At 37.5% G+C, this 71,415-nt stretch overlaps 7 protein-coding genes across 9 annotated transcripts in view; 5 read left to right on the top strand and 2 right to left on the bottom strand.

The window, feature by feature from the left end:
- The window catches only part of LOC121755856 (ATP-citrate synthase alpha chain protein 2-like), a 4,109-nt gene extending 3,581 nt beyond the window's left edge, over nt 1-528 (bottom strand). Inside the window, exon 1 of the mRNA XM_042151272.1 lies at nt 245-528. Within this exon, the coding sequence (XP_042007206.1) occupies nt 245-343 (99 nt within the window). The 5' untranslated portion in view covers nt 344-528. The remainder of the gene's footprint in view (nt 1-244) is intronic.
- Nucleotides 529-19,984: 19,456 nt separating this feature from the next.
- Nucleotides 19,985-24,741, top strand: LOC121756149 (FACT complex subunit SPT16-like). Its single transcript, XM_042151613.1, has 3 exons — nt 19,985-20,235; nt 20,889-20,972; nt 21,351-24,741. The coding sequence occupies exon 3, from the start codon at nt 21,370-21,372 to the stop codon at nt 24,547-24,549; it is 3,180 nt and encodes a 1,059-aa protein (XP_042007547.1). The 5' UTR covers nt 19,985-20,235; nt 20,889-20,972; nt 21,351-21,369; the 3' UTR covers nt 24,550-24,741.
- A 2,954-nt stretch (nt 24,742-27,695) lies between these two features.
- LOC121756150 (putative RNA polymerase II subunit B1 CTD phosphatase RPAP2 homolog) lies at nt 27,696-32,203 on the top strand. The gene is made up of 6 exons (XM_042151615.1): nt 27,696-28,497; nt 28,584-29,177; nt 29,276-29,469; nt 29,569-29,832; nt 30,327-30,485; nt 31,755-32,203. Exons 1-6 carry the CDS (start codon nt 27,891-27,893, stop codon nt 31,857-31,859), a joined length of 1,923 nt encoding a protein of 640 aa, XP_042007549.1. The 5' UTR covers nt 27,696-27,890; the 3' UTR covers nt 31,860-32,203.
- A 3,717-nt stretch (nt 32,204-35,920) lies between these two features.
- On the top strand, nt 35,921-47,105 carry LOC121753649 (shaggy-related protein kinase alpha-like). Of its 2 annotated transcripts, none has more exons than XM_042148880.1 (13): nt 35,921-36,055; nt 41,844-41,998; nt 42,107-42,199; nt 42,732-42,791; nt 42,910-43,182; nt 43,874-43,948; nt 44,772-44,828; nt 44,915-45,055; nt 45,168-45,218; nt 46,111-46,206; nt 46,285-46,368; nt 46,632-46,734; nt 46,810-47,105. In XM_042148880.1, the coding sequence occupies exons 2-13, from the start codon at nt 41,891-41,893 to the stop codon at nt 46,890-46,892; spliced, it is 1,224 nt and encodes a 407-aa protein (XP_042004814.1). In that variant the 5' UTR covers nt 35,921-36,055; nt 41,844-41,890; the 3' UTR covers nt 46,893-47,105. The 2 variants fall into 2 exon arrangements, with proteins under 2 accessions (XP_042004814.1, XP_042004815.1); XM_042148881.1 differs by having other exon boundaries at nt 35,938-36,005.
- Nucleotides 47,106-47,379: 274 nt separating this feature from the next.
- Nucleotides 47,380-49,572, top strand: LOC121753650 (zinc finger CCCH domain-containing protein 3-like). The gene is made up of 5 exons (XM_042148882.1): nt 47,380-47,742; nt 47,840-47,907; nt 48,916-48,997; nt 49,070-49,144; nt 49,251-49,572. Exons 1-5 carry the CDS (start codon nt 47,601-47,603, stop codon nt 49,358-49,360), a joined length of 477 nt encoding a protein of 158 aa, XP_042004816.1. The 5' UTR covers nt 47,380-47,600; the 3' UTR covers nt 49,361-49,572.
- Nucleotides 49,573-50,757: 1,185 nt separating this feature from the next.
- LOC121755828 (pyrrolidone-carboxylate peptidase-like) lies at nt 50,758-53,239 on the bottom strand. 2 transcript variants are annotated; one of them, XM_042151234.1, is made up of 5 exons: nt 53,065-53,239; nt 52,109-52,438; nt 51,599-51,703; nt 51,425-51,472; nt 50,758-51,169 (listed from the first exon to the last, which is right to left on the bottom strand). In XM_042151234.1, exons 2-5 carry the CDS (start codon nt 52,373-52,375, stop codon nt 50,930-50,932), a joined length of 660 nt encoding a protein of 219 aa, XP_042007168.1. In that variant the 5' UTR covers nt 52,376-52,438; nt 53,065-53,239; the 3' UTR covers nt 50,758-50,929. The 2 variants fall into 2 exon arrangements, with proteins under 2 accessions (XP_042007168.1, XP_042007167.1); XM_042151233.1 differs by having other exon boundaries at nt 52,976-53,237.
- Nucleotides 53,240-63,451: 10,212 nt separating this feature from the next.
- On the top strand, nt 63,452-63,863 carry LOC121755445. Its single transcript, XM_042150738.1, has one exon. The coding sequence runs from the start codon at nt 63,452-63,454 to the stop codon at nt 63,692-63,694; it is 243 nt and encodes an 80-aa protein (XP_042006672.1). The 3' UTR covers nt 63,695-63,863.
- Nucleotides 63,864-71,415: the final 7,552 nt, after the last annotated feature.

The raw sequence follows: 71,415 nt of genomic DNA, 5'->3' as shown, positions 1-71,415 counted from the left end.
ATCTAAGTGCAGAATAAAGTGACAGCACAGTGATCACAGCATACTAAAGGGACCAGTGAATCAAAAATGTAATCGCGATTCACAATTTTCCGAAACACAGATATATAGGTACAGACAAAAACCCCTAACTAATAGAATTTCGAATAAACAGATTAAGGATCCGATCCATTCCTAGGTAATTCCGTATCTAAAAAAACATAGGATACAATTGAGATGATAAGTAGAGTATATTTTTTGTGTATACCTGAGCAGAGCATATCTGAAGGTCAATACCACATAATCTCTTCAAATGCTCTTTCAGCAGTCTCTTGGAGTCGTACTCTCTAATCTTCTTTCTCGCCATTTCTGATCGAATTCGAGAACTAGTTTATGTAAATGAGTTTAGGCTTACGCAGAGTGAGAGGAGGAGATAGATCTGGTGAAGATATAGAAATTGTATCTCCGAAATGGAGATGCCTCGGCTTGACCGAAAATAGTGAGATGTTAGGTGAGAGGAGTGGAAGCCAAGAGAGCTCAAGTTGTTGAGGAATAAATAGTTGTGGGGATCCAAATAAATTTATTTTGTAGAGCTTGGTATACCAAAATTGAAAATACTGTGGATAAAACAATTGAAATCATACAGGTTCATTCTAAAATGTCCTATAGTATCAATATTTGTTGAATGCCAAGTTAAGAATAATAATGGTGGCAGAGAAGTTATAAACTTCAATTATTGGGATATTAAGGAAGCTTATTATAAAACCTTCTTTTATGAGTTTTTCTAGTGGGGACATTATAATCTTTTCTTTTATCATATTTTTTAGTTTTTTCTTTTGTAACAGGGATATTTTCAACACCAAATTGGTTACAAAATTGCCCTAATTGTTTTTTCTCATTAAGATTATTTTTCTTAATTTGTCTATCAAGTTTTATCTCATTGCAAAGAGATAATCCTTCTTGGATACAGAATCCTATTAATTTTCCATAAGTAAAATTATCATAATTGATATTAATATTTCCTTGTCTTAATTGGGTTCTTACTCTTTCAGCAAAGAGATAAGGTAACCCATCTATAAATTTAGACTTCCAATGAGCACTATTACTCTCTGGGAGTTCCATAACCCTACTTAAAAAGGTATCTTTGTACCATCTAAAATTAGTAAGAGTTTTGCATCTTAAATTTTGAAGTAGAGTTCTAATAGTCTCACTATTATCAGACCATCTTCCTGTAAAGTGTTCCATAATATTTATGACAAGAGTATAAACAGAATTTTCTATAACATTATTGTCTTCTGTTTTTATCGAAGTAAGAATAACATTTCTATTTTCTGTGGTGAGGTAATTATCCCACCAACCTTTTAACTGACCTGTAAAGCCTGCTGTTATCATTTTTGCAATTTGGCTATCAGTATTACCAAGGTTTTTTGCTACAGTACTATACATGAGCATTCTATGGATAATATTTTGGATGTGTCTATCGTTATAACCATCAATATTCCATTCATAAATATTTTTCCCATTATAAGAATTATTTATAGTATACTCCTGTTCTTCAATAAGGACATCCTGGGGAGTTGGTCTATTATAATAATACATCCTTTGGGTTGGTCTATCAGCAAATTTAAATTTTTCCAGTTTATAAATTTCTTCCATATTTTGGCTATCACTATCAGTTTCCTCCATTCCTTTATTGAGAGTATTGATCTTAAACTTATTGAATTGTTTAATTATAACTTCTTCAATGTTATCCTTAGCCCTCATTTTAAAATCTTTTATGATAGGAGGAGGTTGTATACTAGGAGTACAAACAACCTGTTTAACTTCTTTTTCAATATAAAAGTGTTCTTTAATACTTTTCAATTCAGAAGTTATTTTTTCAATCTTACCTGTTATACAATTAATATTTTCTCCAAGCCTTATAAGATAAAGATTTGTAAAATTTCTTTGTTTGATAACCTCGTTAATATAACCCATGGTATTAATAAAGGATTCGTTATCAATCAATTTCTGAAAAGCTTTAAAATATCTAATTTCATTGTCTTCTTCTATTTGAAAAGATTTGTGAGGAGGAAAACTAGATTTAATAATTTCTCCTGTTTGGGAAAGAGTATAATTTCTTTCAATAGTAGAGATGTAATTTTTTACATAAGTATTTATGAACCAAGGAACAAATGAAATTTCTATATTAATTTCATCAAGTTCTTTATAAAATTTTTCAGCAAAATCTTTCTTTTCTTTAGAAGAGAAGTTGATATTAAACCAGTCTCTAAAATCTTTCCAAATGGGTTTTTTATAATCCTCCTGTATTTTAAGTCTGGCAGGGGATCCTTGACTAAAATCAATTTTTATATTATCCATTTTAATCAGAGAAGTTAAATTCTGATACTGTTGCGTTTGGATCAACAGTATATATTCCTCTAGCAATATTATCTTCTTTTATTTTAATTCCTTCAACTTTATCTTCCCTAACTCCTGTCTCTCTTATTCTGGAGGTGGAGGCTCTAGAGGACTCGGGATATTCAACCTTATAATTAGGGGCTATATAGAAATAATTTTCTTTATCAGATCTAGAGCATAAGCTGTCACTAGATCTTCTGTGATTTTCAAATTCGATTTGAACTTGCCCATCAAGCGTTTGAGTAATACTTAAAGGCCTGTTTTGAGTTCGAGGAACTCGTGGGACAGCATTTTCTATAATCCAGTTTTTAGGAAATTCAATTTCTTCCCATTTAATAGATCTTCTAGTAGTGATCTCAGATTTTTTAAAATTAGTTTCTATTAAAACAGTTTCATTTATAGATTTATCCTTGATTCTACATCTTGGGTTTAAAGTATGTAGAGGTTTATAATATATCCTGCTACAGACACATATAACCTCAGATCCTGAAGCATAATTATAGCCATGAGTTTTAACATTTAAAGTTAAAGCCTCATATATATTAATATCAGATAAGGAAAGTTGCAAATTAGGATAAACATTAAAGTAAACAGGACCATGAGCCAAACTTGACTGTATAATACCCATTAATGAAGAATTATAATCAAGATTTCTAGCATCTCTCAAGGCTGCTATAAAACTTTCGGGTAAACCTTCTAAAGTTAAAGGTTTGAAAGCAATTTGAACTAAACCTATATGTAAGAATTTATGAGTTTTCTTATAAGTTTCAAGGCTCTTACTATTTAAAAGTTTTATTTCCATATCCTCTTTATTTAGAGATATGGTTTCCTCTGTGGTTTGGACAACCTGGGTTAATTTGATATTATCAAAAAACCCGTATCTATAAACAGTTCTAGGATTAATCCTAGGAATAGTCCACTTATTTAATAATTCAATGTCTTGAGGAATCTCATATTCTTCCTCAATTCTGTTTTTCACAGTATTATCGGCCATAACGGACATGGATAAAATAAGTATCGGATAATCTAGTTAATAAGATACCAAGAAATCACATGGCTCTGATACCATCTTTAAGGCATTTTAAGACCTTGAGGATCGTAAGAGGGGGATGCCATCATAGAATTATCATCCTAATAAGGGAAGGAGAAATAAACCAAAAGGAATTTTACTGTTTTCTTATTGATTAAATATGGCCAGTCATCCTATGTCAATGGAGGCAAGCCCAAGAAAACGCCTAAACATTGGCAACAAAGGGCGAATCCAGACCCAAGGAAATAGCCATAAAAATCAATAATTAAACAAACCTGGGTATATTTTCCTTTCGATATTAAAATTATATTTCCATAATTAATTCCTTAGTATCTTATCTCCTAGTTTATCCAATACTTATAAACTTAGCCAATCATAAATAAATACTTACAAAAACAGAGGAGTACAGGAAACTTACAAAATATATATTGATAAACCTTTCCTGAAGGCTAAATTACAATAGGAGTAAGGATGGAGGGTTACAAGAGAGAGAGAGAGAGAGAGAGAGAGAGAGAGTTCTTATCTCAACACATGAGATTCTGATCTTTTCCTATCAAAAGACCTTATTTAAAGAAAAAGTCGGATTTCAAATCCGGATTTGAAATTTATAAATTTTCAGCTGTCGTAAGGGCTGACGACAGTGTATTCGTTGAAAGTGAATGCACTCTTTATTCTTTCATCTTTCCACTTTGTTGGCTCTCATTTGCCTTATCTGGCGTCTTTTCTATCATTTTGATGAAGTTCGCAAAATTATCCTCTGTTGAGAAGCCTTCTTCTTCTTCGAATGGATCCTGAGCATCCCTAAAGTTTTTGTGCTCATTATTATTCGGAGAGAATTCTGGAGAATTAATATCTGTATCTCCTTCTTCGTTTTCTTCTTCGTTTTCATCTTCATCCATATGATCAATGTCTTTTCCAATACTAGCCATATAATTTGCTATAAGTTCCTTCTCATTCATTTTTGAAATATTCTTTCTCAAGAATTCTTCAAAAGGAGAAATGTCTTTTTTCAGAGATTTATTAATTGAAATCATACAGGTTCATTCTAAAATGTCCTATAGTATCAATATTTGTTGAGTTTTTATTCTGTTTAATATTTATATTTTTCCAAATTACTATAATGCTATAATTTACTATAGTATATTATTAGTCAATTATGAAATGTCTAAAGCGATGACATTTTCTTATGCACACCGATTTGTCGCAAATCGATAAAATTTATTATTTTTTTATATCCATCCAAATTAAGTTGAGTTAAATTTTTGGGTACGAAGATTAATAAATTGCGTTGAAATGTAGGAAACATGAATAAAGTAGAAAAGATTAGAAAGTGTAAAATGTGTGATAAAATAAAATAAGAGTGATTTGGTGTTTTGTTTTTGTCAAAAAATGACTGAACTTAGTCGGGACATTATAAAGATGAATACGACTAAACTTAGTTAAGACGGAAGGAGTACTATTTCTCAGGTATAACGTACAATTTAATTATTTCATAAAACTAATTGTGAAATTAATTGGTTTTTATTTTGTTTAGTCTTGTTTCGATTGCGAAAATCAGTTAATGTGTTTAAAATAAACAATGAAAAAGTAGGTTATAATAATTTAAGTAAAATCACAAATTAGGTGTTTTAACTGACTAGGTAAAAGACTGATATACCCTTAATGGCCTCGGAGGCAAAATGGTAAAAACTAGCACCTAAAATATGATTATCCGTCGTCTGGACCTAGACGTCCCCAAACCGAACCGAACCGAACCGTTCGAACCGTGCCCGGAACCGCGGTTCCCCCGGGCCGGTTCAGGTTCCAATTGTGCGCAAACCGTAACCGGCGGTTTTGAATTGCCGATTTCGTCGGAACCGCCGGTTCGGCGGTTCCGACAGCTTTTCAGGCCTATTTCCGACCTACACACTAGGCTTTTCAGAAACCGTCAGCGGAACCACCGATTTTCGTCAGAAACCGTTGACGAAACTGGTGGTTCCGTCCAAAAAAACGCCGATTTTTCGAAAATTTGAATTTTTGAATTTTTTATTTATTTAATTTAATCACATTTTTCCCCTATAAATACCCACTTCCTCTTCATTTCTACTCACCTCATTCTTGTGTTAACAAGTCTTTCTCTTCTCAATCTCAATTTCTCTATTCTCTATCCTCATTCTCTCTAATTGCTCAAGTTGTTTACGTTATTTGCGCTCATAATTTACTCACGTTGTTTACGTTATCATATTCACACAATCACACTACTCTCTATTCTCCACTTTCAATTTCCATAAATACCATGTCTTCATCTCGCCGTGGTGGTGAACGGGGCAAGGGAATTGCCCAAGATCAAAGTGATACTCGTCGTCGACGTGCCCCTACTAGAGCACAAGTTACGGAGGAGGTGGGAAGGCGAGCCGCTCTTCGAGCGCAAGTAAGTTCTAATATGTTTTTGTTTTTTTAAATTCATTTTTATTAAATTCATAATTTCATTTTTTAACATCTATGTGTCTATGTGTTTTATTTTTGTTAGTATTTTTACTTAATTGTATAATTTTCGTAGGAGGAAGAAGATCGAAATGCGGCCTTGTTACTTGCCCTCGCCGACCAAGAAGGGGGGGCATTCACATTCGGCTTCGCATTTCGAATACTATGTGAATCTATCATCGGACGAAGGCGATGATGGATCACATCAATTCCTCCCTTCTAGCGCCGGTCAAGTTGGCGAAAATGATGAGGAGGCCGATGCTCCCCCCCCCTTCAGGACGGCAAGAGAAGAAGATGCCTCCAAAGTTGAAATCCGATATTTTCACCAAACATTACAAGACGGTCCCGGTGGTAATTTCAAATCCTAATGATCCGACCACTACCATAGAGACAAATGAGTTCAAAGCATATTGTAACTATTGCGAGAAAGTCTATCCATTTGGAACCGGTGGGGGATATGATACTCTCCATCGCCATTTGAAGGTAAAACATCATGTGGAATATGGGCATACTAAGTCCCAAAGCCAAATAAACTTCTCTGTCGGCCCATCGTCTCAAACAGGTACGCCTCTATTTAAATATGATCCCAAAAATGTTACCGATGCTATGGTAAGATGGGCGGCAATGAAGCATTTTCCGTTTAATTTTTTTAATGACAAAAAATATGAAGTTACTATGCAAACCGCATTTAATGTTGCTACAAAAAGAATTCCCCCCTTAACTGCTCAAAGATCTAACAATCGGCAGTTTTTTGATAAAAAAAAAAAGAGAAGTAGGAAAATTTTTATCTACCTTGGGATACAAAGTTAATATTTGCTCTGATGTGTGGACGGATTCTTACCATAGAAATTCTTACATGGGAATTTCATGTCATTTTATAGATAATAGTTGGACTTTAAATAAACGTTTAATTGGTTTTAGACAATTTCCTTCACCACACACCGCACAAGCAATTGCATATTTAATTATTCAAGTTTTGAATGATTATGATTTATGCAACAAAATATTTTCGGTTGGTTTTGATAACGCAACCGCTAACACTGCAAGTATACCCGAATTAATTGCGGCTTGCTCCCCGGTGATAAGTGATAAGTATTTTCACCAAAGATGTATATGTCATATTTTAAATTTATGTGTACAAGATGTTTTGTCTTTATGGCAAAGACATATTCAACCTATTACAACAGTTGTATCCTTGATCCACTGGAAGCCTCATATTGGCAAGGCGTGGAAGAAGTATTTCCATTCAAAGAAAATAAGGTACACAACTTTTAATTTATATGTGTCTACTATATGGAACTCTACATATGATATGTTGCATTCTACATTAGATCATATAGAATATTTGGCTGATTTTTATAGAACTTTCCCTGTATATGATTTATATATAACCTCTTCTTGTTAGGATCAAAGCATGAGTTTATTTAAATTATTCAAAGGTTTTAGAAATGCCACCGTTGAGTTATCGGGTGTGTATTATTGCACATCCGTTCGTGTTTTAGAACATTGCATGTATATATCACTTGGTTTTAAAACTGCAATGAAAATTCCGTAAATAATCTTGAATTAATGTGTGTTTTATATTATATGATTGAAAAATGGTTTAAGTATTTCAATAAGATCCCAACGGTTTTTTTGCTTGCAAAAGTTTTGGATCCAAAATGGAGACTAGTTGTTACTTTAAAAATTTTAGAATTTTATTACAACAATTTGGCTTATATTGATCTTGAACCACTTCGAGCTTTGCAATCGAATGACGAGGACGACGACAACAACATAAACCTAGCCCAAACATTCCAAATAAACCTCCCCCACCTCTCAACCCTGCAAAGAAGTTTTGAGTTCGACTTGCGGGCTCTCTTTCACGATTACGAAGCCAAGTACAACAGTGCCCACCAAGTGAGACCTAGACCCCCCGTCAAATACATAACTTTGGCTTCTTCCAAGTTGATGACCCCGACGCCCAATCCCAATTGGCGGACCTATACGGCAACAACAGCGGAGGAAGGACGCCAAATTCGGCAAGTAAGTTAGATTTATATTTACATTTTTTACTTGAATTACAATTTTAACAAAAAAATAATAAATAAACATGAACCGCCGAACCGGTCCGGAACTGGCCCAAAACCGGACAGGAACCGGCGTTTCGGACCTTGACGTGAACCGCCGGTTCACGGTTCAGGAACTGGAACCGTCTAAGCTAGGACGGGCTGGTTCAGGTTCAAGAAAATCTTGAACCGGAACCGGCGGTTCCGAACCGTGGTGACGTCTATCTGGACCCTAATGTGATTATTTGGATATTGGGAACCAAAAAGGTGTGAACCTCGTTTTTTATGTACTACCATTTTTATAGTTCACTCAAGTTTCTATCAATAATCTAAATCATCCAAAATTATATTTGTATACAAAATTTAGAAAATATATCTCTTATCAATATTATTTTATGTGTTCACCTATATCAAGGTGATTTTTTGATCCATCCATATCTAGTCTTCTGCCGCGCTCTTCGTAGATTCATCGTTGTTCTTTAAACCATGAAGATTGTATTTAATACTCCCCTGTCTGAAGATGCGCGAAACACTTCTTTTGTGAACGGAATTTAGAGAATTGATATTGAAATAGGTTAAAGTGGAGAGAGTAAGTATGAGAGAGTAAAGTAGAGGAGTTAAGATAGAATAAAGTAAGAGAGATAATTTTTTGCTAAAAATGGAAATGACTCACTTATAATGGGACATCCCAAAATGGAATACGACTCGCTTATCTTGGGATGAAGGGAGTATACCTTAAAACTTTAATCAAATCGTGCTCGATATAATTAAACTGAAGTCGTTTACGATAAGGCTTATCCAAATCTTCTTGGAACCCTAGCAAAGCCAAACAAATACTCCATCCGTCCCAATAAATATGCAACATTTGGTTTCCGATATAGGATTTTTATACAGTGTTGTTTTGTGAGTTAATGAAGAGAGAGTAAAGTAAAAAAGAGTAAAAAGTAGAGATAGTGATGTTTCTATTTTAGAAAAACATTTCATTTTAATGGGACAACTCAAAAATGAAAAAGTTTCATTTTTAATGGGACGGAGGGAATAATATATATTGAGAAAGAATCATATCACAACTAATTGTCCACAACTTATATTTTTAAAAATTAAAATATTTATGAAGAGAATTTCTCTAATCTCTGGTGTGATATTCTTTCATCCATAGGTTTAGAAGTTTAATTAAATATCACATGTAATAAGCGGACTTTTAAGTTAAAATAATTGGCTAAAAAATTCAGTGTCGAATCCATTTGATGGAATGATGGAAGTTGAAGAAAAAATTGTGATTAGTCTTGATTATGTTTGATTAAATATTGCATTATTTTAGTACTATATGTTTTTTTTCTAACTTTATATCAATAGATTGTTTTGATGAGTTTGAAGAAAAAATGGCTAAACATTATTCAAGTGGGGACTCCATACGGCTCAATCGCAGTTCAGTAGAAAACATTATGACCATCTTATGAAAAATGTGTGAGACAGTGCAAACCGTGTGAACCACTTAGATCAAATAAACTCCTATATCTATAGGAGGAAATTACCACTGATGTCAAAAGGGCTCGAACTCGACACCTTATGCAATAATGTCCAGGCTCCTTGCCGCTAGGACAAAGGCTTTAGACTCTACCAAATCTTAGCTTGTTTATACACTATATGCTTGTTTTGACTCTTAAATAATTGTCTAGTAATTACCTATGATTTGTCTGAAAAAAATAGGATCTATTCCGTTCATATTTTTTCATCTAGTTCCACCATCATCTCAGAGCTTTGGGATCAATCAAGTAAAACAAGACAAAGAAGTCCTAAAGTCAACATTATTCTCCACTTTGATTTTTTTAGTGTTAGAAGATCACACGAAGATCACACGAGATCACAGTAAATCAAAAGAATTATATGGGATAATATTGTGCCATAAATATAGCATAGTAATTATTATAATTTAGGTTTACCTTATTTATAGAATATCTTAGCAACATTGTAGCCTCTATGTTCATAATGTAATGAATAAGAATATTTTTCCCTATCAAGCTCTAACATGGCATCAGAGCAGAACGATCATGGCTCAGAAAAATATCATCACAGCTGATAATACCTATTTCTCGACCTTTTTTTGACCAAAATCGATACAACGAATCCAGAACCTACACCAAAACATGTCAGACACAGAAGATACGAAGAAGGTGGAACAGACAGTAAGCCTCAGGAACAGCAAGAGCATTACAGTACCATTCAAATTGAATGGTAGGAATTACCCATTGTGGGCACGGTTGATCAAGGTGAATATCGGAGGAAGAGGGGCCTACTCCCATATAAAAAACGGTTCGGGAGCAAGGGATACGATGAATGGGAAGAGAACAACCTTGTAGTGTTCTCTTGGATCGTCGACAATATTGAAAACGACATCATCACGGATTTTGCCCATCACCAGACCTCGAAGGCTTTATGGGAGAACCTCGCGGTAATGTTCGAAAGCAAGGCAGACCGGTACCTGATTTACGACCTGGAAGAGAAGGCAATCAACATAAAACAAGGCAACATGGATCTAGAAACATACTACAGAAAGATTCACGGATTGTGGATCAATATAGATCGGAGTCAGAAACAGTCGATTAGCTCTTCGATAAGGGGATCGGACAATTCCGGAACTACTTAAACTCCAAACGGCTCATCAAATTCCTGACCGGACTAAATTAGGAGTACGATTAAATCCGAAGGGAGATTCTGAAGGAAGAACTGGCGCCATCAGTGGAGGCGGCGTACGGATGGGTAAAGACGGAGGCGGCTTGACGGAGAATCATGCCACCGACATCATCCTCACCCACCGACGAAGCCAACGGTGGAACCGAATCATCATTTGGCGGAGGAATCGGAAAAGGGTTTGTCGTACAGAACCAACGACCGCCGCACCGAAACAGCGCGCCACCGTCACGACCCGCGGCCACCAGCCGGCCGGGAAACAAGGTCAACACCTCGAAATTATGGTGCTCCCATTGCGGAAGGCAGAAACATACTTGGGAAAATTGCTTCAAACGGATCAGATACCCGGATTGGTGGGAGGAACGACAGAAGGCAAAGAATTCCTCGGCCCAGGCGAAAATCGCGGCGTAAAAGGAGAAGGGGTCCCGCGGCGAATGGAGGCCGAGAATCATGGGGAATCGACCAGAGTCGGAACCGGGGTGCGACAGGAGTCTCCATCGGCCGGCGACAACGTGAGGGGTGCCGGAAATTTTGCAGAGTGGACGGAAATCGGAGGAGGCGGTGTCAAAGGAGGTAAAGGGTTTGGATTATATCCAAACTCTAAATTCAATTATGCTGATTATAAGTTTCCCCCACTCAAGTTTGGAAAATACAAAAAAGAACCCCATCCACTTCTGTATAAAACCCCAGACTTCCGGAAAATTAAAAAGGGACCCCCACTCCCCCAAACTTAATTATTTGTTTGTCCTCAAACGAAACAAGAGAAAAACTAATAAAGAAACACGGATGCTAAGAACTAGACTTCATAGTTGCCTCAAAAATTGTAACAAGAAATAAAGAGTTTGACAAGAATACAAATCAAATCAAGCAAAGCTTATTAGTGCATTTTCATTACTAACTCGTTGATCACCTTGAAGTACATGCGCTCGCAAATATTTAGAAGTGTGTTTATCACTCACTCACAAAGTGTATATTGGAAAAAGTGTATGCTCTCAGATCATTCAACATGCAAAGTTTACCATAGGCTTGCTCGAAGTCTAATCCCTCCTCCACTTTATGTGATTAAAATAAAAAATCCGAAAGGTCTTTATTTTAGGTTATAATGTAGGCTCTTTGGTAAGATGAGGAAATATGGCTAAAAAGTGACTAAACCCAAACATAGCAAAAGTGATCAATTTCTACTACATCAAACTTAGCACCCCACCAACAATTCAAATCTCAGTAAATTCTAGACTTTGTCTAAATTTCTTCTCACTTCCCAAATTCTTTTGATTTTTTTTTCTTTTCATTTTTTTTCTTTTGTACATCCTTTCTTCTTTTTTTTTCTTTTATGCACAACCAAATATCTCATTTAAACCACATGTGTCTATGCACTTTTCACAAGTAAGCATGGTACTTTTCTTTCTACCTTATCTCCCCAACTCTTTTCACAAAATATAAACTAAAATTCACCAAAGAGCGTATGGATATTCCCCTTTATTTAGCTTTCAAAGAAAAAGACTTTAGCTAGGGAAAAATATTTTGAATAAGGTCATAAATTTGGATATATAAAGTAGCTAAGAAGGATGGTCTAACGTCCTCTTTTATTATTTAAACACTATATAGACTTAGGCAGACTAGGAGCAAGTTCTAGAAACAAATACATGAATGTAGATAAATCACACAAGGAAGAAAATATAGCTCAAGTCTCACAAGGTATAAGCATGATTCAAAGTAAACAAGCATTTCATTAATTATACACCTTTTTACAAAACTCTCAAATCAATGTATCAAGTCAACTCAACCAACACATAAACAAAATTTTTATCATAGGCAACTCGGTCTGATGTCCCTAAACATGAGTATTTCTAAGTTTTCTATGTTATGTTAATGACAAGATTCACCTCGGGTTTATTAAATAAAATAAAACTAATAAAAATAAGAAAAACAACTAAACTCACGGTCCACCACTTCATCCCTCCAAACTTATTCAAAACTAAGTTAAGAATAAGTTTGTAAAGTCGGTAGGGACGTGAGTAAACTAAGAAAACACATTAAACTAAAACAAAATTAAATATGAAAAAAAATGATACCGATGTTGGGTTGCCTCCCAACAAGCACTTGGTTAACGTCTTTAGCTTGACGTTCTTTGAAGCTCATAAGTTAGCCCCCATTCTCGGGACTTCATTTGGGATGCCTTTTGTACCTTGTGTTGATTGACAGTTAAGCACATGAATAATTGGTAGAATCCACGCTCTACGGTGCATATCAAGTGTTGGAGCAGATGATTGTATCTTGTACCGGAGCGGAGGGTAATCCATTGTTGTGCTTCGTGCTCTCCTCGTATAGCAACCCTTGCAAAACAGATAAAAAAATCAAAATAAAACTATACAAAATATTATACTCTAAATTAGTATTATCAACCGTTCTACAATGTCAGCTTAAAGTAATAATATTCCCCGGCAACGGCGCAAAAAACTTGATGCACTATTTATTATCACTAAAAATACCTGCAAGTTTACAGGGTAGAACTAGTATAGCTAAAGGTCAGTACCGGGATATCGAACACATGGAATAAGATTGCAACTGGCTATCATATACTATCTACAGACACGAAGTTTTGGGTTTTGGTTTTATAAACTATACATAAATATAAACAAATATAAAAGTAAAATAATACAAACAGGCTAAAGAAAGTAGAGTTTTAGGATCCAACTACTACGACCTAGATGATTAATCTCACAGAACCTTTACCTTTATGTGTCTCCAGGATTATTAGGAAAGTCGCGATTTTCAGATAAGCCCTCTCTCAAGTGCACCTATCCAGTAGATTATACTCTAACTATCAAAGTCTCCTTCCAATAGATTAGATTCTAACTTCTTAAGTTCCTAAGACTCAAGTCCTCACAAAGGGTCCCCTCCCTCGAGTGCAGATAAACCAATGTGTTGTACTCGTTCCTTTTACCACGTAAAACTAGCTATCTCTCGATTAATCTAGTTAAATGGACATAGTTCTAAAGTTGGCCAGACAAAAGAACAATAAAAGTACGAGAACAAGCAAAACAATCACAAGAGCTAGGAAAATGTTCAATTCAATAAATCAAAACATGTTCATAATAGTCTTCACCAAAAAAATCTAAAAATGATGTTTAACTACTCATAGACAAGTAGTAAAATCAATAATAAAAGTACTAGACATGAAAGAAATTGATAAAACCCAATGTTGAATCTTCAATCTTCAGTCTTCTCTTGCCTGGATCTGCAGAGCTCCGCTCCAATGGAAGATGGATGAATTGTGTATGGAATATGAAATGGAAGAAAGTGTAGAGAGGGAAGGATTGGAGGCTCTGAGATGAGGATTATGAATTAGGTTTAGGAGTATTTATAGGCTAGAAAAAGGGTTAGTCTTGGTTATTTTCGTGCCCTACAAGAAATGAGAGAGATTTGGTTTCACAATTTAATAATTTATTCTCTTTCTTGAATTTCCGCCCAAATTTCCGTCAGCTTTGACTGTATTGCGCAATGTTCGTAGAATTGTAATAACTTTCTCTACAAAATTGTTTAAGGTATCCACGCGAAGCTCTTTCGAAGACGAAGAGAAGGACATGTAGTAAGCACTGATTGGACTTCAAACTTGCTGGAAGAATGGGCTCAAACAGAGGCTGCTACACCTTGCCTTTTTTGCATCTTTTTCTATCATTTTCTATCATTTATCAACAAACACATTCAAAATACCAAATGTATAATATATGCAATTTAAGAACATAATTTGCATAATTGACATTTAAAATCAGTCAAATCTAGCCCTTAAAAACATGCAAAATCCATGTTTGTCACCCCAGTTGCTAAAAATTCTGAAAACTACCCCAATTTTGTGTCAAAAAATACTTTTTCATCCTTACGAGATATTTCCGCTGCATTTCATGTTTATGACATCATTGAAAAGAAATCGAAAGGTTGGATATTTGATTGTGGGGCAACAGATACAATGACTCCGGATAAAAATGATTTTATTGATTATAGTGAAGATGTTGATAGATCGTATATTCGAACTGCGAATGGGGAATTAATTACTGTTGTGGGTTCTGGTACGATTGAAATATCACCCACACTCCGACTTAGGAACTGTCTCTATGTTCCTACACTGTCTCAAAGATTGATGTCTATAAGTCATGTGACGAAGGAGTTGAATTGCACACTCCTAATGCACCCTGATTTTTGTATTCTGCATGATATTCAGACGAGGAGGATTCTTGGGCGTGGCACTGAGAAGCGAGGGCTCTATTACGTGGACGAGATAGCTCAACATGGAAGTGCGATGCTAGCTCACGGATCCACAAAATAGGAAACTTGGCTCTGGCTCCGAAGACTAGGACACCCATATCCTGGTTACTTTAAATTGCTTTACCCAAACCTCTCTATTTCTTCTGATTTTTCTTGTGAAACTTGTGTTTTGGTCAAGAGCCACAGACAGAATTTTAAACCTACAAACACTCGTATGCAGTTTATGTTTTCTCTAGTACACTCTGATGTTTGGGGCCCAGTGCCTTTTGTTGGTGGAAACAGCTTTCCATATTTTGTGATTTTTGTGGATGACTATACTAGGATGACATGGATTTATTTTTTGAAACACAAATCAGAAGTCTTTGATAGATTTGCATCCTTTTTCAAACTAATTTAAACACAATTCCACACCACCATAAAAACCCTTAGATCAGACAATGGGAGAGAATTTGTTAACAGTGCGATGACCCAGTTTTGTAAAGATAATGGGATCATTCACCAAACTTCTTGTGCCTATACACCCGAACAGAATGGGGTAGCAGAAAGGAAAAATAGACTGATTCTAGAGATGACCCGAGCCATTATGATTGAATCCAAGGTCCCCAAACTTTTTTTGCCCGAAGCCGTCGCTACTACTATCTATCTAATCAATCGCCTTCCGACCAAAATCCTAAAAATGAAAACCCCCCTCGATATCCTGTCTAAACAAGCCCAAATCCCCGACTACCTCAGCCTCTCCCTTAAAGTCTTTGGGTGTACCGTTTACGCCCACATACCTAAACATGAAAGAATGAAACTCTCCCCGTGTGCAATAAAATGTGTTTTTGTGGGATATGGGGTGAACCAAAAGGGGTACAGATGCTATGATCCCAACACCAAAAAAATCATTACCACAATGAACTGCAATTTCTTGGAAACCCAATTCTTCTACCACACCCACCTTAGTAGTCATGGGGAGAGCGATCCAGATAGTACCATAAACTATCTAAGTTGGGTTGTGCCAGTTCCAAGCTCCTCGATTGAGGAACCAACAGATCCAATTGTCACTTCCGCCGAGCAGGTCTCACCACAAGAGCCTTCTCAACCAAGCCCCAGCGATCCTACTCCGACGATATCCGAGGTAATATCTGAACCGAGTACAATTGAGATTCCAGTTACCACTGACTCTACCAAAACAGAGGCTCAAGACAATACAATTGATGGGACACAAGAAGATATGTGCTCCCCTGTCGAAGTACAAGGGGAGTTCCACAGAAACGATACTCCCAGAGAAGATTGGAAAAAAGAGCCGCTATGCCGTGGCAAACTTCGTGCAAGGGAATCTGACTAAAATGGCTCGAGCGTTTGAGGCTGCGCTGTATGAAGAAGAAGAAATCCCACAGACGGCCGAAGAGGCAATGGAACATAAACGGTGGAAGGGCGCAATGATGGTTGAAATGAAGGCGTTGAAGAAAAATAGTACAAGGGTACGAAGCAAGCTACCTGAAGGAGTAAAGATAGTAGGACGCGGATGGGTATTCACGATAAAGAGGAAACTGGATGGTACTATCGACAGGTACAAAGCTCGCCTCGTGGCGAAAGGATATACCCAGACTCATGGTGTAGATTATGATGAGACATTCTCACCAGTGGCAAAAATCAACACTGTCAGAGTACTATTCTCAGTTGCCGCTAATAAAGAATGGCCACTTCATCAGTTTGATGTGACCAATGCATTTCTCCATGGGGAATTGCCAAAACCCGTGTACATGGAACCTCCACCTGGTTTCTCCGGAGATTTCTAGATGGGGAAGTGTGCCAACTAAAGAAGACACTATATGGGTTAAGGCAATCCCCAAGGGCATGGTTTGGCAGGTTTACAGAAGTGATGAAGAAGTACGACTACGAGCAGAGTAATTCAGACCATACATTGTTCATCAAGAAGAAGAACGGAAAGATCACGTGTTTGATTATATACGTGGATGACATGATCATTACCGGAGATGATGAGAAATAGATAGCTGTACTGAGGAAGAATCTGTTTCATGAATTTGAGATGAAGGATCTCGATCTTCTCAAATATTTCTTGGGAATTGAGGTGCTAAGGTCAATAAAGGGGATTTGTATAAATCAGAAAAAGTATGTACTCGATCTATTGGCAGAAGTTGGGATGATCGACTGCAAACCCGCAGATACCCTGATGGTGCAAAATCACGGACTACAGATAAGGGAGGGGCAAGATAAACCGACAGGGGGATATACCAACGACTAGTGGGAAAGCTCATCTATCTATCCAATACGAGGCAAGATATTGCATATGCAGTGGGAGTGGTAAGTCAATTCATGCATGCACCTCAAGAGGAACATTGGGAAGCAGTCTTGAGGATTGTCTGATATTTGAAGGGAACGGCGGAACACGGACTTATGTTTGCAAAACATGGACACATGGAGATACATGGCTTCACTGATGCAGATTGGGCAGGGAATCCAAATGATCGAAAATCCACTGCCGGGTACTTTACCTTTGTGGGCGGAACCTTGTAACATGGAGGAGTAAGAAGCAGAAGGTAGTAGCTCTATCTAGCGCAAAGGCAGAGTTCAGAGGAATCAAGAGTGGACTGACAGAGATATTATGGCTACGAAAGTTGATGACATAATTGGATCTCCGACCGGCTCTTCCATGCAGATTGTTTTGTGACAATAAGGCGGCCATAAGTATCTCCGAAAACCCGGTACAACATGACAGAACCAAAAATGTGGAGGTAGATAGACACTTCATCAAAGAGAACATTGAAGCCAAAGTAGTAGAAATGCCTTATGTTAAATCTGAAGATCAACTGACAGATATCTTGATAAAGGCGGTGAACTCGAAGTCGTTCCACGAAGTACTGTGCAAGCTAAGTATTGAGAATCCCACTACCTAGCTTGAGGGAAGTGTTAGAAGATCACACGAAGATCACGCGAGATCATAGTAAATCAAGGGAATTATATGGGAGAATATTGTGCCATAAATATAGCATAGTAATTATTATAATTTAAGTTTACCTTATTTATAAAATATCTTAGCCTATATAACATTGTAGTCTCTATGTTCATAATGTATTGAATAAGAATATTTTTCCCTATCAAGCTCACATTTAGTTTCATAATTATGTATCCTTTGCTCATACCCCATTTTACTTTAGTAAGGGTGTGTTCACTTAGTTTTTTTATGGGATACTCTAGAAATAAATCTAGTTTAAAATTGACATTGTTCAATATATTTTTGTGTTTTAATCTATTTGTTTATTACTAAGATATTAAAGTGGATTTCAAGGTCAATGCCTTACGTCATATAGTCTAGTATCTAGTGTGACCAAAATACCCTCAGCAAAATGGAGGTGGGAGATGCCAATTTGGGGGGAAGCAATTTCAGAAGATTAAAATTGGGAATTTACTTCCATTTTTAGATCGAGTTCCCAAGATATAAAAACCACGGTTTGTGGATGATTTCATTTAAAAGCATTTCTGCCTGCTATAGTGCGGGCCCAATTTTATTCCTAGGGCCGCCTATAATTGATAGTGGGTCACTAAACATCAATAAATAAGCTCAATTCAACTTATATCTAAGCAATTCAAAATCAATAAAAACGCCCTAAGTTTTAATAATGTTTTTATACTATGTGATGATAGTTGAATGATCTATTGTGTTTTTACAAAACTCGGAAAAGTGAGTATTAACACTCTAACATATAAATTATTAAACATAAAATCAACGATAACCAATTATATTTAAGATTTAAGTGTGAGGACACGAGAGGTGTTAAAAGCTGTTAGGATTTACAACACTTATGATTCATATGTTATCAAGATGGTGGCAACGGTCAAAATGAGAGTCAAGTGATAATAGTGTAGTCATAGTATAAGTTGAATCATAATTAATTGTTGAGTTTATAATTAAATTATAAAAAAATCAATGAAAATCAATACAGTATTATAAAATTATCTTCTTGCACCGATTCAAACCTAGATTTTTATCCTTTATTTTTATTTATTTATGTTTAGTTACCAATAAAAAATCTTTTAAAATTTGTGGTTAAGATCTGCAATTTTCTTATTTTACAATGACTCCAATTACATTACAATTAACAGCTTTGGTATTTCTTTTCTTTTCTTTTATTAAAATAGTAGTATATTATTTGCTCAAAGAATTTTTATTATGTGGAAACACAAGTCTATTGCTAGAAGGATATGAATGTGATTATTTACAGATGGTAAATTAGTATGTATAAATAAATATAAATAATTTAATATACCAACACTTTCCCTTCCCGCCAATCAATAAAAAGAGATAGCAATCTCCCGCCATATTCACAGCGAGGACGAAACGATGTAGTTTACTCTTTCATGGCCCATGGACTTCTCCTTGTAGACCCCCATTTTATTTAGCTTTCACCGAAATGACCACTGAAAGTACCAAAATGCCCCTACTAATTTGTTTATTAATAATGAAATCGAAGTTTTAAAATATAATTATTTAATATATAATTTAATCAATATCAACTCACTACTAATTTAGTACTCCATTCGTCCCATAATAAATGTCACACTTTCTTTTTTTAGTTTGTCCCAAAAAAGATGTCATATTCTTTTTGGAAAAAACTCTCTCTCACACTAATATAAATATATAACGAATAAAACAACATCTTCTAAAATTCTATGTCAATCTCCAAATATGTCATCTATCCTGAGAGGGAGGACTAATATTAATGAATTTTGGATGGTGTTGATCAATGGCATGCTATTTAAGTAGTTTTTTAAATATTATATACATATAGTCCGACCCCACAATAATCAATTCTTAGATTGGTAACTGATTCAAAAATATTTGAATATATATTATATCCGAATTGAAGTTATTTAATATGTTTGATATAAAGTGCATGTAATTGGAATAAAAAGTAACTAAAATAATTAAAAGTGTGTAGATAGTTGTCATGTGAATTATTGTAAGTGTGGTGTTTTTATTTACTAAAATTTTTAAAAGTGAAATATAAGAGAAAATAAAAAAAGGGAAATAAGAATCGGAGAAAAAGAAAAAAATGAAAAAGGAATAGAGTATTTAATCTCATTTTGCCCTCATTTACGAGAACCCTCCCTCATAAAATCCACCGCCATTCACACCCACCGCACCGCCATTCAAACACAAACACAAACACACACACGACAACCTCTCTCTCCGGCGACCACTGCGCCTCCGGTTACCGCCCGCGCAAGCACCTCAACCACGTTTGTCTCTTTGTCAAAGCTCTCTTTCGCTGTTCAAACACCGGCCTCTTTCTCTCTCTGCGTTGCCGCTGTCCGGCAGTTTCTGGTGCCACCGTCGCCGGTTTTCGGCATATCTAGGTTAGACTTGTCTCCCCTTTGTGTAAGGAAGTCCCTTACACCTCCTATTTACCCAATTTCTTCTTCAAATTAAAGTTAGGGTTCATAATCATGTTTTCATAATTTAAAGTTAGGGTTCATAATCAAGTAAAATAGGTGAGATAGTTGCAAATCTAACCGTTTGATTTTTAATCCTTTGCCTAGAGATAGTTGTATAGATGGTATAGAATGAAAAGGTTATCTTGGTGTGTGAATGTTGTAAAGTCTAGGATTCTGCTTTTGATTTGGGAAAATTTTTATGCTACTTTGGATTGATTTGTAATTGATCTTTTAAGCATAATTCACACCTTAATTAAAGGAAGCTTGTATTCATGACATGAGAAAGTTTGGGACAGGACAGCCTTTAGAGAAAGTGGAATTGTGGGGATTTTGCATACTTTTTGGATTAAAGACGTCCACCATAAGTTAAACATGCTTATCTGGGAATATGTTATAAATGTTTAGACCAAGGTTGATGGAAAAAGGGAGCCATTATGCTAAATTCTTGTAGTTAGTTTAGAACATAAGTCTACAATATTTCGGCTAGATTTTGAGAGGAGAACTTGATTTATACTTGCATTGTTTTGTGTTGATGTTGATAAGAATTAATGAATTGTACATATGTGTATTGGAAGGTAATCCTGTTTCGAGAGATAACAAGGGTAAGGAGAAAGTGAAGAAGTAAGGTGATTCTAACATCAAGACGTTTGGATTTTGAGGTAGTATTTTCTACATTAAATCTTAATTCTTGAATTAAGTTATGTTATTGCATATTGAGTATTGAGTGTTATTTGTTAATGCCTTATGCAAACCTGATGCGTGATTCATCACTTGGATATGTTGAGTGATGATATTGAAAGAAATGAAATATACTTCAATTATGTGATTCGATAATATGTTGAAACAAGTTGTTAATGTGTTATGTTGGACTTTGCTGGAAAAGAATGTGGATATGAGATACATGTTGTGATAGGGGGAAATGATATGTGATGCGTGGTGTGATTGGTTTAAGCCTAGTTTTACAAGTCAACAATGTTAATTCTTATTGGCTGAGGCCTCCCCTATTTGCTGACATACATCTTATGTCTTTTATGAAGATCAATCTGGGTGAATGCAATGCCTGATGAACGGAATGGCCTGCCTGTAAATGCCAATGGCAATAAATATACAATTGACTTGCCTACATTCAGTAGGCGGTTGCAAGCTTTCTACAAGCACTGGAAAGATCACAAAGATGAGCTTTGGGGTTCTTCTGATGTCCTTGTTGTGGCCACACCGCCTCCTTCGGAGGATTTACGGTATCTGAAATCCTCTGCTCTTAACATTTGGTTACTTGGATATGAGTTTCCAGAGACGATTATGGTTTTCGGAGAGAAGAACATCCATTTCATTTGTAGTGGTAAGAAAGCATCATTGCTTGAGGTTGTCAAAGCATCTGCCAGAGAGACTGTAAATGCGGAAGTTGTAATATGGGTCAAGGCAAAAAATGAGAATGGAAGCACTCAAATTGATAAGGTGCTCCGGGCTATCCGTTCTCAGCCAAAGTCAGGTGACCATGATGTACCGGTAGTTGGGAACATAGCTCGGGAAGCCCCAGAGGGGAAACTCTTGGAGATATGGTCAGATAAGTTGAAGGGTTCGGGTCTAACCCTGAGTGATATATCAAATGGATTATCTGACCTTTTTGCTGCTAAGGACAAAAATGAGATTACATGTATTAAGAAAGCTGCTTACTTGACTGCTTATGTAATGAAGAACTTTGTTCTTCCTGAGGTTTTAAAGGTGATTGATGAGGAGAAGAAAGTGACACACTCTGAACTCATGGAGGAGACAGAGAAGGCTATAACTGACCCTCCCAAGATTGGCGTCAAACTAAAAGCTGAAAATGTTGATATCTGTTACCCTCCTATCTTTCAGAGTGGTGGGAACTTTGATCTCCGGCCTAGTGCAACAAGCACTGATGATCCGTTATACTATGATTCTCCCAGTGTTATCATTTGTGCAGTTGGGTGCCGCTACAACAGTTATTGTTCAAATGTTGCTAGAACATATCTTATTGATACTGATGCAGTGCAAACCAAAGCTTATGAGGTTCTTCTTAGGGCTCATGAGGCTGCTATTCATGCACTAAAGCCTGGAAACAAGGTAAGTGATGTATATGAGGCTGCTTTGACAGTAGTGAAGAGAGATGCTCCTGAGCTGGTACCCCACCTAACAAAATCTGCAGGAACGGGCATTGGTCTGGAGTTCCGTGAATCTGGATTGACTCTTAATGCGAAGAATGAAAGGCTGTTGAAAGAAGGCATGGCTTTTAATGTCTCACTTGGTTTCAAGGATCTACAATCGAAGTCGAGCAATCCAAAGAGCCAGAATTTCTCACTATTGCTTGCAGATACAGTTATTGTGACGGATGGTGTCTGTTATGTTGCAACTTCGGTTAGCCCTAAAGTTTCTAAAGATGTTGCCTATTGTTTCAATGAAGACGGAGAGGAAGAAAAGCCACGAAAAGCCAACATGGAACCTACTTCCAGGGCTTCTATGTATTCCAAAGCAACGCTTCGTTCAGACAATGGGGAGATCTCCAAGGAAGAACTTAGGAAGCAGCACCAAGCAGAACTTGCACGCCAGAAGATTGAGGAAACTGCTCGCCGCCTTGTTGGGGTGGGATCAGCTAATGGGGATGGAAGATCTACTGTGAAATCAGCAAGTGAGCTAGTTGCCTATAAAAGTGTTAATGAACTTCCACCACCTAGGGAAATGATGATTCAAGTTGACCAGAGGAATGAAGCTATTCTAATTCCCATCTATGGAAGCATGGTACCCTTCCATGTCGCTACAGTGAAAACTGTGTCAAGCCAGCAGGACACTAATCGAAATTGCTATATTCGTATAATCTTTAATGTACCCGGCACACCCTTCACTCCTCATGATGCCAACTCTTTGAAGAACCAAGGGGTGATTTATTTGAAGGAGGTCTCATTTAGATCCAAGGATCCGAGGCACATAAGTGAAGTGGTGCAGCAGATTAAAACTCTTCGGCGTGGTGTTATGGCCAGGGAATCTGAAAGGGCTGAGAGAGCCACTCTGGTCACCCAAGAGAAACTTGAACTTGCTGGGAATAAGTTCAAGCCGACAAGGTTGCATGATCTTTGGATACGTCCAAATTTTGGTGGCCGTGCCAGGAAGTTGAGTGGCACATTAGAAGCACATGCGAATGGGTTCCGCTATTCTACTTCGAGGGCTGATGAGCGTGTTGATATCATGTATGGCAACATAAAGCATGCCTTTTTCCAGCCTGCAGAGAAAGAGATGATTACCCTTCTTCACTTTCACTTGCACAACCACATTATGGTTGGAAATAAGAAAACTAAGGATGTGCAATTCTATGTTGAGGTGATGGAGATGGTTCAGAACATTGGCAGTGGGAAGAGGTCTGCTTATGATCCAGATGAGATTGAGGAGGAACAGAGGGAGAGAGATAGGAAAAATAAAATTAATATGGAATTCCAACAATATGTGAACAGGGTGAATGATCTATGGGGGCAGCCCCAATTGCGCCTGGACTTGGAGTTTGATCAACCTCTCAGAGAGCTTGGTTTCCATGGGGTGCCATACAAGGCCTCAGCTTTTATAGTTCCAACTTCTGGCTGTTTGGTTGAGCTGATAGAAACTCCTTTTCTGGTGATCTCATTGAGTGATATTGAGATTGTCAATTTGGAACGAGTGGGTCTAGCACAAAAGAATTTTGATATGGCAATTGTCTTCAAGGATTTCAAGCGTGATGTTATGCGGATTGATTCCATCCCATCTTCCTCGCTTGATGGCATTAAGGAATGGTTGGACACTACCGACACCAAATACTATGAGAGCAGGCTGAATCTTAACTGGCGCCCTATTCTAAAGACTATTATGGATGACCCGCAGCAGTTCATAGAAGAGGGTGGCTGGGAATTTTTGAACTTGGAAGGCACGGACTCTGATTCTGATAACTCAGCAGAGTCGGATAAAGGTTATGAGCCATCTGATGCAGAGCCGGAGTCAGAATCAGAAGATGAAGCTTCAGAGAGTGAATCACTGGTAGAATCTGAAGATGATGATGAAGAATCAGAAGAAGAATCTGAGGAAGACAAGGGCAAAACATGGGAAGAGTTGGAGAGGGAAGCTACCAATGCGGATCGGGAGAAGGGGAACGACTCGGACAGCGAGGATGAGCGTAGGAGAAGAAAGATGAAGGCTTTTGGCAAGGCAAGGGCTGGACCTAGCAGTGCTGCCTCAAAACGCTCCAAGTTTAGGTAGATGGTTGCTCAAAGTTGAGGTAGTGTAGCTTATTTTGGATATTTATTACTTGTAGAAGACCTATCTTTGGCCTTTTCCATCTTTTGTCAACTTAAGGTTTTAGTTTTTTGTGGTTGGATTAAGAATATCTTAAAAGTGTATTTTGGTTCGTGCATGCTGGTAACCTGAATGATTAGGTGTAGGTTTATAGCCTTTTTGTGGTTTGAATTAAGCATATCTCAAAGTATTGTGCATGCTGGTGACGCAAATGATCTAATTTTAGTTTTTCTAGCTAACAAGCTGTAACGGTCTTATGAATATGTGAGGTAGGAATTCTGAAGTTGTTTGAAGTTGATGAAATTGTCGGTCCAGAGTCCGGGCTCATAATTTTGTGTATTCTTCACACAAATTGTTCAATTAAATAACAAATTAAGTGAACGAAATCTATATAATACATGCTCATGCTAAATAAATACATTAAAGTGGTCCCTTCAGGCCATTGACAACCATAAGCGTCCCTCTTTTGCCAAGTCATTATTCCTCTCTATTTTCGTTTCGGGCCACAACTTCTACAATGTACGCCCTCTCCCTACGCTAGACCATTTAGTGCGTACTATACATTGTTTTCACTTGTAAAATTGAAATACGAGCACACAATATATAAATTTGACTTCATAGATTATAAAATGGAATTGCAACTTCATAGAGAATACATTAAATTCAAAGATATTTTTCAACCTTTCTCCGGAGTACATCCAAAAGACGTTCATTGGGTTTGACGCTTCTCCATCATGTTCGATGTATCCTTATTTTGCACTTTGAAGTATTGGTACATGGTGCTAATCATATCCATGTCCTCAATTGACTGAAAAATACTCTCTAGATGGGTGAGGTCGACGGCCTTGAGCAGTGCTGGATGTGGCTGTCTCTCAGTTCTTCAATAATCCCAGACGGTTATCCAACTTTTGGAGTAATTCGAGCCGTGCGTCCTACTTCATACGTGACGACTTTAGCAATTATGGGCAGTGCTTCAACAACCAGCTCAATGGTCTAATACATGTCTAGTTCATAATAAATTTCTCATCCGACGCTTAGATTCATAGTCTGTTGAGAGAGAGAAGAGAAATATACTAGTATGATATACGGAATGGATTTTGAAGGGTTGGTGGGTGCATATTTATAAAATTTGAAATTATTAAAAAAAAAAATCAAAAACCCCACCCCACCCCATTCCGGCATGGCGTCACGACCCACAATGGGTGTTGCAGCGCCCCTCCCCACGTCCAGCCCCATTGACCACAATGGAGGAGCCACGCAATCACATTATTCATAAACCAAATCGCTCAAATCAAGATTGATGTGATAAAATCGTGATATTTTAATTATTGTCATTATCTATTTTGCCAAAGTTAGTGTGCAATTTGATTTCAGAAAAAAAAAGTGAGACAAATTGTGGCATTTAAAAAATTCTTTCAAAATTCGTGGTGTTACTAATTAATATTAACCCTCATAACTCCCTTAGTCCTTTAAGAGCATTGGGAACCCAATCATCCCAGTTTGGGATGGGTTCAAATCAGATTCCGTCTCAAGGAGGTCTACCTTTTCTCCACGGCACCCAATACACCGGCTTCCCACAAAGCGGCTACGTCGGTGCTGGTAGACCAATGAACACATCGAGTTCCGGCGATGATGTCTACCGCCCAATGATGAGCCTAAGTGTGTTTGATACTCCAGGACTGACGAATCTACTGTTCCGTTAAGAGACTTGAACTTCAACACCGACGAGTACGAGGTGTCCGATATGGAGCCATCTCCTCCTAGGCCCAAGGCGAAGGTGGCGAAGGGGAAGAGGAAGGAGAAAGTAAGAGCCAAGTCTTCTGAGGGCAGACAGGGTGGGTGCACAAGGAGTACCTACTCCATTGAGGAGTCGATTGCTCTTGCTCGTTGTTGGGCAGATATCTCTGAGGACCCGATTGTAGCCAACAATCAGGGCGAGGGCGGTTTCTGGGGGCGTATCACGCAAAGATACGAACAAGTCAAGCTCAATGGAGCCCCGACAAACAAGCCCGACGATCTACGCAAGTATTGGAAACGCCTGGTGTTCGACTACGCTAAATTTCACGGTATCTACGATGGCAACTTGTGGGAAATGCATAGTGGAGAGAATGAACTCTCCGTCAGAGAGTTGTCGATGAAGGAGTTTAGGGGCACTGTCAACTCAAAAGGATTCAAGTACTAGGATACATATCAGCAACTGAAGGATTTTCCCAAATTCAAAATGGGTATGTCGGAGGCGTTGTAGACGGGATCGGTGCGGACACGCCTGACGCTCTTCGGGAGCTATAGCAGCAGCGGATCGGAACCAATAGACTTGTCAGAGGACCAATCGCCCATTGAGCCTACTCCTTAGCACCCAATGGGCGTGAAAGCAGCGAAGGCAAAAACGAAGAAGGGGTAGGGGAAGACAGAGTCCAACGGGACGAATGCCCAATCCGCACCGGTCCAGATTGACAATGCATTGGGTCATGCCGCCTTCGCACAATCGATGGTGGGCCTCTACAACATGCACATGAAATCCAATTCTCGATCTGTGAAGAAGTTCATCTGGAACACCATCCAAGGGTCGAACCAAAAGATGGGTCTTGCCGAGGATGATGAGCCGGAACCCGAGTCCTATTGATGTGTGCTTGTTTTTATCTATCTTTATTTTTTTTAAATGTAGAATGTTTTTTTAATCTAGTAGTATGTTTTTTTAATGAAATTTGTTTTTTTATCATCCTTGTTTAAAAATAAAATATATAAATAATAATAAAAATGATGACGGGGAAATGAGATGAGCTCTGAGATAGACTTTGGGATGGACTCTCGTTGTAGAGAGATAGGCCCTGGGATGAGCCTGCTGACGTGGTAGTAAAATGGAGATAGGCTCTGAGATGGACTCCGGAGATAGGCTCTGAGATGAACTCCGGAGATAGGCCTCCAATGCTCGAAGTATGATTTTTGGGTCCGTCCTTTAAAATTATGTACTATTTTTATTTTAAATTTTTTATTTATTTATTGGTGGAATCCATTATACTTGAATTATCCATTTTTTTAAAAAATTTATGTTTTATTCTAATTAAATATAGTAGGAGTATATTTTTAGCGTAAGCTATTAGTTAGGGTATACCCCTTTATTCATAGCGCTTCGCTCCCATCTTCTGCTTGCTCTCTCGCCTGCGCCTCCCCCCGCCGCCGCCGTGTCTCCTCTCCCAGTACCGCGTGCTCTCCTCTCTGCTGCCGCCCTCCCTTTCTTCTGCCATCTGCAACCCGCAAAAGATTATTTCGTCTAAGTAAAATCAAATCATTCGATTGTTTCGAAAATGTCCAAGTATGAATCACTGACAGTGAAGGACGCAGTTCATAAGCTTCAGCTCTTCCTTCTAGATGGAATCAAAGACGAAAACCATCTATTAGCTGCTGGTTCATTGATATCCCTCGGTGATTACAACGATGTAGTCACCGAGCGCACGATAGCTGAGATGTGCGGCTACCCACTCTGCCCCAACCCTTTGCCATCCGACCGCCCGCACAAGGGGCGTTACCGCATCTCACTCAAGGAGCACAAAGTCTACGACCTTCAAGAGACGTACATGTATTGCTCGAGTACTTGTTTGATCAATAGCCGAGCGTTTGCTGCCAATTTGCAGGAAGAGAGATCCTCGGATCTCAACCCTGCGAAATTGAGCAGAATTGTTAAGCTATTTGAAGAGTCGAATTTGGACACTACCGTGGATATGGGCAAGAACGGAGACCTAGGTATTTCCGAGTTGAAGATTCAGGAGAAAACTGGTAGAGAAGCTGGGAAATTGTCCATGGAGGAGTGGATTGGTCCGTCAAACGCGATTGATGGCTATGTGCCACGGAGTGACAAAAACTTGGAGTCACTTCAATTGAACAACAATAGAAAAGCTGCTAAAAAGGGAAAAGGTTGGAGTTTTATTCTATAATGTATGATTTGTTCATGTTATTGTCAATTTGGTTCATGTAATCTCCTTGATGCGTGTATGTTGCAGGGCCTAAGCATCGGCTCTCTGATCCAAATGTGCAAGACATTATGTCCTTTGACATGAACTTCACAAGTACTATCATTACTCAAGATGAGTATAGCGTTTCCAAAGCTGCTCCATCAGTGAAGGCTAAAGAATCAAGAGGAAAGTTGAGTGCTAACAGTGTAAATTGTGAGAGGAAGCCATTGCAAAACCCAGCTGCTTCATTGACTGACAAAAATGAAGTTCAACCGAAAAGGTCTGATATAAGTATGGGTTCTACTGGAGCAGATGACAATGTTAAAGCACCAGAGGATATTTCTAGTGCTTGCCAAAGTGATGATGCCTGGGCAGCTACTGTTCCGAGGTCCTCTATAAAGACTTCGGATTCAAAGAAATCAGTCCGCTGGGCGGACGAGAAGACTGATTTTGATGGGCAAAATCTTGAAGAGTATCAAGAATTTAAAGAAGAAAAAGCAGCTTTAGTAACACCCCATTCAGCAGTTGAGGAAGTCGGTGAGGAGGAGTCATATAGATTTTCATCTGCTGAAGCCTGTGCGGAGGCTCTAAGCCGAGCAGCTGAAGCTGTTGCATCAGGAAAATCAGATGCATCTGATGCTGGTATGAAGTTAGGCTTGAGTTTATATTGCTGACATAATGTTGTGCTGTTACTTGCGAGTTGAGACTCTTGTCCATTTCTCATTGTGTTTAACATACAGTATCTGAAGCGGGCGTAATAATACTACCACCTCCTCATGAAGTGGGTACTTCTAAATCTGAAGAAAATGCTGATATTATCGAGATAGACCCGGTGCAGTTAAAGTGGCCTCTTAAACCTGGAGTTTTGAGTTCTGATTTGTTCGACTCCGAGGATTCTTGGTATGATAGTCCCCCGGATGGGTTCAACTTGCAAGTAAGTTGTCTGTCAATGGCTTTTGTCATTTTTTTGTAAGTGTCATTTTGTTTGTCTGTCATTTTCTGATTGGCTGTCTATATGTTACTCTTTGTTCAGTTGTCGACTTTTTCAACAATGTTTATGGCACTCTTTTCCTGGATATCATCGTCCTCTTTAGCATATATATATGGAAAGGAAGAGAGTTTCCACGAGGAATACTTGTCGGTCAATGGGAGGGAGTATCCTCACAAGATTGTTCTGTCAGATGGGCGCTCTGCGGAGATCAAGCATACTCTTGCTGGCTGCCTTGCTCGAGCCTTACCCACTCTTGTGACTGAACTCAGGCTTCCTGTACCAGTTTCAACTCTTGAGCAAGGACTGGTATGCTTGTACTAAAGGGTTTTATTTCTTTCCTCTATTCTGGAGAGTTTGTTTTTGTGGAATGTGGCTGGTAGTGGAACTTTAAATGTGTACAGAAATTAAATTTTATATTTGGATAATTTATCAGTAAAATAGTGAAGTATTTTGTGAGACATTCAATTGTATATGTTTCTTCCACGGTGATCTGGACACTTTAAACTATAAATTCACTGTAATTTTTTTTGGATCGGAGGTATAATGGGGTGTATACTGTATAGTTGATCCATCATCATTATGCTAATTGATAGTTTGGGGGAACAGAGTTTGGAGTGGCTGTACTCAAACTCTTTACAATTCATGGAGATATGTGATTCTCCTCATACAACTTAACTAAGAACTGTAGGAGCAGCGAGCATAATGACTTAGCTATTTTCTTATCTTTCCTTTGTAAACATGTCTTTTTCTTTGTTAGGTGAAACTGTTTTGTTCATACTCTATTTGTTTGTATTATGCAGGGTCGCTTACTAGATACAATGTCTTTTACCTATCCAATTCCTGCATTTAGGATGAAACAATGGCATGTTATTGTCCTGTTGTTTCTTGACGCTCTTTCTGTCAGTAGAATTCCATCGCTGACCCAGTATATGTTGGGTAGAAGAGCTATAATTCCCAAGGTGAGACACTTAAATTGTAAGCCTTTTCTGTTATGTGTGTGAATAGTAGAGTACTAATAAGTTGGATACATGGTGTGGAATTTTTTTGAAGTACATTAGTTTCTTTGTATTCTTACCGATTTAAAAGTGCAGCTATAGTGTTTTCTGTTATGCAGCATCAATTGGCTGAGTATACCTTGAACTTGCTTACACCAGTTAATTGAATAATAAGACTTGCTTTTTTTTGTGTGTGTGTCTCTTGGCCTAGGTGGTGGAGTGGTTAATGCATGGGTTTGGTCTCAGGTCTCAGTTTGAGTCTACCATCTTTTATGGTATTTAAATTTAATGTTCCTATTACCAAAAAGAAAAAGAAAAACAAGATTTGTTTAATTAATTGGTTACTGTGTTTGGTCGAATATGTTCTGTTAAGGTTATTGAAGAATCATAACACAAGAGGTAGTACTTTGTAAGATATAATACTATCTCTGAATGAAGCTGGGATTCCATCTTTGTCTAAGAAAGAAAAGAAAATTGAAAAAATGGAGATCAATATGCTGGCTCCCAGTAATAAATTGTAAAAGTCATTGTGCGTGCAAAAGGTGAAAAGGGTTACTTCTCTATAGACACTCCGTCTTTGAATTGTGTATAAACTACTCCCTCCGTCGCACAAGAATATGCACTCTTTCCTTTTTAGTCAGTCGCAGAAGAATATGCACTTACTAATTTTGGAAACTTTTTTCTCAATAATGATATGTGACCCATTCTCCACTAATAATACTTTATTTATTTTTTCGTTCTACCTCTCTTACTTTACCAATTGTGCATTAAAACCCGTGCCCAACACAAAATGCATATTCTTGTGGGACGGAGGGAGTAGTATTTAGTTATGTTGTTTAGCTGTTGCCTGTTGCACAGTTTTTACCTGCTCAATTATCCAAAAATCACTCATAGAGATAGTAGCATGTGAACCAAGTTTAGAAGTGGAACGAAATGTATCAGCTGGAAATCGCTCTCCATGACCATGAATATTCATTAAAGCTTATGCTTAATTGCTTACACAGTTGCATCTACACCATTTCTAACTCAAATCTTCAAATTCACTTCTGCTATAGGTTTATGTACCTTCTTTAAGGCCTGGTGTCTGTGTACATTTATTGATGTCCTTAGTAGTTGCTCTAGTATCTATTCTTGATAATTCACTGTCATCGTTATTTGTCTCTGGCCTTGTTTGTTCTTTTTCTTGTGTTATGTTTCTGCAAATCATGAAATTTCAAGTGGCTTTTATTTTAGGTTCTTGAGGGTGCACAGATTGGTTCCGAAGAATTTGAGATAATGAAGGATCTGGTCATCCCACTTGGCCGAGCACCTCAATTCTCGACTCAGAGTGGAGGCTAGTCAAAGCCATCAAAGAGTGTCGAGCAGCATATATTGGAAACTCTGCTGAAGCAACATGAGTTAGAGAAGATGGGTTGCGCCTGCTTCTATCTTCTACGAGCTTTGCCTGGCATTTGGCTAAGGCTTTCAAGATGGTTTGATGCCATTTGCAATATTCTGAAATATCGATGAGTTTATACCTGGGTTTCAGCCACCAATGCATATATAATAGTTAGCCAGCAAGTTAAAGTATACCTGATTTATTTTATTTTATTACAGTATATTTTTGTGATGACATTTTTGTAAGATACTCCGTATTGGCTTTGCCATTTGGAAGTGGACTGTTTTTTTTCCTTCAATATTTAGTCTGGTGTGTTATAATGCTAACTTTTCTTAAATTCCTAACTTTGCTGTGTGTATTAAAAACGTCAACACGATCACATTAATGTGTTGACATTTTAATAAACTGTGTTGACATTTAAATATTAATATCAACACAATGTATTAAAATATCAATGTAAGTTTATGTTGACATTTCAGTATCATAGTGTTGACATTTTTAATACATTATGGTGGTGTTTGGTTTTCAAGATAGAATAATACAAGATATAGTCTATGATTGAATTATAAGATTATTTTACTAATTATGCCATGATTATCTATTTAGAATTGAGTTGTGGGATTGAATCACATAAACCAAACACACCACAAATTTAATTTCAGATACAATCTTGCAAACCGAACACTCTCTATGTTAATGAGTTAAGAAAAATTAGCAACGGATTACGCCCTATATTTAGTCGAATTGAATTTTCTGACTAAGAATAAATATTGGCTATGCTATCATTTTCATTAATACCGTACTCGGGCACGACAGGTATGTCCCAGTCCTACTTCCCTAATTAACCAATTAGAAAATTGTACTCAATTTTCCTTTTCAAGTTTTAGTTTTTCTTTTTCTATTTATTAATAATTGTATATCAAATTTCAAATCTTAAAAGTTTAAAATAAACTTACTATTATGTTAATACACGTCTAAGATCCAGTTTTCACCGAAAGTTTGATAATTTTGTGAAATAATGTTTGGATCTTTGTATGATTTCTGTAAATAAAAATTTAATTTTGAGGGTACTTAAATTTATACAGCAGGACCACTTTTATTTTTGGATAGTTCATGACTACTTTCGGTTTGTAGCGACTCTGAATTCTGGAAAGGGAAAATTCCTGATACTGTGAGAGAATTTACCAATATTTATTAATGTAACTCTTAACTGCTTTATGCAGTTTTATTTAGTGTTTCAGTTCCTCCAAAATTTGGTGAAGAAAGTTATTTGTATTTACCGCAACGAATTCGACTGTACTACAATCATTCCACCAAATAAATAAAAATCTAATAATAGTAATAATGCTAGTTTTATCTTATTCTCCTTGTCTCCAGAATAAAATTTAGGTAGCTATGACTATGAGTACATCTAACTCCATTACACTGCCATTTTCCATGCCCTCTCAGCTCTCACTTAAGACTCAAATTTATAAGACAAGATTTAGGTAATATATGGACAGTGAAGTTGACAATAATAATTGATGCGATTTAAATTACATTTTTTATGAACGAATAAAAAATGTAGTTAAACTTAAAATTCCATTCATAATACATGTAACAGGACAACTTTTTAAAAGTGTGCAAACAATATAACTCTGGTAAGTAATAGTATTTGAATTTCTCATCACATATTTTGTTCTATGATAATGAGACAATATAAAGATATAATACCGCTTTTTTTTCCCGGTTGTGTGCAGTAGATGCAATATTGATCTATTTTCTGAATTGTTAAATCAGAAATTGTATTTTTATAAATTTTCAGAAATTTATTCAATTGTTTTCCAAAAAGCAAGGGAGTCTATTTAGAGCATCCACCATGGCGCCTAGCGCGCCGCCTAGCCGACCCCGGCGCTAGGTGGTGCGCTCGGGGAACCATTGCAACCGCCTAGCGGTTTTCCGAAAAAAAATCGCCTAGCGCTAGGCGATATACGGGCGCTCGGCGCCATTGCAGGGTCCGGATCGCCGAGTGCATCGCCCAGCGGATTTTTTTTAATTTTCGAAACACTATATATACGCGTTTTGCACGTCATTTTCATTCGCACCACTTGTTTTAACAAGTTTTCTCTCTATCTTAATTTCTGTACAAGAGCAACAACGCGAAATGGAGAACAACAACGAAGGTACTCCAGTGACGAGCGAGTCTCAAACTCCCCCAGTACCCGTGGGAGGTGGATGGGGTCCGATGCCAGGGTACTACAACATGTACCCGTGGCAGGGGATGATGCCCGGGATGGCAGCCGGGGGGAATATGCCCGGGATGGCAGCTGGGGGAGTATGCCGGCGTGGCAGGGGGTACCGGGGATGCAACCCGGTATGCAGATGATGCTGGGGTGGGTGCCCGGGATGCAGATGATGCCGGGGGGGGGGGGGGGGGGGGGGGGACGGCGATGCAGCCCCCGACAGGAGGGGTAGCGGCGACGCAGGGGACGCCGGGGGAGGAAAACGTCTATCGCCCCAGTTTTGATTTTTCGACTGCTTCTTCGCACACATCGACCCCAACGGAGGCGCAGTTCACGCAATTTGAGACTTTTTCCTTATAGGAGTTGGGGTTTGATATTCTCGGAGTTCCGGATACTCCCATTCAAACGGGGGAGCAGTGTGGGTTCGTGGCGCCCCAAAGAAGAAGGGCAAGGGGAAGAGGGTCGGCGAGTCGTCGCAGCCGGGTGAGGACGACTGCTCGGTACGGAGGAGGTGGACTGATGCGGAGAACGTCGCGTTGTCCAAGGCGTGGGTGAGTGTTTGCGATGATCCCCTCACTTCGAACAATCAGAGGATCGTCAACTTGTGGGCTAAAATATCAGCAACCTGCAAGACATTTTGCCCGGAGGGGGGGCCACGCACCGGGGAGGATTGCCGGAAGGCGTGGGACCGAATCAGGGATGCGGTCCCCGATTTTCGGCTTTGTACATCAACGCCCTCCGCATGCAGAGCAGTGGCCAAACGGAGGATGACTGCAGGAGGATAACGGAGAAAGCCTTCCCCCAGCCCGGGTTGTATAAGGATTTCACCTACTGGAACTGCTTTGTGGTGCTGAACGAATCCGAGAAGTTTCGAGCAGGTGTCGACACTAGCTGGCCGAAGAAGCAACTACTGAACTACACCGGTGATTTCAGCGGCAGCAGCGGTGGTTCCCATGACCTCCCTGAGACGGCCCAGGTGATCCCCACCCCTCGTTCGTTCGCTCGCCGACCTCGCCCGGCTGGGCAAAAGCGGGCGCAACGGGAGGCGAGGGGGGTCGTCGGGGGTTCCCTGGAGGTCCAGTCGGCATCCCCCCTTGGCCAGTCCACAGAGGATCTCAAATTCTTCGCGCGTCAACAAACGCACGCTCAGATGGTCAAGACGTTAGCAGAATGGCGGGCGGCGACGGACCCTGAGGAGAAGAGTTTTCTTCACGCATTGCTCGTGAGCATGCGTGACGATTTGAGTGGAGGCGGCGGCGACGGTGGCGACGGAGGCGGCGACGACGGAGGCGACGGAGACGAGGAGTGAATTTTTTTAATTAATGTATTTTTTTAATTAATGTATTTTTTTAATTTTATTGTACTTTTTTTAATTAATGTACTTTTTAAAATTTTAATAATATTATTAATTTTCCCATATCTGTGTCGTAAATTTAATTCCGTATGTTGTGTGATTGTTAATTATTTGTTTTATATAATTTTGAGTGATGTGGCTAGGCTATGGCTGGGTTATGGCTGAGCTATTTGCTTGTCTTAATAATGTGACAGGAGGATTTTTATGGCTAATGATGTGGTAGGAGGAGTTTGTGGCTATGATATGGCTGGGCTATTGCTGGACTATTTCTATTATGGATGCAGTAAGAAAAAAAAAAAATGTACTCCGTAGGAATAAATTAGAGATTTGAGGTTTGACTGTCACGCCCCCCTTTATTGCAACATGCAGAGCTAAATAAAATAACAATAAGCCTTTTTAAAAATCAAGGGAAAAAGAATATGAAATATTTATATCTCACTTTATTTTACACTGTGCTTACTATATTTCCCTGTCTCCTCTCTCTAAATTGGTGCGCATTTCTCTTGTTTTTCTATGGGTGGAAGTGTCAGGTAATTCAGCCACACAATTCATCATCGAAGTCAGTCACCGATGATCATCGGTGCGCTCTTTCTCTCTCCGTCATTTTCTGCATTTTGATTCCATCACGTGTTTCCTTTTCGCTTCTGCATTCATTACCTGCTAATTTCATTTTCTTTTGTTATAGTATGTTTTTTTCCCTCTTTTTGTGTTGATACAATCGCTGATATCTGCGGATTTTAGGTGGATTTTGTTTTGAGTTACGTGCGGTGGATCGTCTGATCGCCTTTCGCTGAGTTTGTTTCACTGAAATGTGATTGTGTTTTATGAATGGTTTTCCTGTGTGTGGAGCTGATAATTTCTCCTTTTTTGGTTATCGGCTTGTTAGATCTCTTATCTTCGAGTTTGATGTCTTTTAACCAACTAATATTGGCTGCGATTGTTCCAAATGTGGTAATTCTGTTTTTCACTTTTTAGGTTGTCTTTCGTTTTCAGCTTGCTTGTCGATTTGGTCGTTATGCTGTTCTATAGTACTACTATAATACTGAAAGGATTTAGATGTGTCCTACAAGGTGGGGGTTGTGGTGTTAAGGTGTAGTATATATACCAAATAGGAGAACTGATCCCAAAAGACTAGCCTGTTAGGAGAGAAAGCCCATTTAGTCTATATACCCTACATCGGTTGTGAGCTCATAACCGATGTAGGAATTGACTCCGTAACATTCAACCAATGAGAGCATCAATTGGTGCTCTCATTGAGAGCCCAAACGACTCGGAGTGGTGGTTGGGCAACGAATTCGCCGTGACCAACGAGTTCGTTTGGGACCGCTCGGAGTGGTGGTCGGGCCTGGCAAAGAACCAGCCGTGACCAACGTGGCCGTGACCAACGAGGACGTTGGCCATTAAAGGAGGGTCGAATGTTACGGACTCAATTCCCACATCGGTTGTGAGAACAACTGATGTGGGGTATATAGACTAAATAGACTCTCTCTCCTAACAGCCTATTCTTTTGGGATGAGTTCTCCTGTTTGGTCTGTATCAATTGGTGCTTTCATTGAGAGCCCAAACCACTCGGAGTGGTGGCCGGGCAACGAACTCGCCGTGACCAACGAGTGCGTTTGGGACCGCTCGGAGTGGAGGCCGGGCAAAGAATCCGCCGTGACTAACGTGGCCATGACCAATGAGAACTCGGAGTGGTGGCCTGGCAAAGAACCAGCCGTGACCAACGTGGCCGTGACCAACGAGGACGTTGGCCCTTAAAGAAGGGTCGAATGTTACGGACTCAATTCCCACATCGGTTGCGAGAACAACTGATGTGGGGTATATAGACTAAATGGGATCTCACAACTAATGTGGGATATATAGACTAAATGAGCTCTCTCTCCTAACAGAGACTCAATTCCCACATCGGTTGTGAGAACAACTGATGTGGGGTATATAGACTAAATGGACTATCTCCTAACAGGCTAGTCTTTTCGGATGAGTTTTCATGATTGGTCTGTATCAATTGGTGCTTTCATTGAGAGCCCAAATGACTCGAAGTGGTGGCCGGACAACGAACTCGCCGTGACCAACGAGTGCGTTTGACACCGCTCGGAGTGGTGACCCAGGGAGTGGTGGCCGGACAAAGAATCCGCCGTGACCAACGTGGCCGTGACTAACGAGAACTCGGAGTGGTGGCCTGGCAAAGAACCAGCCGTGACCAACGTGGACGTGACCAACGAGGACATTGGCCCTTAAAGGAGGGTCGAATGTTACGGACTCAATTCCCACATCGGTTGTGAGAACAACTGATGCGGGGTATATAACTAAATGAGCTCTCTCTCCTATCATGCTAGTCTTTTGGGATGAGTTTTCCTGATTGGTCTGTATCAATTGGTGGCCCACGGAGTGGTGGCCTGACAAAGAACCAGACGGGACCAACGTGGCCGTGACCAACGACGTTGGCCCTTAAAGGAGGGTCGAATGTTACGGACTCAATTCTCATGTCGGTTGTGAGAACAACTGATGTGGGTATATAGACTAAATGTGCTCTCTCTCCTAATAGGCTAGTATTTTGGGATGAGTTCTCCTGTTTGGTCTGTATCAATTGATGCTTTCATTGAGAGCCCAAATGGCTCGTAGTGGTGGCCGGGCAACGAACTCGCCGTGACCAACGAGTGCGTTTGGGACCGCTCGGAGTGGTGACCCACAGAGTGGTGGCCGGGCAAAGAATCTGCCGTGACCAACGTGGCCGTGACCAACGAGAACTCGGAGTGGTGGCCTGGCAAAGAACCAGCCGTGACCAACGTGGCCGTGACCAATGAGGACGTTGGCCCTTAAAGGAGGGTCGAATGTTACGGACTCAATTCCCACATCGGTTGTGAGAACAACTGATGTGGGATGTGGGGTATATAGACTAAATGAGCTCTCTCTCCTAACAGGCTAGTATTTTAGGATGAGTTCTCCTGTTTGGTCTGTATCATGTAGGGACTGGACTTACAGCACATGGTGTGCTCTAAGTTTGATGTGTAGGAGCCGATGAAAGTAGTGTTGCTCTGAATCCACAAAATTTGATGAATGACTCCTATGCATGGAATCTGTTTCTGATTTTCTATCTTGGACGGTTAATGGATGTTGATATCCAAAGGAATAAATAAATGTATGAGAGGGAAGTTAGGACACACATTCTCCACACCAATGTGGCATTAAAGTCTTCGCATAAATAGAAGATTCTGTAATCTTTGTAAACATATCAATAAGTTGTCATCTGTGCAAACAAAGAAATAAGTGGTTTAAGTAAGACCTCTTTGAATTCTAACTACCTTTAAAAACCACCGAGTCAAACTAACTGAACATTTGGGCGAGATATTGGCTCTATCAATGGGATATTGGATACCCAAATTTACGTAAGTTAAGAACATTGTGCAGCAGTATTGCCAATCTTATACTTGTGCAACAGTTGCTAAAGTGTGCTTAAATTTTTAAAGATTACAGACTAACATCTACTGTAATTCTGTGGAAGTTTTTTAAACAGTAGTATGCATAAATATTAACAATAAATGTATAGTAAGTTCATTTGAAGTAGATATCCTTGTATTTGTTGGATCTAGTGCTTCTGAGTTCAGTCGTTGTATAATCTACCCATGGCCTACAACAGCTTATCTGGTGGGTACCATGTGGGATTAAACCATCACCTATTTGCGTGATCAACAGAAAATGATCTCATCTATGTTTGCTTTGCTATTATCTCTCGCCTTAAACCATGTCAGTCTTCAGATGCTTGCACACGGGGCTGGGCTTATTTGGAGTTTGTTTTTGGCCAGCTGAGCAGAGAAGGAGTTTCCTTTAGCTAACTAAGCTATATTATCAAGAATTGATTCTTCTTTTTTCATATCTCTGAGAGAGAGATTCTGTACTTGGCCTTAGAGTGCTATGGTTAGCTCGTCAAATTCAGTGCTTCAAAGCTTCCATATTCAATCATCCCTTCTCCTTTTCATTATGTCTTGTTTTCCGAAGCAGCAGCTCTGCATTGAGAAAGCTTAAACAGCCAATGCTGTTATAAAATGTACTACTCATGGAGTACTTTTTAGTTGTGAATGCGCCCACTGGTTTCTTCTTTAATAATCTTGTTTTGGTACTTATTGTTGGATTGATCTAAACTAAAGATATCTGAACAGGAAATAAGATGGGTACTTCCTTTTGTAGAATTTGCAAAGATTTGAAATTGTGAATTGTTTTGAGCTCATCTTTCCATTGTTATCAGAGATGCCTGAGGCTTAGGTTTACAACTTTAGCAAGGCGTGTGCCTAAGCTATATGGCACGTTAGAAGAGGTGTAATTTGTTTTAAGTTTGATTCTTTATCCATGTAATTTTTTTTAGCTTCCATTAAAGATTAGTACTCATCTATTACTAAGTGATAACAAGAATGATGTTGAAGATCATTGGGTGGGGGGGATCCAAAGTGACCTTGACGTATTGAGGAATTTGATTACAAATAGGGTAAGATGCCTAAATTACCATGTCAGTCTTTATGATGATGATTAGTCATCTAACAGAACATGATTCATAAATTATAGTAGTACTAGTATTTTGTTTAGCAGGAAAGCTGAATATTGAGGCTTAATAACTTTATTGTATAATCTGGCTTTTAATGTTATCCTGAAAATATGATTTATCTTATCTAATTACTATTCGTTACTCCATCCCCAAACTCCCCCCTTCCATACATGATACTTGATCATTAATAATGGGCTATAACACACATTGTTTGCTTGAACTAATGCACTCGACTTTCACTTTTCTTTACCTCTTTTCTGGACGTCCTAATTGGAACCAATTTCAAACAGATTATTTTCCCTTGAAAATACCCCCATCAAAAGACGCATAAAAATTATTTGGGTCTCTTCAAAATTCCTAGAGCTGAAGGAAATCTTAGCTTTACTGGCCAGGAGATGTATATAAATACATGCATCACATGCTTTTTAAGTAGCTTTATGTTCCTCATATATTTATACAGATTACTATCTTTACCCACTTTTGGTTGGTTCTCCTTATATCTGGGCTGAATTGCCTCCACCTTCTCAAATTTCCGGATTACGTGTTATATTAGCTGGGAAAACTATTGGAGGATCTCTACACACACGTCCTTGTATAATTATGTATCATCTCTTTCAGATCCTTGGCATAGTGTTTGTGTAATCTGAGTTTCCTTATATATATATATAGGTATATATATATATATATATTGTTAACAGCAGAATAAGAGGCCTTCTCTGCATTCTTCTTTCCCTTTATTCCCAAGTCTGTTTTTGATCACTTGGAAGGTTGAAGAGGGCTTTCTTTTGTAATAACTAAAATAAATAAATTTGAATATATTTTTAATTTCCTTGTTTTTTTTCTTTCAGTAATTTATATTCCTAGGCACACTAGGCAGTAACAAAAACCCTTCTTACTGGAATATGAGTTGATGTCTGCTCTAATTTCACTTATTAGTTTTGTTGATACCCTCTTTTATTTCAACTTTGTCTATTGATTCTGGTAATCGAGTGATGCTGTTTTATTTCTTTTTAGTTATTTTTGTAATTTGTGATATATAGTCAAATAGTTCACCTGCTCATCTAGCGTGTTGTCAGCCTAATCGTACACATCATTTACTGGTAGATAGATATTACATCACATTTAACATTGCGGATGGGATTATACTGTAATTCCTTTTAGTGGTAGTATGGGGCAATTTTTCATTTATATCTTTTTCCTCAATCTGAAATAATCATGGGTTATGTAATCTGGACATGATGTATTATATTTATGATGTGATGCTTATTACTTCCTCGTCCAACTCTACATGACTCAAAATCCATTTTGGATTGTCCCCTTTATAATGACTCAAAAGTCAAAGCCAAAAATTTACCTAAAAAGTGTCTTACAAGTGGGCCCCTTCTAACTTATATCCATAAAACTGCATTCCTTAATATACATATTCAATGGTGTTGAGCCATGTAGAGTGGGACAGATGGTGTATTAGATTGTAATAGTTCGACTTAAAGCTATAATATCTTACGGATTCTTCTTGAGTTAAACATGTGCTTATTATATGTTATATGTGGTTGAGTCCAGACACTGTATCTTCAGCTATACAGGCAAAGTGGTGTTTTATTGAAACACTATTTCTTGAACTTGCAGAAATGCCATTAAGAATACTGCCTTAACTGTTCCTCATTTCTTATGGATGCTCACAATTTTGATTCGAACTGTGTTCACTGTTGACAGTTAGACATTCTATAATAATGATTTCACTTACTTTATGTGAATAAGCATTCAAAGATTTCTCTTTATAAGCACGGGTCTTTTTCCTCGGGAGTTTACATTGTCAATTTGGTTCATATAGGTGAGTGACTTGCCTGAGGATATATAATCTGATAGTTGTTTAGGCAAATGGCTACTATGGCACCTACTTCTGACTCAAGGGAGTCAGGGAGTCATGCTGTAGGACTTGATAATTTGCCTGAGGAGATGAATGACATGAAAATCAGGGATGACAAGGTATGTAGGGTTAAAAGTAGATCTTGAAAACTTTGTTTCTTTTAGGTGCTCTTATTGTGCCTAACTTTTGTTGGACTTGGCATGTAATGAGATCTTTCTTATTTATAGGAAATGGAAGCAACAATTGTTGATGGTAATGAGACTGAGACAGGTCACATAATAGTTACTACTATTGGTGGTCAAAATGGCCAGCCAAAGCAGGTAATGTGCCATCTTGTCATCAGTGTTTCTCTACTTTCTTGATCTGATGCTGCCCTTAGCTGCAACCTTCTAGGCCAAAAAGATCCCCCCCCCCCTGTTGTGGTAGAATATAAGATTTCATCTTCTTGAGTTCATACTCTCAGTTCTTGATGGAATTTCGATAGTCCTTTCCTTCGTCCCATTGTAAAATTCATTAGAAAATATCTGAAATAGCCATGCTTATATGAAAAGTAGGCTGTTGTTGATGGCAGCCGACCTAAAGAGTATAATAGCTAATGTCAAGACTTTCAAGGGAAATCTTTCATCTGCTCAGAAAGACTCTAAGGGTGCTACTTTTACTCCTAATGTTTCTTAATATAGGACTCATTGGGACTGTAAGGACGCTGGTTTTGCAAGTTGGGTGAACTATTACTGCAAATTTATTTGCTTCTTGCATCTGTTCCTATTTTATGTTCTTCCCTTAGCTTGAGCCTTGAGGGTCTGGAACTGGCTTACAAATTTCACTTTTTCTCCGTTTGGGCAATTCTTTCAGACAATTAGTTACATGGCAGAACATGTTGTTGGACATGGGTCATTTGGAGTTGTATTTCGAGTAAGTTCGTTGATTTCCTTTGACCTTAAGTTTTTATGCTGTACATACGACCATATTGTGTTTGTTATATGCCAATGCAACTACATTGTCATTGCTCATCGATTTTGTGGTAACACAGGCAAAATGTTTGGAAAATGGAGAAACAGTTGCTATAAAAAAAGTTCTCCAGGACAAGAGGTATAAGAACAGAGAGTTGCAAACCATGCGCCTTCTCAACCATCCAAATGTTGTGTCTCTGAAGCACTGCTTCCTCTCGACAACTGAAAAGGATGAGCTTTATCTCAATCTGGTACTTGAGTATGTTCCTGAGACTGTTCACCGTGTAATCAAACATTATAATAAGTTGAGCCAAAGAATACCACTGATCTATGTCAAGCTGTATGCATACCAGGTATTTTTTCAGTTGCACTTCCTAGATTCTATCTGCTCCGTGAACTGTGGTTATTATCTTGGGAACATGTGGAGAAACTATATTCTCTTTGTTGTGCCTCTTCATATAATTAAGTGTAGGCGCTTATAGGTTCTTAGCTCGAAACCTTTGTTTATGTTTTTGTTGAAATATACTCCCTCCGTCCTATTCTAAGTGACACATTTTCCTTTTTGGGATGTCCCACTTCAAATAACACATTTCTAAAAATGGAAGCATCACTCTCTCTACTTTTTCCCTCTCTCTTACTTTATTCCTTCAACTTAACTCACAAAACAACACTACATAAAATCCCATGCCGGAATAGAAATGCTCCACGTAGAGTGAGACGGAGGGAGTAACATCTAATTATTCCTCTTGTTTTTCGTCTTTGTCATAAATTTCTATTCCACTCAAGCTACTTAATGTGTTGATAAGATTCCATCAACTTTATCACCATAGTGTCCTCATTATTTTCTGAAATTATATCACATAGTTAACCTTGAGATATCGGTTGCTAATCTGAAAATCTACTTCAGGCTTTGTAGGCAAGGAATATTACTATTTCTATTGTGTCTGAGCAGCTGGATGATAATCAATAAATGTGTTTCTACAGATCAGCCTCATAATTGTATACTTATCAGAATTTTTAACTCACCTAGCTGTTGTTTGGCAGATCTTCAGAGCTCTGTCTTACATCCATTGTGGCATTGGAGTGTGTCACAGGGACATAAAGCCTCAAAATTTGTTGGTATGTTTGTTCATGTTTATATATCATTGGGGGTTTACAGACTTATTCTATGCTTGGTGACTGAGTTCTCTATCCATATATGAATGACAAACAAATTCATATGTAGGTGCTGATATTACAGATATTTAATAAATGTTACTCCCTCCGTCCCACTTTAGGAGTCCCATTTGAGTTCGGCATGGGTTTTAAGAAATGTAAAGGAAAGTTGGTGAAAAAGATAGTGGAATGTGGGTCCTACTTTTTTATATTAGTTTTATAATAAAATGTGAGTGGAAAAAGGTTAGTGGAATATTTCAACCAGGACTCCTAAAGTTGGACACCCAAATATGGTTAACCGGGACTCCTAAAGTGGGACGGAGGGAGTACTTCTGTACCAAGTGTGTGTATGTAGTGTTGATATGCTGAAATCAAGGATGATGATTAGTTTCTCATAATCTGATATACTAGCCATTTTGTGTATGATCTACTGTTTCTTGCCGTCTGCTGTAAATTGTGTTCTAGTTAAACAAGTGTCAGAATACAAGTATAAATAGTATGTGGAGCTCAAAAGGATATCTTGATGGGTTATGAATCCAAGTAAACTGGGAAACAGGAATTGGTAGTCGTGTTGGTCTGATGTGATGATAATTGAGGCTTTAAATCCAACTGTATCATCATGCATATATACTTGCTTATTTGCTTAATTTAGAATCACTGTGTAATAACTGCCTAAAAATTGCCTGTATTGAGAGATAATTTGGTTCATTCCGTCTGTTGAAGAGTTTTCTCTAATTTGCCTGTACCGCACTTTCTTTCCATACAATAATCTGATCACGTTATGCAGGTGAATCCGCACACTCACCAGGTCAAATTATGCGATTTTGGAAGTGCCAAAGTTTTGGTATGAAATATAGATTAATGACGTTGGCATCACGCTCACAATTGGAAGCGTACATGATTGGCTTTATTATTTTTGGGTTTTGTCAGGTCAAAGGGGAGCCCAATATCTCGTATATCTGCTCTAGGTATTACAGAGCACCTGAGCTTATTTTTGGAGCAACCGAATATACCACTAGCATTGACATTTGGTCTGCTGGATGTGTGCTTGCTGAGCTACTTCTTGGACAAGTACACATTTTCTCTTGCTCTGCCTAATAGATAGAGACCTTCAGCGCAAGCAGTTACGGTGTTTCTTTTACAGTTTTACCTCATAATAGTAACTATTTTTCTTTGTTATCAGCCTCTGTTTCCTGGTGAGAGTGGAGTAGACCAGCTTGTTGAGGTCATCAAGGTTCTCTCTCTCTCTCTCTCTCTCTCTCTCTCTCTCTCTCTCTCACACACACACACACACACACACACTTGCCTACAAACTCACTCAGTCAAGGAAATAAATTGCATTTCTATACGTGCACTGTGTAACCATCATTTATAATCTTGTATTCAGCTATAAATCCTTTCCCCCTATCATATGATTGTTTTGGTGGGGAGTTTTTTTTTGCTTGGGGGGGGGGGGGAAGGGATGTCTGTGTGAATCCTTAGCAGTGTTGCTAGTGCCGGGTGCACCGGGGCAATGAGGTGAAAAATCGGGGGCACCGGGCGCACTAAGTGCAGAGGTATAAATGAGAGAAATGAGAAGTAAAAGAAATTAAATGGGCAAATAAGCATAAGTGAAATAGGGAGTCTCCATGACACATTAATGGAAAAATATGAAAGTAAAGCACCATTAATGAGCCTAAATGTTGTTAACCAGTTACAGTTTTACAATATCATATCTGTTTGTTTGTTCAGATATTGAGATGTGTGAGTATAAAAAAGGGGAGAAATTCTGGACGGGTTCACGTGGGAACCATTCCTGGTGAAGGAAGCTAGGAACAAATGCTTCTTTGCATATTGCTTATTTATATATACAATAAGTCTTAGTTTATGCTATTGCTATTTATATACACAACACTTTATTTTCCCATACTGTTTATGTACATAATGCTTCTTTGTATGACAAACTGTAGATCATATTGGTTCCGAGTTCCTTCAGAGAATTTAATCTCTTCCCATGAAAATCTCATTATGTTATCTAGTGAATTTTGGGGTTCTCAAATCAATCTTGGATGTCAAAGGTTTCATGTTAGTGAATCTTTGTATAAAGCTCAGTGAATCTAACTCCTCTAATGAAATGCCTGTCTCAGGTCTTGGGTACTCCAACCAGGGAGGAAATAAAATGTATGAATCCAAATTATACCGAGTTCAAATTTCCTCAAATTAAGGCTCATCCGTGGCACAAGGTATTCCTATGCTCTTGCGTTTTCCCTCATTTCTTTGTTTGTTACGGGATTCCATTTTACAATTTGTCTGTTGACCAGATATTCCATAAACGCATGCCTCCAGAAGCTGTGGATCTTGTTTCAAGACTACTACAGTACTCTCCTAATCTGCGTTGCTCAGCTGTGAGTATTCTAGTCTTTGCTTTGAATAAAGGGTTGAAACCGGTCATTTGGTTTCATAGTGCTTTTCTATATGCCAGTTGACAACTTTACCAACTGTTCACTGCTATAGATTATAGAAGTCATGGTTACTTACATCTGTTGTTTTTATTCTTTGTGGACATCTTATAACTTTCCTCAGTGATTGGTTTCCAGAAGCTCGCGTACTTATTAATTACCTTTACTATTAGTTTAGCAAATAATTGAGTCATTAACACGCACTGCAGCTGGATGGCATAATGCATCCCTTTTTTGACGAGCTGCGTGATCCAAACACTCGACTTCCCAATGGCAGATTCCTGCCCCCATTATTTAACTTCAAACCACAAGGTAAACATTCCCAAGTCTTGTTAAATTTCTGAATTCTGTTGGATACCATTTCAAATAGTTGGCTTGTGTGTACAGAGTTAAAGGGTCTCCCAGCGGAGACTTTGGCAAGGCTGATTCCTGAACATGCGAGAAAGCAATGTCCTGTTCTCACATTATGATTCTCGTAGCAACCAGTTGAGCCTTAAGGAGACGTGCACAAACATAATGTATCTCTGTCTTCATCACCATATGTTGTTGTTTTTATGTTATTAAAATGACCCTGTTTGCATGTGTATGAAACTGTTGACTGATTGACTGAGCACCATCTGTTACTATATTTTTCCGAGGTTTTTACCTCATGTGGATATAAGGATGACTACTTCTTATCTGTATTGAACTCACCATTCTCTCTTTCTGTATTGCTATCTTAATTTCCCTTACATTTACATTTTTTATGGAAATCACCATTTTTAGGGATCATTCCCATTATATTATTTGAATTTGAATAATATTGTTTTCCCATACTATTCCAATTGTGATGCTGTAATATACTCTCCCAGTTCCATTACAGTTGATTACAATTGAGTCTGTGTTCTTTTTGGGGTGTTCCATTACAGACTGTGTCAGGAATCAGCCTTGCCAAAGTTTCTTTTACTATTCTCTTTTGCATTTGGGATGTTATGTTTTGTTGATTTTGGTAAGTTAAGTTTCAAATGCAAAATATAGTAAAATACTAAAATGTGTATTTCAGTGCAAATTCTAGTAATTACAATCATTATATAACATTTTCAAGTAAACGATCCGAGGGCAAAATCGACTATTTACCTAAAATTAATAAAACTACTCCAGTCCAGAGATACAAATGTAGTAGTCGGAGACTGGGAAAGATGCCGTTGGGGAAATACTACTGCGATTATTGTGACAAACAATTCCAGGACACTCCGCCATCACGGCGGCGCCACCTCAAAGGCGTTGCTCACCAGAGGGCCAAAGCTCTCTGGTACGATGCCCTTCGCGCCTCCTCACAATGTCTCTCTTTCTCACTTCTCGCTCAATTCAACAATACATTTCATTCAACAAACACAAATACCAACTGATCTTTTTTTCTCTTCTTTTGTTTTTTTAGTTGGTCTGGATCAGGTTGATGACTTCCAGTCCATCAGCAAAGGCGTCTGCCATCGCTTTGTCCGTACGGTAAAATATCGCACATTTACTAGATTGCTTCAAAATGTTTACTGATGAAAGTGCTAATTAACAGGATGAAATTGATTAAACAAATATGTTGGATTAGATATGGTTATGAGATTAAGAACTTCCTCGGTTTAATGTGTTATTGTAGAAGGCTTATGGAAATGTATGTTAGGTGTTTGATAATTTGCTTCACTGGCAGCGCAACTAATATAACGGATTTTTGTGAGAAAAAATTACAGAGTTCTATTGATAAAGAGGCCACACTAGTGAATTAAGAGGGTCCTCTTAATTATGTTTCAAATTAGGTTAAGTGACCGTACATATACAAGTTATGGCCACATTTAATTTTAACAAATTATGGATTGTTGAAGATTTTTCAGATAACAAAGAGGGAAAATGAAGAAAGGTTGTCGTCTGGCAACCAACTATCTTGCAACTTTAAATCTTTTAGTGCTATGTGTTCTTCACAAACATTTCCATGTCGCTGCCCATTAGATAATCACGAACAAAGATTAGGAGAGGTTAGCACAGTTTTCACATGTATTTATGTTTCTGAATTTAAAGGTAGTTTATTGAATCATTGATGAAGGGCAGTGGACACTCCTCACTATCCCATTTAGAAAAGCAAGTCTGTTTGAGTATCATTTGAAACTAATAGTAGTAGTTTATTTCACTACATTATATCTGGATGATATATTTTTAACAATTAGCTGCGGTGGCTTCACAATGACGAGATTATCCCATTTTCAGTAGGCTGCACAAATTTGGCAGGATGGTGTACGAATGCATCGATTTAGAAACTTAATTCATGATTTCCCTTGCTGAATAAATATGATGATCAATGAACACTGGTCAATCCTGAGTTTTTGAAAGATAATAGTAATTGTTTTTTTTTATTTGAATGGTTTGTTTGTATCAAAATTTGGTATGCCTTTTTAGTGTCAGTTTCAATCATGCATGCTGTCATTAGTTTCTTGAATGTGCTCTCTAATTTCTTTTCTTAAAGTAAAGCGTTCTTGCCATTATAGAGAGTCATGCAAGTATCATCACCCCAAGAATAATTTGACAAATATGAATGCTCAAAGATTGGAAGGTATCAGTTGTTTTCTTTAACTATTATAATCAGTAGTTTATATATTCATGTTGTCTGCTCTCCAATAACCAGGAACAACTGCTGCTAGTAATGCCCTGTCTGGGGGTATTCCCAATAGTCATTTGACTGGAGGAGCCAATCTGCCTGGCAAGTTTACATTCCCCTTTCAACAATGTCTCAGCAATTAAACTACTAGTGTTATTTTGGCACTTCTTAATATGTCTCAGTGGTAACCTTTTCCATTTCATTGCAGCTGTGTTCCTTGGCGATCAAATGGGAATGTCGCTTGGAAATCTACCTCCATCGTTGTTGCCTCCTCCAGAAGGCGGATTTCCATCTATGCCCTTTGTCGATTGGGGATAGGTGTGCCACCCTTCATTTATACCAAGCTCTAGTTAATTATTCAAATATTTGTAGTGCTTATTCTTCAAATTTTAGCTTGTATTTACTACACCTAGAAGTTCTTGTGACCTTAAATACATGAATCCTCACCTTATTACGCCTTTTTCATGATACATTGTCCTGAATGTATATTCACACAGCTTTATAGAACCAGTATATATTTCCTTGTCTAATCTGCAATGTTCTAGAATGTCATGTTACGCTTGGAAGTTGGAAGAAATTTGAACTTGAGATTCCGAGAATGACCATTATATTGGTTGAATATTTCCTTTCATATATTCACTGGAATTTGTTAAGTTTTCACTTTTCAGAAAGTTGGGAACTTTTCAGTAACTTCTTAAGGGCTGGTATGCATGAAATGAAGGCCTTGCCAACAAACCATTGTGTTCTCTTTGATGGTAAATTTTTTCATGGAAAAGGGAGGAAAAATGAAATTCTCACCATTTAAATGCCTCCTTTCTCTTCACTCCTTGTACATAAACAAAAATTTCATCATCATTTCTTGTTTCTCCTTTTGCACTCCAAAGAGGGAAAATATTGTTCAAGTGAAAAGAAGGAATAAAGAAAGGGTGAAATTCTTTTGTATTGATAAGGAGGGAAAATAAAAGACGAATTTAAACGGTGATGAGTTTCTTTTCCCTTTTCTTTTTTCTTCTGATAAATTTACAAACAACAGAGAATGCACACTAACTATTAGACAGAAAAAAATATACTCCACTTTGGATTGCAAATTAAGCAGTCAAGTTGTACTGGTCTAAGTTATGGCGAGAGGATGATGTGGTTAGATCTTAACAACGTGTTTTGGATGATTTGCAGTCAATAGAGTATGGTTGAAGTCAGAAATTTCTTTCCCCATCCGTTAGCAAAATGATGTTGGGTAACTAGAAAGATGGACTGCTTTTTTAAAAGTACCATCAAATGAATTAGATCATGATTGAGTCGACTGTATAATATAATATATGCATGTGTGGTTTTGGTTAAGGCCCTGCCCTGCATGGGCTTGGGATTTGGATGGCTTTTAGGACCACATGAAGCTGCTAAAATATGCTGTCTAGTACTATTAGATCATTTTAAATATGTGTTCTTCTCCCTTCATATCACTTCAATAACACACTCACAATTCTCTAAACACAGGGTATAGACTCAAAATTTAGCCTTGCGTCCCGGATTTTTACCTAATCTCCTAACAACTCTGACCATGAGCTGGATTGTTTTGTTGGTGTGAATTTATCTCAAGAATTTTGGTGGTGTGAATTTATCAAATCCACGACTGCCTTCCACTTGTACATTTGATGTCTTTGATAAAAAGCATGGTAAAAGCTCTGCAGTAACTTAATGTGGAGTATGTGAGAACGATATTTGATAATTTACATTCACTCAAATATTTATTTATAAAATTATAAAAGCAATGCAGTGAATAGATAGGTCCCATCTTCTTGGCATACACAACACAAATCCAAAGGTGAGTCATAACAACCTCCCAAACCTTATTGAGAGATTTAAAAGAAGACGATGATGAGTTGAAGGGCTCTAATATATGGAGGCAAGTATTTCCAACAGAGTAGCAGCAAACTGCATTTGAGTCTCTTCATCTATTGTCAAGAAGAGAGGAACATGGACAAACACTGATTTTATCCCATTTTGCTCTGCAAACCGCAACGAGTGGTAGTATACATAGTTGCAAACAAATCGACCAGCATCATCTGATGCTGTCACCTCATATCCCATCTTCGCCAATGATTTTGTTAACTCCTTAACTGGAAGAGAAGTCTGCACCAAGAAACTCGCAACATTTACCCAACAATGCAATTCTAATTTCTCTATGATACATCCCTCTCTTGCTGTAAGCCAATCTTTCAAAACATGGACTTAAAAAAGAAAACTGGACAATAACTTATCTTTCAAAACAACGATTTAGGACTTTTGTGTCGGATAAAAAAGTCAGCTTCAGAGATTTTTTTTCACCACAGACATATGTTGCACAACTGGACATCGATAAGAACCATTAGCAAAATTGTCACATACCTCACGAAATCGCGAGATCCCACCATCTGCTGGAACAATGGGAACTCTCTGCAATTAACCAACAAAGATGCCAAGTTACAATATTAGAACTCCAACAAAGATGCCAACTTATATATTAGAATTCCAAAAAGATAAAAACAAAATATACAAAGTTGGAAGTCAGTCTCAACCAACCTGGGGCTTCCATCCCATCTCATCAGCACAACGGAATGTAGCTTCATTGACAGCTTGTTGCTCTATAGCAAATCTTGTTGCTCCACTATTAACCCCAAAATGAACCTGAAAGCTAACTTTCCACATTATGAAATATCTCATGCATCAAAACAGAAAGCATCCAAGTAGATTCACAGATGCATCTATATCTTGGCACTTCTATCAATATCGAATTAATCAGAATATGTAACCATGATATTCATTGTGATTTTCTAGACACTATACACTCCATTGCTTTTGAGTGCTAAATAATTGAAATGATTAACTAATAAAACCAACATAGTCAAGAATTTTCGACAAGGATGAACATGCAATGACACACATACTCGCAAGATAAAATGACTATCACGCGTTAAATAAGGACATAATCAAATTTAGGAAGTTTGTGGCTCTATTTTGATGAATATTTTCCTCATTGAATTAGCCACATTCCCAAGTTAACTATACAGGAAAGTAACCTAAGCAGCTCACCCAAATAACTCTGTTGGAATTCGGAACATTGGCATCCTTACTCAAAGAAGATTGCAAAGTTTGATATAAGGGAACGATAGCTCCTTGTCCTGCAGTTTCAAGAACTGTACAAGTGCCAAGGATCAACCCTTTTGGCAGACCCCTTTTGTTCATGTATGATTGCAGATTATTCACAATTGTCTCAGTAGGATTTTCTGCAACCCCATGAAATTTCTTAAATCCGGTCACGTGGACTGCTACTACAGGAGCAGGACCTTCAGACCCCATCTATCTTATCTATCAACACGCAATCTCAATGATGCAAAATATGTTAAAGAATTCAGGTTAAACCTGAAACACAATGATCAAACATGAGTAAAATCTCAAGCCAGCAAAAGGAGATGGTAAAAAAAGCCCCATGCATCAGCACAACACTATCATAACTAATGCTATACAAATTTATGTAAATTGTTTAGGTCATGCATGTAAAGAAAAAGCATCTACAAAAACAATCAAGTAAAACTCGCAAATATATTCAAAGACACAAGAGAAGAAAGTACAAGTAAAGCAATTCAAGAATTTTCTTCAGCCTAAAAATTACTCCACTCAAAATCTTATATCCTATGGAGAATTCAAAACCAACAATATTACATGTACATGAAAGAATCTAACACTAAATTTGTGGCTGAAAAAGGAAATAAGAACTTTTACAGTTGACGATCACAATTGATCAAAACCCATGCCTGATTAATCTGAATTCCTAAACCTCTGTGATTAAAAGTTGACTCCACAAAAACAAGAAATCGCAAAACACACAATAGGATCAGTACTAAAACTAAAACCCTCTTGGAAATTCCAATACAGATGATCAAGGAAAAAAAACAATACCGACAGAGGGATCGGGAAAAGGGCACACGTAGAATTCAAGAAAGGAACAAACTTTGGGTAAAGATTGAGTTTTTTTCCTCTGGGCTAACCTGATTTATGAAATAAAGAAGGGATGACATCGGGCCTCAACCACTAGTCTTATCTGTACATCTTTATTTTTTATTTATTTTTTATTTTTTGGGGGATTTTGTGTAACTAATTGCACTTCATTTAATTAAATGAATGAAAAGATTCGACTTTTCCGGTGATGTTATTGTTGTCACTCTCTCCCTTCTCTCTTCTCAATCAGCATGAATTTTTGGGAGCTTAGACAAAAGGGTAAAGAAGGTGGGTGGGGGTGGTCGGCTGGACTGGGCCCCGTTTTATTAAGAAAACAAAATATTGGTATCAATTCATAATTATCTCTATGTTATTATATTGTGTGTATAATCATTGCCCCTTGAAACTATTATTAGGGTGGTGATTTGACCCAGCTGCTATTTTGCTGTTTTCTCCACTTTTGGATTAGAGGTTAAATTGTTGAGTGTTATTCAACTTATTATGTCAAAGTATCGATTTTGTAATACGAAGACATGGATTTTATGTAAATTGTGTAAATACACTACCACTAAGCTTTGGCCACGTGGCGGCTAATATTTTAAGATGTTGCAAATTAGGATGATCATCAAATTCATCGATTTATCAAATTTTTTTATATCAAACAAATGATTGTCGTGCCAGCTATATTCCACAAATCAAATGTTGGGCTTTGATGTGGTCGAAGAATTTTTATTTTGTATAAGAGGACATCTAATAGTACTTTGTAACCAAGATAAATGTTATCCGTAATACCAACATACTTTATCATATATGCAATGCAGAGATGTTCATATGTAGTATCATTGAGTTCGTGCAAGCTCAATCTTTGAGTTGTAAAATTGGAGGCTTGATCATAATCGCTATAATTAAGTGTTGTCCCAATTTATTCGTGGTGTGTATACTTCAATTTGGTTTAAAGACTCGCAGTATCAAATTTAGTTAGCCCGGAATTAAAGAGTGATAGTTGATATAATAAAAGAGTTTCTAAGCGCGATGATTAATGATGCGTGGGTCATTCATTGACATTAATAATGATAAAATTTTATTTACAATAATGAGTAGTAGTATCAAATATTAATATTATAGTTGTTAACTGGCTGGGCCGACCATGCCCGTTATGGACCGGCTCAAGCCCAACATATCGTTGAAGGATGTTTTTCTAATCCAGGCAAAGTTATGCTTATAAGAATATCAACCCAGAACCAGTCAACTCAGGCTCGAGCACAGCTCAGACTCAAGACCAGCCCAACCAAAGTCTAAATAAGGCACACAACTACGAATCATATACTCCCTCCGCCCCCAAAGAATATGCACTTTGTGATCGGCACGAGTTTTAATGTAAAATTGGTAAGTAAGAGAGAGTTAGAGAGAAAAAGTAAATAAAGTATTATTAGTGGAGAATGAGTCCCACCTCATTGGAGAGAAAAGATATTCCAAAATTAGAAAGTGTAGGGGTTGGCAGCGGAAGCGTGCATGGAATGGATCACATAATAATTCTGATATATTTAGTAGATTATTTAGACAAAATCTATTCACGTAATTCTCATATGTATCATGCTCATAACTAGAATTCAAACATGCTTTAGAGCATTTAACACCTAAAACATGCTTACTGTAGAGTTAGCCAATTTACCTCGTTGATTCTCCAAAGAATCGAAGATAGCTAGCGCCTTCTCCACGTGAAGATCTTGAGTACTAAACCACGGATATTCTGACTGGTTCCCGGACTATAAACTGATATAAGTGTGGGCTGATCTTACCAGAATACTAGAACTCAAATAAAGAAGACGGAAACTGCTCACGGAGGGAGCTGAAAATCGTCCCTCTTCAAGACAGAGAGGGGGACGAAAATTGTGATGGAAATAATGTGTATTTTCTATCTCCTTTATTCTCCTATTTATATTAAGTCACATATTGGGTCCAGTCAGGGATCTATGGAAGAATTTGGATATGGCCTCGCCCAATTAGCTTCTTACTAATTAAATTGAACCCACAATTTAATATAAGCATATATTGGAATATTACGAGCAGCCACTACAGAAGTAATACTCCCTCCGTCCCGAGCTACTCGCTCATTTCCTTTTCGGCTCGGAGATTAAAGAATGAGTGTATAGGAAAGTCAAAAATGACGGTTGTAGGTGAAATTTTTTACTAGAAATGGAAAGAGTGCAAGTAACTTGGGACGCCCAAAAAGGAAATAAGTGCGAGTAGTGCGGGACGGAGGGAGTATTACACTGCCCATCCAAATCCGAAATTACAAGTATTCCGGGTTTCCATTTGTTTGTCGTTCATTTCCCGTGCTTAAGATAGAAACGTCCATTAATTAATTAATGTATGCTATGGACTTAATTAATTAACATATTATTAACTCCAAGAGTGGACTTAGCAATAAACGCTTATTTATTATTCATATAGTAATCAAACTCCAACTAGCTAGGTTCCGAAAAATAAAACATTGTTTCGAGCTCCTCTTGTGGACGTTTATCACACGAGACTCACCTCGCGCACGATTCAATATAATAGCAATCCTGGCGCCGCTAGATATTAATCACCACTACCCAATATATCAGGATTCTTGGGTTGTGAAAAAACCAGCACCATTTGGTAAGTCAAAGTAGTGCATAATCAATACCAATGCTAACGTACATTGATTAAGAAATTAATTATCAAGACCTCGTCTTTCAGTAGATAGCATAAAGACTCGTCTTGCTGTTAGATCCAATTCAGTGCTATACCACACCAACGCCATCTTATTTCAGTAAGACTTAGAAATATGCAGACTGACATTGCAACCTTTCACGATAGGTAGTCTAGCCTATCTAGGTTGTGAAATTCTTATTTTTCTTTGTTCAACGTGTTACCTTAAAGTGGACGACGCCCACAACCGGTCTACTAAAACAAAGACTTAGATTTTATTTCTTAAACGTAAAACATGCAATAAACATCCATTAAATGTAAAACATAACAACATTAAGACAAAAATAATTTGTTTTATTCCTTGGAAAATAAAATAAGAGCTTTTACAGTATTCAATCACTCGAAAGGTGATTTCTAGTATACAAACTCTAACAATCTCCCACTTATACTCAAAACAGCTTTCGAGTATACAAAATAAATGTGCACTACGTCTAATTCTCCCACTTATACTGAAAGCGAGTTGAGGTCTTGAACGAGTCGAACTCCCATCCCTTCAACATGGCGCTCGAACAGTTTAACCGCCAATGCCTTTGTAAAGGGATCTGCCAGGTTGTTCTCTGACGCAATCTTGACCACTTGTATGTCTCCTCTCTGCACTATATCTCTAATGATATGATACTTCCTCTCTATGTGTTTGCTCGCTTTGTGAGCCTGTGGTTCTTTCGAGTTTGCCACAGCACCAGAATTGTCAAAATAAATTATGATGCTCTTGGGCCGATTCGTAACCACACCTAAGTCCATAAGGAAGTTCTTGAACCATACAACCTCTTTTGCAGCCTCCGAAGCGGCCACATAGTCGGCTTCCATGGTAGAGTCCGCGATGCATTTCTGCTTCACACTCTTTCAAATTACGGCTCCATCTCCTAAGGTGAACACATATCCAGAAGTAGATTTTCTCGAGTCCTGATCAGCTTGAAAAGTGGGTTTAGATTGGACTGAGTTGGATTCAATTCAGTGCACTTACTAAATGGGCCTAGATTGGATCGAGCTGAGTTTAAATATATAGTAAACCTATACAACTCAGTCCAATTACTAAGTGGGGCCTAGATTGGACCGAGCTAGATTCAAATTTATAGAAATAAACCCAGCCAAACCCAGACTGCTTCAGTGGAGGGCTAGGGTGTAAACTATCTGGCCCAAGGCGGGGCTCGGTCAACTAGCCTGACTCAGCCCATTTAACAACACTAGTATTTAGAATAAGACTAATATTTTTTTAAAAATTCAGAATAGAGGAATACGACTAATATTATTTTTAGTAAGTTTTAATAGTAAAATAGGAAATCGTATCATTTGATATTTATGGATGAATAGCATCATAAAGAATCTACATATGGTCGATAATTTTTGAGCTGTCCACGAATATTAATTGTGGATGATCTAAACAAAGTCATGCATTCTTGATTTCTTGTACTACATGTAATCTTCATCATCTACTGTGAATCTGTGAAACTACGAGTAGGATTTATTCATAAACAATATTCTCCCCGTCTCTAAAAATTAGATAATATTTGAAACGACATGAATTTTAACGCACAATTGGTAAAGTAAGAGATATATAAAAAAAGTGATTGAAATTTTGTTAGTGGAGTTAAATAAAATTGGTCTATTTTTAAGTGACAACACAAAATAACAAATATGATCTATTTTTAAGGGCGAATGGAGTATTATAAACACTTTTATAATTTACTACCTTCATCCCACTTAAGAAATCCATATTTCCTTTTTAGTTTGTCTAACTCAAGCTATTCATTTTCTATATTTAAAAATAAATTCATCTCTGTTCTCTCCTCATTAAAATATTTTAACTAAATTTTTACGTATTTACTTACTTCACCTAATAACTCTTCCTAAAATTTCGTGTCATTTAAGAATATGGACATCTCGGATGGAGAGAGTATAACACTTTTAAACATGAAAGGAATATAAACCATTTAAAAATGATAAATGAATAATATTTTGAAATATTATTCACAATTAGAAATATAATTATTTATAAAAACAAATTAGGTATATATCTGTCCTTCAGTTTTTGGGTCTTAGTCCATGTAGCAGACCAGATAATTTGATTGTCCATTTAGGGTATCATTAACCCCGTCCCCATTTCCGGCCTCAAGTTCCCTCCACGTCATCATTCCTCTACAGTTGCGGCCCAGGCCCCAACTGCTGTAACCCTGCAGGTTGCGGCCCGGGCCGCAACTAATAAATGACACTATTCACAACTCCAACCTATTTAACTCGTAAAATAAAAAATGCTGGAAATTTATAACACGGAAAATTTAATTTCATCGAATACTGCAAAATTACAACATAGAAATTTTAAAACTGAAAATAAAATACATAAAAACATAACGTCAATTCGAGCGGATCGTCGCTACACAAAGTGACGTTATCTTGCTCGTCCTCAACGATCATGTTATGCATTATGATACATGCATACATTGTGTCGGCGATGTTTGACCGCTGCCAACCACGGGCCGCTCCCTTCACGATAGCCCACCGCGCTCAACTTCGTTGTTGATTTCTTCTTGGATTGCCGGTAGCGCCTCTGCTAACGACCGGGACATTTGATCTTCGAATATTCTTTGACGTGGAGGCATTTTTTCGAATTCTAGGAAGAGATTTGAAGTTGAATATGAAGTTGAATGTGTATGAAAATGGAGTAGTATTTATAGAAAAAATTTTCGAATTTAAAAAAAAAAAAATTGGTTGCGGCCCGGCCCGAGGAGCGTGTAACGCTGGGCCGGGACTCTACAGTTGCGGCCCGTCACCGTGCAACGCCGTCCCAGGCCGGGACGCGGGACGCGCGACAGGCCGGGAACGCGGCCCCGGGACGGGCCTGGGTCGTGACTCTCCTACGTGCAACGCTCGGGACGGGCCGGGACTCGCGAGATGCGGCCCGGCCCCTTGCGTTACAGATGCTCTTAGGAGAGAAACATTGACCATCTACTTATGGCTGCATATCATTAAGTCATCATATCTCTATCAATTGCGTTGCAGCCTTTCCTCACCGCTGACGTAATCAGATTCCTTCCCTAACAAAATCAATTATTTATTTAGTTATATATTTAATTATACTAATACTCCATGAAATTATACATATGATTATGAAGTTATTTTATTGGAACTCATAATCTGCGTTAGGTGTTACAAAATAAAATTAACAAGGCGAGTAGACGTCTCAATTAATACTACATAAAAAAGTTAGTCTCCTTAATTTATAAATTTGCTTTTATTTATTCATTTTCTGTTTTTTATGTGGAGAAGGAGAACGGTGAGGCTAACTCATCAACAACAAATTAATAATAAATTAATAAGCAGGTTATGCTATATATCATCCCAGATATTTAGGGTACATTGTGCATTTGTACTATAGTATTTACCAAAAAAATGTTCTTCTCCGTACTTCAAACTAAGAGCATCCGCAGCGGTGGCGGTCGTCGCCACCGCCGTCCGTGCCAGCGGCAAGGAGAAGGGTCGCCGCCGCTGCGCTCGCGCCGCCGGCACGGCGCTGCTCGATGTATCGAGCACGTCCGTGCCAGCGGACGCACACGTGGCGGCACGGGATTGGGCAACGGCGTAGCCGTTGCATTCAAACTTTTTTTTAAATCGGTATTTAATTATAAATAATGCTAAAAAATAAAAAAAAATATTTTCCAAATCCCAAAAATATGGCCGTTTTTTTCCCGTTTTTTCTGAATTTTTTTGATTTTTTTTGATTTTTTTTCCCAAAATCATCTATAAATACACACATTCATCACTCATTTATCACATCAATTCATCTCTCATTCATAATTCTTATACAAACTATCAACACATTCAACCTTCACTCAAAACATCAAATGGATTTCACTCATCTCATGGCGGAAGCGGAGCGCGAAGAACAAGAATACTACGAACAACATCGTGCCGCTTACGAAGCATATGTCGCGGCGAATACCCCCGCTCATCCTCCTCAACGCACTAGATCAAATCGCCGCTACATCCATCGTGACCGGGAGGGAGCCCACGAAAGGCTCGTTGCCGACTACTTTGCCGACCATCCGCGATTTTCGGCAGATTACTTCAGGCGCCGTTTTCGCATGTCAAAGCGCTTGTTCATGCGAATTGTCAACACATTGTCCGTACGTGTTGAATACTTTCAAACAGGTGTAGATGCAGCCGGCCGGCAAAGTATCACGGCGTTGCAGAAGTGTACGTGTGCCATCCGACAACTCGCTACTGGGCAAACAGCCGACATCTTCGACGAGTATTTGCATATCGGCGAGTCCACTGGAATCCTTTGTTTAAAGAATTTTTGCGAGGGCGTTCGTTCTGCTTTTGGGGATGAATTCCTTCGGGCACCCACCACCGATGATTGCCAACGGTTGCTTCGTCTTCACGAATCAGTCCATGGCTTTCCCGGAATGCTTGGCAGCATTGACTGCATGCATTGGAGGTGGAAGAATTGCCCGACTGCTTGGAGAGGGCAACACTTAAGCGGTCACAAAGGCGGCGGCCCAACACTTATCCTTGAGGCGGTTGCCGACTATCGCCTATGGATTTGGCATGCATATTTCGGCGTTGCCGGATCCAACAACGACTTGAACGTGCTCTATTCTTCACCACTCTTCAATGATGTGATAAATGGTGTAGCACCGGCGATCGACTTCACCATCAACGGAAATACATACCGCATGGGTTACTATCTCGCCGATGGTATCTACCCAAGGTGGTCGACGTTCGTGAAGACGCTCCACAACCCGCACGACCCGAGACGGGTTCTTTTTGCGCAGCGTCAAGAGTCAGCGCGGAAGGACGTCGAAAGAGCCTTCGGGGTCCTTCAAGCTCGATTCAACATTGTGAAGGCCCCGGCTCGGCTGTGGTACGTGAATAATATCGCCGACATCATGTTCACGTGTATTATATTACACAACATGATTATAGCCGACGAAGGGCCGAGGGCGGCTAGCTTCTACGACGAGGACGAAGCCGAAAGCTCAACAGCGAGGTCTCCCCCACGCCGAGGCGAGCATACGACGGTTGGCCAGAGGATCGAGACAAGACACACAATGCGCGATACTCGAATCCACAATCAACTACAAGAAGACCTAATCAACCACATGTGGGTGAAATTCGGCAACGAGTAGTGGTTTTTTTAATTTTTAGGATTTTAATTATGTAATTTTTAATTTTTAGGATTTTAATTATGTAATTTTTCATTTTTAGGATTTTAATTATGTAATGTTTAATTTTATTTGTCATTTGTAATATTTATTGTGGTTTTTAAATGAATTTTAATATTTTGGAAATGTTATTGTTTAATTGAATTTTAAATTAATTGTGCTCGTCCTTGCGGAAGAGCACAATTGTGGGTGTTGTGCTCTTGCCAGAGAGCAGGCATGAATAGTACCGCCCGGGCCCACAACCGTGTCGCTGGCAAGAGCACGGTTGTGGATGCTCTAATTTTCATAAAACTTTATTACGTCAGAAAATCTTGGTGAATAAAATGTATTCTTTCTATATCCATAATTAATTGTCTTTTCTTTTTGTATTTTTCATAAAAATGAATATATTTTTAAATTTTGTTAATTTTGAAGATAGAAAGGAGGTTGGTCCAACAATAGACGATGACGAGGTATAAAATGGCAGTATCCAAATCCAATGGATATGGAGACTACACCCACTCTTTAAGGAATAAACTTTCCAATCTATTGAAGTTTCTAATTTAAGCAACTAATTTCAGCCCTAACCAAACCTAAGGCCATCCGCAACGCTGTCTCTTATCCGTCTCTTAACCGTCTCATCTCTTCACTATTCATGAGCCCCACTGTACTTTTTCATCCCACCTCTTAACTAAGAGACAGAACATGCAACCCTCCATCTCTTAACCGTCTCTTAACCATCTCATCCTTTAACTATTCATTCAATTTCATTTTTTAATTTTTTTCTAACAAATTCAATTAATAAAAAACACGCTTCATTAAATAAAACAAAAATACAACTTAAAATTCAAATAAATAAAAAAACATATATTTAAAATCCTAAAAAAAATAAAAATTACATAATTTAAAATACAATTGTATAGAAATTAAAAAACTACTCCGCCGACGAATCATGCCCCGAAGGCGGTGGCGGTGCACTCAAGCTACCTGGAGGCGGAATACCAATTTGTCTTGCCATATACTCAATTCCGGCAAGATGGGCTTGATATTGTGGAGGCATCATGCGGGAAGTGTCCGCCATCGTGGCGGTCAAGTACATGGACAATAGGGTGTTCGAGCCCGAGCCCGCCTGACTTGTTTCGCCTCGGCCCCTCCTCCCTCTAGCCGCATTCGCCGCCTTGGTCAGTTGCGGCCTACGGCGCCCACGGGAGGAGCCCCCTGCATCGGTGGTCGTGCCCTCAACCTCTTGTGAGGCGCTGCCTGACCCGCCCTCACTAGACAAGTATTGGCCACCCGCCGTGTGTTTCGTGCGCTTCGAGCTCGAGCCCTGGCTGGACTGGACACTGTCGTCCCACCTTTCAACGTCTTTGACGGCCTCCCAACATCGACATGTTTGAATTCTTTGTCGTTGTCGTCAAAGAAGACTCGCAAAGCCGCTCTCATAATGTCGGCTCCACTGGCTCTGCTTTGGTATTGGGATGCTTCATTCTTGTAGATGCTGCAAAACTTTTTGACATCTCTGTCGACGCGGTCAAAATGACTGCGGAGCATCTTCAGGGTGCGGCGGCGGGACCGAGCCGGCTTGTTCTCGTTGTAGGCGGCGGTGACATTTTCTCAAAAACACTTGCGGGTTTGTTGATTCCCGACGATGGGTACGAGACGCTGACCCAAGCGTTGAATAGAGTCATCGTGTCCGCCCGGCTGTATGGATGACGACCTATATCCTCTTCCACCTCGGCCGCCTCCTCCTCCTCTTCCTCCACGGCGTCGAATGCGCGACCCCTGGAGCTTCCACCGCTGTGTCTTCCTTCTGAATTGGGTTCATCCGGAGAATCCTCCCTAATTTGGGATAATCCATGCGATTGCCCATACCTCAGGGCGGAGGGATGAGAGTATGCATCCGCATCAAAATAGGGTGGTTGGTACGCCAGCGGCGTCGACGAACCGAAACCGGCAGCACCCAAGACATTGTACATGCCCCCATTCGCCGAACGTGTTCAAGTCATATCCGCCGGAGCCGCCCTCGTTTCCGTCGCCGGACATTTTTTAGATGAAAATTGGAGAGGTGAGATGAAAATTGGAGAGGAAAGAGAGATGATTTGAAAAGAATAGACGTGTGTTTGTGTGTATAATGAGGATGAAAGAGGAGTATTTATAGAGTAAAAAAAAGAAAAAAAAAATAAATAAAAATAAAAAATAAAAAAAATACCGTTGAACGGTAAAAAACAGTAACATTACCGTTATAATTTTTTTTTATTAAAATCGAATTTTTTAAAAAATAATTTATTGCGTCAGCGTGACGACGCCCACTTGCGGGCCGGCGAGTGGGCGTCACTCCTAGCGCCAGCGCGCGCCACGTGGCGCTGGCGCGCGAGCCGTCCCTCCGGGACGAGACGCTCGGCTAGACGGGACCGGGACGGAGGGCTGCAACGCTGTCTCGCGGCCGTCTCGTCTCTCCTAGACGAGACCGAGACGCCCGCGAGATGCGTTGCGGATGCTCTAACCCCTCTCTCTTTTCTCTCTCTATTTCAATCATGACGGTGAAAAGAAGAAAAGAAAAATGGAGGAAAGTACTGTTCATGAAGAGGAAGAAGCGAAGATGGAGAAGTTCTTCGCATTGGTTAAAAGCACCCGAGAAGTGCGGGAGCAGCTGGCCGGTACGTCGGAGAAGAAAGAAAGAGCTACCACCGCAGATAAACCTCAATCGACGCCGTGGAATCCGACATTCGTGCTTGAAGATTTCGTGGAGGCGCCGGCGCCGGTGGTGGAGAAGGAAGGCACTTCTAAGGAGGGAGAGAAATGAGAGAGCGATGAGAAAAAAGGATTGGAGTTGGACCTCAATCTCTCTTTGTAGGGAGTGCTTATTAATCATATCTACATTTCTTTCCATTTTAGTTTACTTGTCCATGATCTCAATGAGATCTATCTTTCTCCACTCATTATTGAATTGGTAAAATGTTTTAAAAGCGAGTTAGAATGAGCAAGCCGATAAAGTTACTGGTTCGTTGCTATTATTGAACTAGTCAAACTGTAATACAAATATATAAAATTAAATATTTATAATATAAAAAATATTTTAAATATAGTAGTATAAGATATAGACAATTAATTATATATCACAAAATATATTAAATCTCATATATAATTAGTTACATATATATAAATGTAGGACTCATCATCGATTAACATTTTCAACCATTTTTCTACTACATTTCTCATAACTCCCCTTGTATTGGTAAACGGAGGGAGCATAAAACAATTGAATATCTCCTCTCACTTTCTCCTCTTCTTCTTTTTACTGTTTTATACATAAATCTAATTTTCTTTAAATCAAAATAAATATTTTAATTCAACCAAAAACAAACTAAATCCTCATTATTTAATAGAGTATAATTTTTATTATTCTATACTATTATTATTAATTATTATTAATATTATTATTAGGATGTTATAAGTTAATAATTAATTTATTTTTCATATTAAACAAATTATGACTCATATTGCAATTATAATCATAGTTGTAATTATATTCATTATTGTATTATTTTTATTATTATACTAATAACTAGTACTCCCTCTGTTCCATAGTAATGGAGGCGTTTCTTTTCAGCACGAAGATTAAAAAAATTGTGTTTGGTGAGTTAAAGTAAATGGAGAATAAAGTGAAAAATGAAAAAGGTAGAGAGATGAAAAGAGAATAAAGTAAGAGAGAGTAAAGTAGGTGTGGAGAAATGTGTTGACTCTTACTAAAAATTGAAATGACTTTATTACTATGGAACGTACCAAAATGGCAAAATGACTCTATTACTATGGAACGGAGGGAGTAGTAATTGATAAATAACTAAATATAATTATTTAAATTATTAATAATATACTAATATTTAAATATTACTACTCATATTATTTTATCTTAAAATAATAATTAATCAATATAGTTTTAATGAAAATTTAAAAATATGAATTATGTTCATAAATTATGAACTGATTAAATATTTTTATAAGCCGTTTCTATGCTAAAATGATATAATTGATTTAATTAGTTTAAACAATTAATTTAATTAGAAGTCTTAATATAATTTATATTATCAATGTTAATTAGGTGTATGCATAAAACACTAAAAAGATAGATGAAATGAAGAAAAAAGAAAGAAGAGGAAACATAAATTTGAAGAAGAAAAAAGAATAAAAAAAGGAAGAAAAAAAATTACATTTTTTTATTTTATTTAATTTATTTAAAAAATACCTTCCATTATATAAATTATGTAGATTTCAAAAATCAGATTTTTGGGCTTCCATGGCCCAAAAATCAAATATTTGGTATCTATGCTTATTTTCTTCCCGAGGTACCACAAATGCTTTTAAAAAAATGAGGAACTATTGGTGTTCATTTGTGAAAGATCAAGTAAAATTATGTAGTTCACTAAATGCTACTCCGATTATGGTTTGTTATTACCAACATATAAATTTGATTAGAAACATCTAATTTACAAAAGCAATCCGATCGATTATGGCTTGTTATTACCAACATATAAGTTATCAATTTCATAAATATATCTTCGGCTTTTCTCTCTATTTTGGATTTGTTTTTCTCTTTTATCTAATAACTCAAATAACTATTCAAATATAAATACGTATATCTCATACTTTATAAACTTCTAAAACATCTTATATATTTTAATAAGCTTAGCCATCTTATTTATTTCAAATTGCGTGCAACATTTAAATACATGTCTTCAAGCGGCGATGTAGATATCTCATCATATAACTCGTGGCGTAACAACAAAAACACAAAAAAACTCGTGGCGTAACAAGTTTTAGTTTATGACTAAGACGTATTTCTAACATTCATGATAGAAAATGTTAGGCGTATAAGGTGCTCAACACCTCTCAACATAATATATTATATACATATATAGAGAAATAAATGTACATATGTTAGTGAAAAAATCAATTTGAATAATAATTTTTTTATACGATTGACATGACAATAATTTTTAATACACACATATGAAGTACATAAAATATAATTGATAGTTTCTATGAAGAGAAAAAGTTAAGCCAACACTGCAATTGCATCAACAAGGCTAAGTTTTTCCTCACTAAAGTAGTGTAAAGTAAGCAACAATGATTAATTTCATCATATGCAAAGTATTTAGTAACCAACAATATTAATATAACTTTAAATTTTGTCACCAATTTTTTTTCATATTCTTGTATAGCATGTGATGAATATATGTTGTTGTGCACATTAAGTAGATTTTGATTATAACAATTCTTTAATCATATATCTCCACGAATATATAAAAGTGTTCCGATTTACATTGATATATATGTCAACCAAATTTCAAAAAAGCCAAATATGAAATAATTCGGGGTAATTACACTATACATACAAAATGTTTCACCATTGTTTCAAATTAGTACAAAAAGTTTTAAATTGACATATATCATACAAAAAGTTTAACTAATGTTCCAAACTAATACCGTCCGTCGAAATTACTTAACACCGTTAGTTTTATTTGCTAAATGAGAATTATGCCTATAATACATTTTGTCTAAATCACTTAGCACCATTAGTTTTCTTTACTAAATCATAATTATAAAACCTGTACTCAATAAATTCAATATGACAAACTTCATGCAAAGAACACAAATGGAGATACATACATCAACACATAATTCTCTCTTTAGAATTCCCCATCCAAAATTATTGTTTTAGCTTTCAACTATACACCAATCAAAGACCATTTTCAGTTTATTCAGATGAATCCACCCACCTACATTAAAATCAAAACCTACATATTGAACTTTCTGTGTGTCTTGCACCATTATTCTCTTGTGCTTTTTTGCTCGAAGATTCCACCATTGCATCGATTTTCAATTACTATTATGCAGACCGCGGGGGAGGTGTAACGAGGCAGCGCCTCCGTATGTGCAAGCGTCACCACCGTCGTCCAATTTTCCCCCGGTTTCAGGATTTTCTCCACCCAACACAGAGCGCCTCGGCCCTCCGAAGCTCTCATCGATGTCGTCCACCGCCACCAAAACATCCTTACCTCCACTTATTATCTTCTCCACTTCACGAAATTTCTCTATATAACTAATAATGCTTCAAAAACCAACAAACTGCACATCAATGTGGCCGGCGGCGTTAGCTCTGTTTCTTCTCCATGGTGACAGGTGTGGATGAGATTTGTGACAGAAGAGTTAAAAGAAACACTTTATCCGTGTTCTTTGTTATTAGTGTATTGAGGTTTTCATATTGAATGTAGGTTATCATTATTGAATGGAGATTTTCATATTGCAGATATAATTCTTGATTTAGCAAATAAAACTAACGGTGTTAAGTAATTTAGACAGAGTGTATTAGTTTGGACCATTAGTTAAATTTTTTGTATGGTATATGTCAGCTTAAAACTTTTTGTACTAATTTGAAATAATGGTGAAACATTTTGCATGTATAATGTAATCACCCCAAATAATTCACATACATTATTTCTCATAACAACTTATTTTTGGAAGAGGAAGTGTAGTACATGGTCCCATTAATTTATTGGGAACCTGCAATTATTACTCCCTCAGTACCGTCATAAGTCAGTCTTTTGAATTTAACAAAATGATGTCTAGAGGTTTTAGTGAGAGAAAATAAAATAGGATAGATAATAAAATAGGATAGTGTAAATAATTGGATTTATATTAAATTATTTCTCACAAAACCCTCTTAAAATCAAATTATATACAAGTAATTTTATCAGGATTCTTAAGTGTATATGTTCACATGTTAGTGTTTTTTTAGAAACTACTCCGTATTTTACAATATAAGATTCAAAATATTTGGCTGTTTCGAGTGTGATAATATTATGTCCATAATAAGATTGAAGAAACTCTGTCAGTACTACAGAATACGAAATATTAAGTGATTTATGATTATATATGATGACATTTTAATTTGCATAACTCTTACCACAAATCATCATTTAATGATTATATATAATCTATGCGAACCAAAATTACACGCATTTCGTCCTTGAGTAAATACCACATTTTTCCTATTTTGTTTATTCTAAAAAAATGGTCACGTTTTTATTTTGAAAAAAGTAAACTACATTAAGATATTCAACCATATGTTCTTTCTCTTCTTTATCATTTTGATTAGTTTTTTCTATCACCGCTAATACGTTCAACTATTTTTTTTCACTTTATTTAACATGGAGTATTAAACAACATCCTCTAACATCTCGCATAATCCCGCAAGTGTGACAACTACTCCGGGAAGGATGAAATATTAAATTTGATATGTAATTTTGTGAAAAAGATTATTTTAAACAAAAGAAGTTACATGAAATTAAAATTTTTGAGTTATTTTAGGAGATAGATAGTAGTTTCCATAGTGATTAAGTGATATTCATGTTGTGTTAAAAATGACTCAAATCTAACATTTTTTATTAAAATCATTTGGATCAGACTGTAATGTAGTTATTGATCCATTAAATTTTCATATCATATGGCCCATTTTAGTGATTGGTTATTATCTATAATAATGATCTAATATGATTTGAATTCTGTAGGAATATTCGACTCTTGAATGCAAATGAAGTCAGTATAATGCGATATAATTCTGTGGATAATAATATAAATACCATTGGAAATACTTGATAAATACTTATGACATAAGGGTTAAAATGATGCTTAATCTACCCATATATATAATGAGAAATTTGGAGATAATAACGCCATTGAAAATATAATTGTTTTTAATATATACTCCATATATATATGAATTGTGAGTATCAAATAATGTAAAATTAATTTGATTAATTGATTGTAAGTTATTCTCGAAGCTGATAGTTATCCTACGTACATTATAAGTTAATTTTAATATTATTTTATATTTCAAAATAAACATAGAACTAATCTTATACTAATACTCTCTCTATTTTCTAAAAATAAAAATTCTTTGTTTTTTGGTTCATGTCCTAAAAATAGAAACTTTCCATTATAGGAAATGGACTGATACGAGTATTATCATTATTAATTAGTTTAGATATATTAGGGATTTACATATCTTTTCGTATATTTGTTTCTTGTTCCCTAAGCTAGTATTCTAGTATTATAAATAGGGATAGGATGTTATCATTTTATTCAATCAATGAATTACATATTTTCCCTAAACTTGTCTTGAGCAACAAGAATATTATCGTTCCCTATTTGCTGCTGATCGGAGAACGTCCGTGGAACCGCAAATCGTGGCCTTTCCTTCGAGCACGTCGAAGGTTCGATCACCTTATCTCTCCGAGAAGTTAGCCATCCGGCCTCGTTACGGAGAACGTCCGTAACAACTGGTGCTTTCATCCCGAAACTCATCATTATCTGTGAAAACGAAATCTAATGGAGTCCGAAGTGCCGGTGACTGAAACACTGCAATTGGGGCCGATGCGTCAGCGGAATATCGGCGAGATTGGAGGTAGGCCTCAATCGACGGACCCGATCACGCTAGGGTTTGAGCAATTGAACGCGCGCTTCGATAAGATGGATCGCCGGGTCGCAAACTTGGAATCAAATAACAATAATTTCACTATTTTTTCTGTTCCTCTTTCTTATTACTACTATTAGTTTTACATTAAAATCTATGCTGTTTTCAAAGTTCTTATTTTTTAGAAATTGGAAGGAGTATATATTATAATCTTTTTTGAAGTATAATGAAGTTATTATTGAATCGTTCTATTGGTAATAAGTTTCTGATATAACATTCACATTAATTATTTGACATGTCAAAGTGAAAAAAAATAAAACGTTAAGATGATGCTATTAAATTCAATAGTAATATATTGACGATTGATATTTGGTAAAAGCGCACTCCATTTCTTAAAAACATAAACTTTAAAAATAAAATAAATTTTAATACAAAATTAACAAAATAAGAGAGATAAAAGGAAAGAATAGATAAAATACGGAAAAGAAAAAAATATATAGTAAAATTAGTATTAAAAGATTGTGGAGTCCATTTCTTACAATCAAAAGTTTCTATTTTTAGGAAACTGACGAAATATAAAATTGTACTCTAAGCTTTTGCAATTTGCAAATATAACTGAAAGAAAAAACAAGAGTCGTATTTCTCTTTTTACATGGAATCAATGCACCCAGAATGGGAAAGTGTAATGAATTTTTTCTTTCAATCTATATTTAGAAACATTGCCAGGATAAGAAAGTCCAATAATATTATCGCTCACTATATTTAATAAAAAGTAAATTAATTTGGTTTATAGGTACTAAGTCATTTAAAATTGAATTTTAAAAATAGAGTTAACAATCATAAAATTATGAAGTTTACCGAAATTTTAATTTGTGCCGCGTGTTTTTTTTTGTTTGACTACATATGTACCGAACCCGCTTATAGCGGAATCTGACTAATCCTACTCGATCGGGTTTGCGGATTAAGGCCGAAAGTCTTCCAACTGAACCATGCAAATGGTCTTTGAACTATATGTTTCACACGCAAACAGTTTATGAACTTTAAAATAATCCCTGCAGTAAGGTATAATCACATTTATGGTACTTTTTCACTATTCATCACAATTTTGCAACAAAAATGCCCCAAAGACATGAAAGATATTTTTGGACTTTCATATCTAGATTATAGATATGATATTTTCTGTCTCTTTCTCTAGTAGTATAGTATGATATTTTATTATAGTTTAAGTGTCTGAAATGGTATTTTTTTTACTTTATTTTTACATTCACTTTATGTGATCCTATCTCTCTCTTTCTCTATAACTTTTAGAAAGTAAAATATTAGAATAAAATATTACTATGAAAATCTTAAATATATTAATTATAAAAATTAAAATTATAAATTTTATTATAAAAATAACTTGTAGCTAAAGTTAATTTTGATTGTGATTTAATTATTTTTTTTAAGAGATGGACTAAAATTTGTTGCTATATTTAAAATATAGAGGCAGTATAATTTTAATGGATTGTACTTATAGTATGTTTCTTTATGTTGTTTAGTTAATTTAGTCTTTCGAATTAATAATTACAATAATACCGTACATTTAACATAAAAATTGACAAAAATTTCTAACATAACTATATACTACTCCCTCCGTCCCGCTTACCATGACACATTTTCCTTTTAAGTTTATCCCAACTAAGATGACACATTTCCTTTTTTGGAAAATTTCTCTCTCCAATTAATACACTCAACCACTTTTTCTCACTCCAATTAAAATATTCATCTTTCTTTCTCCCTCTAATTTAATATCTACACCCACATTTTCTCTTTCCAATTAAACATTTTAACCAATAACTCATAAAATCCTATGCCGGCCAGGAAATGTATCATCTTAGGCAGGACAAATGGAGTACTAAAAAGTATCCCTTAATAAACAACCATCAAAATCTGGTCAAGGGCAACCCTTTCTCCTGCTTCACTCTCATTCCTCCTTAATTGTGGCTTAAAACAAGGTGCTTCTTCCAATAATCCATTTAACACATAATTATTGAAATAACATTTGACGTGGC

This window comes from Salvia splendens, chromosome 11 (assembly GCF_004379255.2).
Source record: "Salvia splendens isolate huo1 chromosome 11, SspV2, whole genome shotgun sequence".
In the NCBI taxonomy this organism is placed as follows: domain Eukaryota; kingdom Viridiplantae; phylum Streptophyta; class Magnoliopsida; order Lamiales; family Lamiaceae; genus Salvia; species Salvia splendens.
This window is presented reverse-complemented; position numbering and strand designations above follow the sequence as displayed.

Coding starts and splice junctions, on each gene's coding strand:
- LOC121755445 (XM_042150738.1), top strand. CDS start 63,452: ATGGAGGAAAGTACTGTTCATGAAGAGGAAGAAGCGAAGATGGAGAAG.
- LOC121756150 (XM_042151615.1), top strand. CDS start 27,891: ATGTCCAAGTATGAATCACTGACAGTGAAGGACGCAGTTCATAAGCTT. Junction 29,470..29,568: donor CGGATGGGTTCAACTTGCAA/GTAAGTTGTCTG, acceptor CTCTTTGTTCAG/TTGTCGACTTTTTCAACAAT. Junction 30,486..31,754: donor GAAGAGCTATAATTCCCAAG/GTGAGACACTTA, acceptor CTTTTATTTTAG/GTTCTTGAGGGTGCACAGAT.
- LOC121756149 (XM_042151613.1), top strand. CDS start 21,370: ATGCCTGATGAACGGAATGGCCTGCCTGTAAATGCCAATGGCAATAAA.
- LOC121753650 (XM_042148882.1), top strand. CDS start 47,601: ATGCCGTTGGGGAAATACTACTGCGATTATTGTGACAAACAATTCCAG. Junction 47,908..48,915: donor GCCATCGCTTTGTCCGTACG/GTAAAATATCGC, acceptor CTTAAAGTAAAG/CGTTCTTGCCATTATAGAGA. Junction 49,145..49,250: donor TGGAGGAGCCAATCTGCCTG/GCAAGTTTACAT, acceptor ATTTCATTGCAG/CTGTGTTCCTTGGCGATCAA.
- LOC121753649 (XM_042148880.1), top strand. CDS start 41,891: ATGGCTACTATGGCACCTACTTCTGACTCAAGGGAGTCAGGGAGTCAT. Junction 45,056..45,167: donor CTGAGCTACTTCTTGGACAA/GTACACATTTTC, acceptor CTTTGTTATCAG/CCTCTGTTTCCTGGTGAGAG. Junction 46,369..46,631: donor CTAATCTGCGTTGCTCAGCT/GTGAGTATTCTA, acceptor CACGCACTGCAG/CTGGATGGCATAATGCATCC.
- LOC121755828 (XM_042151234.1), bottom strand. CDS start 52,375: ATGGGGTCTGAAGGTCCTGCTCCTGTAGTAGCAGTCCACGTGACCGGA. Junction 51,704..52,108: donor ATTCCAACAGAGTTATTTGG/GTGAGCTGCTTA, acceptor GTTAGCTTTCAG/GTTCATTTTGGGGTTAATAG. Junction 51,473..51,598: donor AGATGGGATGGAAGCCCCAG/GTTGGTTGAGAC, acceptor GGTTAATTGCAG/AGAGTTCCCATTGTTCCAGC.